The sequence below is a fragment of the Brachyhypopomus gauderio genome, chromosome 5 (genome assembly GCF_052324685.1).
Source record: "Brachyhypopomus gauderio isolate BG-103 chromosome 5, BGAUD_0.2, whole genome shotgun sequence".
NCBI classification, from domain to species: domain Eukaryota; kingdom Metazoa; phylum Chordata; class Actinopteri; order Gymnotiformes; family Hypopomidae; genus Brachyhypopomus; species Brachyhypopomus gauderio.
Genome location: NC_135215.1, coordinates 36289925 through 36351873, shown reverse-complemented (window position 1 = coordinate 36351873; position 61949 = coordinate 36289925). Strand labels below are relative to the sequence as shown.

The following is a 61949-nucleotide window of genomic DNA, read 5'->3' as shown; positions in this document are numbered from 1 at the left end:
ATTCAGAAACTCCCCTTTCTCACACACACACACATACACAAGCACGCATTTGCGCGCAGTTTTGTGTTGTATTTTAACCAAATGTCTCTCTTGGTACCATGTCCCCAGATAGAAAACGGAGAGCAAGCATACTCTAACCACATAGCATTATTCATCGTAAGATAAAGATAAGCAAAGCGCGCACACACATGCGATCTCTCTGTCTGTCTGTCTGTCTCTCTCTCTCTCTCTCTCTCTCTCTCTCTCTCTCTCTCTCTCTCTCTCTCTCTCTCTCTCTCATATATACATGCACACACTGCCTGAAGGGCTACAGTAGGCTCCTTGAGGTGATCTTTACTAAGCAAGTGCTACACAGATTAAATATTTAGCAACTGCCTCTTCTCACAACGTATAGACACGGCCCATGCCATTACAGTGATGTGTTCATTGAAGCATTCTCAGGACACACTTAAACAATCCCCTCCACCCTCTCTCCCTCACACACACACACACACACATGCACACACACACACGCATGCACAAACACCATCTGTGTTGCGGTAATGTGATGCAGGAAAAATACCTGAGGCATGCTCACTTATTTATAATTTACAGAATCACTCCCCCCCCCCCCCCAACCCTACAACCCCCCCCCCCCTCCAACACACACAAACACACAAATGTGATAATAGTTCATAGATTCTCATGGGTCAGAAAGGCAGACACATAGAGTAGAGAGTAAAGGAGCGATGCTGTGGTGGGGCGTTACTGTGGTGGGGCGTTACTGTGGTGGGGTGTTACTGTGGTGGGGCGTTACTGTGGTGGGGCGTTACTGTGATGGGGCGTTACTGTGGTGGGGCGTTACTGTGATGGGGCGTTACTGTGGTGGGGCGTTACTGTGGTGGGGCGTTACTGTGGTGGGGCGTTACTGTGATGGGGCGTTACTGTGGTGGGGCGTTACTGTGATGGGGCGTTACTGTGGTGGGGCGTTACTGTGGTGGGGCGTTACTGTGGTGGGGCGTTACCGTGGTGGGGCGTTACCGTGGTGGGGCGTTACCGTGGTGGGGTGTTACTGTGGTGGAGCATTATTGTGGTGGGGTGTTACTGTGGTGGGGCGTTACTGTGGTGGAGCGTTACTGTGGTGGGGCGTTACTGTGGTGGGGCGTTATTGTGGTGGGGCGTTACTGTGGTGGGACGTTATTGTGGTGGGGCGTTACTGTGGTGGGGCGTTATTGTGGTGAAGCGTTACCGTGGTGGGGCGTTATCGTGGTGGGGCGTTACCGTGGTGGGGCGTTATTGTGGTGGGGCGTTACTGTGGTGGGGCGTTATCGTGGTGGGGCGTTACCGTGGTGGGGCGTTATTGTGGTGGGGCGTTACCGTGGTGGGGCGTTACCGTGGTGGGGCGTTACTGTGGTGGGGCGTTACTGTGGTGGGGCGTTATTGTGGTGGGGCGTTACCGTGATGGGGCGTTACCGTGGTGGGGCGTTACTGTGGTGGGGCGTTATTGTGGTGGGGCGTTACCGTGGTGGGGCGTTACCGTGGTGGGGCGTTACCGTGGTGGGGCGTTATTGTGGTGGGGCGTTACTGTGATGGGGCGTTACCGTGGTGGGGCGTTATTGTGGTGGGGCGTTACCGTGGTGGGGCGTTACCGTGGTGGGGCGTTATTGTGGTGGGGCGTTACTGTGGTGGGGCGTTACCGTGGTGGGGCGTTATTGTGGTGGGGCGTTACTGTGGTGGGGCGTTATCGTGGTGGGGCGTTATCGTGGTGGGGCGTTACCGTGGTGGGGCGTTACCGTGGTGGTCTATTGCTGCATTCAGCTTTCTTACACCGAACATGCTTTAATCTCATTACCCCTGTTACCCCCATTACCTGCCTGCCCTCTGTGTGTGCAGTGGTCCATCCTGTGAAGGCCCAGCTGCTGGAGGAACCCTTCACACAAGGGTGCTGCTGAAGGAAAACGCTCATCACTCCATCAACGTGTGCTGCTTCTCATCACACAAGCAGCCCACCTAGAGGAGAGACCTTCCAAACACTTCATGATTTACCAGAACTCTAGATGTAAACGCTAGTCGCCCGTCTGTGACAGAGAGGTATGAAAATGTATCAGACACTCTGGTGTTTCAAGAAGCAAAATGATGTAGCAGGTGCATCGAAATAACCTCGAATGGGATGTAGTATATTTTGTGTCAGAGAGAATGATTCAACACCAATAAGCAAATAATCAAACAGAGGTTTAATACAGCTGAAGACATAGACACGAACACACTGGACACAACAATGAGATTCACAAGAGCGAGAAGAGGTGATGTGTGATTTACAGAAACATCAAACAAAGATGGACTTCCTCTTGATCGTTTTGATAAAACTATGATTTGTTAGTCCTACACAATTGCTGTGCTACTGACTAGTAGGGGTGACCTGCAATAGTCGCTGATTCGACTATAGTCGACTATACCCCCTAGTCGACTATGAATGTCATAGTCGAATGTACCATTCTAACTGCATGGGGGTGCCCAAGGATGCTGCTAAGCATTAGTTGTTACATTAAATGTCTTTGTTTTCGTTATATATAGCCTTTTGTCAAATAAAATCATCCTAATTTCTGTTAATAAATATTTAAAAATGATGTGTGCGCATTAACAATAGGCATCTCCCGAGATTAGTAGCCGAGATTATAATGGCTACTAAAAAAACTTCAAAAGTATTTTGAAAAAGATAAAGATGAATCAAATAAAGTAAAGTGCAAGTTATGTCGTCAACGTCTTTTATTTCGCAAGACAACAACCAACATGGCATACCATTTAAAACGCGTAAGGCGAAAAAAAAACGTTTGCCGTTTGTCGTCTCGTCGCGGTGCGTCTCGGCAAGTAATCCTATAAACATTTATTGTTGTTGTTTGCTTTTAAACCCCGTTACTTGAACCTTTCCTTATAATTTGTTTGCTGTTGTGTGGAAATGTTTTATATATATTTTCAGGCAGGCATATTTTATTTAAAATATTTTTGACATTTTGCACAGTGCCTGTCTGACAGTTCGATATGCGCACTGACGGTTAATGTTCTCTAACGTTTCATTAAAAAATAAATAAGTAATAAATAAAAGCTGAATAAAGACAACCTACCATGTTTATTCATTTATCTGTTGAGTGTTTTAGGTTTTTACTTTGAAGTGGAAAAAAGTCCTGAATGAGAACGGGATCCCGTTTAAGGTGCTCTTTAAAAAAAACCCTGATTCGACTATTAGTCGACTAAAGGGAAAATCTGACGAATCAGATTCGACTATGAAAATCCTTAGTTGAATACACCCCTACTGACTAGTGTAAGACACACGGCTGCAGGATCTGGTACTTCACACACACACTCCACAGTCGAATCACAAACAGATCCAGTTTGTCCTGTCAGCCCATAGGACCTTACAGCAAGCTAAAGCTAATATCACATCAATATCATGGTAATATCATCTCTACATACTGGACATTCTGCATGTAGCGATGTTGCATTATTGGAACTAATTTATTTTGTTTTCATTAATTACTTAATTAATTACTTAATGAATGAACTATTACTGTTATTATTATCATTATTATTCATATTAGGAGTAATCTTTTATTTGGCGCCATTGGTACTGAAACAGTAATGCAAATTTGCACTGAAGTGAAAAGCGGAGAGAGAGATGGAAGGAGAGAGAGAAGGAAGGAGAGAGAGATGGAAGGAGAGAGAGAAGGAAGGAGAGAGAGATGGAAGGAGAGAGAGAAGGAAGGAGAGAGAGAAGGAAGGAGAGAGAGATGGAAGGAGAGAGAGAAGGAAGGGGAGAGAGAAGGAAGGAGAGAGAGAAGGAAGGGGAGAGAGATGGAAGGGGAGAGAGAAGGAAGGGGAGAGAGAAGGAAGGAGAGAGAGAAGGAAGGGGAGAGAGATGGAAGGGGAGAGAGAAGGAAGGAGAGAGAGATGGAAGGGGAGAGAGAAGGAAGGGGAGAGAGAAGGAAGGAGAGAGAGATGGAAGGAGAGAGAGAAGGAAGGGGAGAGAGAAGGAAGGAGAGAGAGAAGGAAGGGGAGAGAGAAGGAAGGAGAGAGAGAAGGAAGGGGAGAGAGATGGAAGGGGAGAGAGAAGGAAGGAGAGAGAGATGGAAGGGGAGAGAGAAGGAAGGGGAGAGAGATGGAAGGGGAGAGAGAAGGAAGGAGAGAGAGATGGAAGGAGAGAGAGAAGGAAGGAGAGAGAGATGGAAGGAGAGAGAGAAGGAAGGAGAGAGAGAAGGAAGGAGAGAGAGAAGGAAGGGGAGAGAGATGGAAGGGGAGAGAGAAGCAACAGTCTTATCTGGACGGCTCTTGGCAGACGGCTCAATGTCACAACCGCCTTCATATCTCACCTTAAGATATGCATTTGAGAGAGTGGAGAGGGAGAGAGAGAGAGAGAGAAAGAGAGAGAGAGAGAGTGAGAGGGAGAAGGAGAGAGAGAGAAAGAGAGAGAGAGAGAGTGAGAGGGAGAAGGAGAGAATGACTGTTAATGATCAGTCAAACTGTTGCACTGTAAATTGCATATGAATCTTTCAGTGTGGCTAGTAAAGACATAACCGCCACAGTAACAGACAAACTTTCCAAAAGACATTCCTTTAGTTGAACCCACACACATGTCGTCTCCTCGCTCAGAGGGGTCCTCACCACAACGGCTTTTCCCTTAATCACATTAATTGACCTGGTCATTAATTCTTTGCTTAATTGCCATGTACTGACAGCCCCCTTCCAAGGGCCTGGCACCGGAGCGGTGGGCCATCAAACCTGAGACGCCCTCGCCACCCAGACGCCGCTCACAGCCACCTGCCCCCGGCACCAGTTGGCAGGGAGGGAGACGTGAGATGCAGCAGAGAGCAGATGGCATCTGTAGAGGGATTAGCCCCGCAGAAGAGCCCAGCTGAAGGGCAGCGAGGAGGCACAGGCCTGGGGCAGCAGGAGCACTGCCACTGGAGGTGGTGGGGGGAGTTCTTCCATTATTATAGCAATTACACATCAGGGATCTCCTCTCCCACCAGAGAGACGCAGCAGAGGCGGCCGAGGAGATCAAGAGAGGGAGCAGGACCCACGATGCACGATCTGACTGGGAGCAGCAAAGAACGCTGTCAAATAGGAGAGAAAAACTGAAGGGTGTTATAGATCAGAAGACGACAGATGCTTCAGTGAGAACAGAAAGGATGAGGCCACCCTCTTCTGTTCATTTAGGAGACAACACATCTCCCTTAGGCAAGCAATCATTTCACAGGATGGTGTGTGTGTGTGTGTGTGTGTGTGTGTGTGTGTGTGTGTGTGTGTGTGTGTGTGTGTGTGTGTGTGTGTGTGTGTGTGTATTCCAGTTTCACTCACTGCATTCACTTAAACCCTCGTATAGCAACACAGATCACACTGGGCGTGTATGAGTGGTGATCAGGGCTGGCCAGACCTGGTTAAGGACGTAAGAGTGAGTCATACAACCACTCAAGGTCTCCAGTCTCCAGTACACATAGTAACACAATGTCTGATGGCTGATCCACATACACTTGTGGAAGTCTGATGACCCTCTACATACACTTGTGGAAGTCTGATGACCCTCTACATACACTTGTGGAAGTCTGATGACCCTCCACATACACTTGGGCACACACACACACACACAAATGCAAAAGGGAGAAGAAGTTATCAACATCTGTCCTAGTTTGATCTCCATAGACCAATTGTTCTATGGTTCCATTTTTTTCCATTTTAAACAACAAACAACTATCCGCTAAATATGCTTAGTGACAATGATTTTTGGATGAGTTGCATATAGTCTGGAATAACTGACAACACTGTTCACCACTGCCAACCCAGTTATGCGTCTCTCCTGAGTGACACAAGAGAAGCAGCGTTTGAAGCAGTCTTGCACTTTATTCAGAACTGGCAGTATAATATCAAACGATACACTCAGCACAAAACAGAGGTGACTGTGGGGAGCGTTGAAGCGAAGCTCTGGCTGTGGGGAGACCAAGCTAAGCGCACGCCTCAACCACGGGCTGGGGGCCGAGCAGGGCCAGGTTTCAGGTGACGTTTGCCCTGGCCAAACGTGTGTCACCAGAGTGCTCTCCAACACCACACAGCACAGCTGCTGCATATGAACTCTGATATTGAGTGTACGCTACACCGATCAAATTATAGCAGCCATTTAATTTATTAATCTGCCATCGGTCCATGAACTTGCCTGTGCAGAGTCTTTCAGAAGAAATACTGGAGTTGGATCTCTGCTATAGACTCCCTCATTAATAAAGCAGAAATACATACATACACTTCTGGAGTGCATTAAACCCTTTTAGCAGGACAGCATCTATCACTGAGGAAGGTACAATGACATAAAACAGTGCACACGGCTTCCGAGCTAGACCACAACAATGATAAATGATTATATCTATGAATATCAAACAATAGAATATACAACTCTGGAATCCAGGCCTATGGATAATGTGTAATATAAATGATGTAGTACAGAAGCTTTAGGAATGGTAAGGAGGATAAAGTTCACACACGCTGGGTAAATTGGAGTATCATCCTGCAGGAGACCATATGCAATGAGAGGAACCCAATAATTAAAATTATGGCTAGTTTTATATTTTAATTGAGCTCCATCGTGAATAAACAAACAAGAGGACAAATAAAAGAGATACAAAAGTAAAATTGCCAATAGCCGAAGCTCGGCTGAATTTCTCAAAACGATGCAGGGAGCAATAGCACCATCTAGTGTAAACGTTAACCATCAACAGGCCAAAAAGCAGCTAATTCTTGTGTATTAAACACTAAGTAAACTCAGCTCTAAGGAGGTAGTAAGCTACCTGCCTTGGCATAAACATGTGAAGTACAACTTTTTGTCTCAAGATATTTTATTTTATTTTTACATTTTAAATTTGAAGCACAAAAGGAAGAAATCACATAGGCATGTTTAAACAAGCATTTAAGTAAAATGAAATTCCACAGACAGACTGCATGTCAAATAATATGTGAGGCAATATGTTTACAAAGAAGTGTTTTAGGAATAATAATAATAATATTAATAGATACAAGACATTCATCATATACATGAAATGTGCATGGATGAAACTTTCTGGAATACTATTCACTTGGGTTCTGAATTACAATCAGTAGGTATTCTTTGTCTGGTGCCACCATGATCTCATGCTTCTTGGATCTGATGCGTAGGAACGTCAGGTCGTTGTGAGGATCCATGTCCCTCACTGTGCTCCTGGCTTTCATAGTGAGCTGGTGAAGAAGTCCAGCGTACTGCACAGTGGTGGAACTGTCCAGGGTCGTTCTGATGGGAATCCCTGAAGGATGATGGCCACAGGACAACATTAAAGATCCACACGTTGGTTTATAATGACATGGAAGACTCATCATAGTCAGTGTAACAGCAATGTAATATTTATAAGTCTCAAATCAATAAAGTAAGTTGATTCCTGGTGACAAACGCTCAGAAGAACCTTGTTATATAGTCATGCATATGATGTATTTTATTTAATTTACGACAAACAGCACCGCTGTTTTTGCTCAAATAAGACTATTTGACAAAATCATGAGTGTTAACGTGGTGAGATATCCACCTTCAGCATTGACCACTATGGTCCCAATTACACCTTTGTGTGCCTGGATCCTTTTCAGTGTCTCTTCGACTTCAGCCTGGAGGAGAATGTTAAATAAATCAAAGTTATCAGATGTTCAATCAGATGTGTTTAACAGATGTTAAATAAATCAGTGTGTAAACACAAACACACAGCACAGCTAGGTTCACTAGTGGAAGATGGGACAGATAGCTGAATAGCTAACTAACTAGCTAGGTCTAGCACATTCTTGGACATTAATCTTATAAATAACAACACATCCAAACATAAATACTCCCTGCTAACATCGTAAAGTTAATAAATATCTGTTAACAATAAATGGGAAGAACAAACACTTAACCATATTTCTGTGAAGATACTTCCGTGTGCTTTCTTGCTTCCGGCTCGTTGCTAAGCGGAAACGGAAGTGTGAAGCAGACATAAATATTTGTATTGTTTAAGTGGTTAAAATCATTTATATAAAAATGGATTGAATAGCTAGTTAATCGAAATATTTTATTTTAATTTCTATCAAAATGTACACACGTAGTGCACTAAGCGGTTTGTCACTGGAGAACACTGGAGTTTTAATTGCACACGTGACTTTTATTTTATGAGGCTCTAGTGCTGCTGACTTCGTACTGTTGGTCTTAATATCAACGACGCTGCCCTGATCGATAAACATGACTGGTAGTCAATGAATTGGTTCGGTTTTGGGTTTAATTGGTTTGGACAAATTCGTGTCCAACCAAAGGGTGAGTTTAATAAAAGGGGCGACGGTAAAGTCTTCACACCAGTCCGGCTGGGAGGTTTGTGCAGTTGTGGCGGTACAGAAACGTCAGCCCAAAATATCAAAGTTGTTGCGAGTTGGAGCCGGAGAGCAAACATCCATATAAACGGTACAATTATTGGTGTTTCCCCTCTAATAATGAACTGGTTCACGAATCATTTTATTTTTCTTTTTAATTCAATTTACGTTGGTTCATTTTAATTCACTTTTTTCTTATTGCAGGTGACGTTTGTGTGTCAGGTGTGGTTTCAGTAAGTGGTGAAGGATGTTCAGGACACGTCCCAGATGAAGGACGTTCAGGACACGTCCCAGATGAAGGACGTTCAGGACACGTCCCAGATGAAGGGCGTCCAGGACACGTCTCAGATGAAAGGCGTCCAGGACACGTCCCAGATGAAGGGCGTCCAGGACACGTCTCAGATGAAGGGCGTCCAGGACACGTCCCAGATGAAGGGCGTCCAGGACACGTCCCAGATGAAGGACGTCCAGGACACGTCCCAGATGAAGGGCGTCCAGGACACGTCCCAGATGAAGGACGTCCAGGACACGTCCCAGATGAAGGACGTCCAGGACACGTCCCAGATGAAGGACGTCCAGGACACGTCCCAGATGAAGGACGTCCAGGACACGTCCCAGATGAAGGACGTCCAGGACACGTCCCAGATGAAGGGTGTTCAGGACACGTCCCAGGAAGTACAGGCTGTGAGGACGCTGTCATTAGTGAGACACACCTGGCCCTCCGCTTCCATGACAGAGTCCACTGCTGGAGCTTGAAGCAAACAGGACCAGTCCTAGCTTGGACTGGGGAGCTGGGCTGTTCTAACCCTAGTACTAGTAATGCACCTACATTGATAACTACAATGGGGATGTTGTATGTAATGTTTTCCCAGTTTTTAGGTATCATAGCTAATTGTGACGCACTTCATTTTGTTAAAGGGCCCACTGTATCATTTCCACTGGTCCCAGAGGGCTACATAGCAGCCAAACCTCCATTTTTTCGGCCGCTCTGTCCCCAGCTGTGTGCTGTGAGCCTGGCTCTGGGCACTGAGCATGCCGTCCTACTAACGGCTTCCGGGACAGTCTACACCTGGGGATCAGGCAGGTGAGAAGCACAAGTTTTCAAATCTGTTATTTTCAATAGCACAAGCCTTTGAAAGAATGACTCGGTACCAGTGATTACTGTGTTCCTTACCTAATGTTTTTGCTGTATTGATTTGACAGCCACGGTCAGCTGGGTCACGGCAGTCTGGTTCCAGAGGACGAGCCTACAGCCGTAGAGGCTCTGTGGGGCGTTCCCATGAAATGTGTTGCTGCAGGAGGTTGGCACTCTGCTTGCATCAGTGGTGAGGACATAAATCCTTCCTTAGCATTTAAAATCTATGTATTCTGCTTATGCCCAGTGTTCTGCACAGCCCGTACTTTTGTTCACATTGTACTAGGTACGGCGAATACAGGAATTACTGGCACCTTTTGATAAATGGGAAGTAAAGACAAAACTCTTGCCTTAGGGTGGTACTTACTTTTAAATATTTTTTTAAATAATTTTTAAATAAACCGTTCATTTCAAAATTATATGGTGAACAAGTCGTAAATTGAATTGAGCTGCTAAAATTACAGGCCCTAAATCCCTAAAATTAATACACACACATGTGAAATATTAGCAATGTGGTTTATTGGTTACACTATTCTCCTTGATGCTTCTCAAACCAATTGTGGACTATTTTGGTCAGATGGCTCGGTGGATTATCTTTCCGGAATATTCTGTACAATGACTTGTTGAAAGCTGGGGTTCATAGTTGCTTGTGGTCTGCAGCACACAATCCCTACCATAAACCCAAAGCAACTGATACTGTAAGTGATCATATCATGCTGGTACCAGTCCACTAGGGTTCAGTGAGCAACCTCACGAGCTTAGCTGAGGTTTGTGGTGATAACAGAAGCTCTCGACTTCTACACCAATATCCCAAGGAAACTAGTGTGGGTCTTCCTGCATTGAATGTGGTTGTGCTTTTCTGCAAAAGTCACTTGTCTGTTCTCTTGGCCAATTCCAGCCAGACGCCACCAGTCACAATCATCAAGCCCTTGTGGGCAGCCACTGACTGAAATCATGATAAACATGTGATGTAGAACTTTAGAAATGCAATGTCCCATCTGTTAGCCACCCAGTATCACGCCTCCGTTGAACTCTGATAATTTACATCGCCTTGCCATAAAACACGTTGGCCAGAGTTCAGCCTCACTCACAAGATTACACCTGTTTTTACAGGCGTGGTCATTCCAAAGATGTCCTTTGAGATAACACCAATTCACTATTTATATACTGCTAGCTCAAGACTTTTGGCATGTCTGTGTATATCTGCTTCTAATCTTAACAAGTGCCCAGTTGTTTTCCACTTGCACTTCTTTCTACTTATTATTAGAAATAATTATTGAGTCCATAATGTTCTGACATAGTAGCTCACAGACATGAATATTATGTGAACTAATGAACACTTTCTACATTGCTCATATAGCCATGTGAGGCCGCCCAGGTGCATTGCATTGTGTGATGGCTCAGAGCGTTTAATGAGATGTGTTGATGTGCACAGCTGGTGGGGACCTGTACGTCTGGGGTTGGAATGAGACTGGTCAGGTAGGGCTGCCATCAAAAGGTGTCAAGGAGGAAAGTCAGAAAGGAGAAAGCCCTGGTAAGTCAGACTCAACACTTATATTTGCACTTTATTTTGTTTCCTTCCGTTCTTCACATTATTTTCTCCTGTAGGGAGAGACGCACCTATGAGCAAAAACGAAGATGGAGACAATAACGTCTTCATCTCAATTCAGGCTTTTCCTGCCCTGGTGGATATTTCAGAAGTTTCTGAAATCAGCAAAGTCAGCTGTGGATCCCGCCATACAGCTGTCATCACGAGTAAGATTATTTTTGTGTAGTCATGAAATAATGAATCAGATTTTATTTATTATTTTTTTTAAAAATTTATTTATTTGTAGGCACTGGAGATCTCTACACCTGGGGATGGGGTAAAATATTTACATCTGAATTTGTGGGTTAATTAATACATTTTGATTCTTAGATATAAAAAAAATATCATAATTCACATTCTGAAGCTTGGCTATTTTCCCTCTTTAAAAGGTCTGTATGGCCAGTTGGGACACGGTTCAGAATGCAGCTCAGATGAACCTAAAATCGTGGAATACTTCTCAAATGGAGGAATGAATGTGGAAGATGTTGTCTGTGGGCTGTGGAATACATTTGTGTCTGTAAATCCTAGGGAGTGTTCTCCATTATGACATGGACATACACCACCTTATACATGGACATACACCACCTTATCGCTAAGTCCTTCATCTCAAAATACCACCAGTCCAACATGAGAAACAATTTGGGACAAGAACATGCTTTTATTAAATATACAAATATATCTCCAAAAATACAGATTAGAAAGAAATGTTCAGAGTATGCTTATTTTTTTTGTTATTAATATTTTTTCAAAAGCAGCAGAAATACTGATGTCGAATATACAACAGAAATTAACTCATTAAATCAGTACTGTTTTGACATCCAAATGTCTTCAGTACTTGGGAAGATTCACAGCACAATCTTGAATGAACTGTAAAAATAGCATACATTAGCTATCAAATGTCACTTTAGACACTAAGGAATATTCAGTTAAATTATTTTATACAGCAAAATTCTCACCTGACAAAATCTGGTGACCTGGAGATAACGTGCTGAAATTCAGATAGATTCACTGTTCCATCTTTATCAATGTCTGATTCCTCAAGAATCTAGAAAATAAAAAGAAATACATTCAGTAAAAATACACCTTTTGTGTTACTTTACATCTGCAAAAGGAGAACATTGAAAAATGTAATCTAGAATGTGTCCTGCGTGTCCAGTGTATTCACATTGTTTATGAGTTGTCTCATTTCCTCAGGTGTGAGACGTGTGTCCTCTGTGTCCCCTGTCAGACAGTTCACCAGCCTCTCAAGGTCTCCACCATCAAGGGTGCCATCGTCGTCAAAGTCTGGGAGAATTGAAATAGTCATGTTTGTTTGGTTTTATACTCTGTGGTGCTTAAAAGGGAAGTACTGATTTAGCAAAATCTCATCATTCAATGGTTTAGATGTGAGTAATCTGGTCTTTTTTTCTAGAAAAGTGTATTTTCTAGACTAAAGACTAGACTAGACTAAAGTATTTTTCCCTTCTGTCCTTTGATATGGATAAACTTAGAACCTGTTTTTACGATTACATATCACTTTATTTTACTGAAATACATGTGAAATGTTCCAAATTAAGATACAAGTAAAAATGTATCCTTGTTACTATATATTTTTTTTACTAGGTTCTAAGTAAAACCATAGAATAAAGCCTTACCAAAAATTCGAAACGCATAGTGAGATTTGATTTCAAGGGTTGCTGAATCACTAAAGGCACTCAGAAGATCCAGAAAGTCTTCAAACGTCAGGCTTCCATCTCTCAACTCGCAGGTTGAGAAAACCTGGCATATCCTTTTCCCAAATGGATTAGACTAGATTGAAAGCAAATAATTGAGGGTTCAAAATGATACTATAATTCTCAGACACTGGGTATAAATGTACATTTGAACAAAAACGTTTTTTAATATTCTTGTATAGTCTATGGTAATCAAGAAAGATTGTGTAGGATAAGTACTGTCTATGGATTAACATCTCTAACATGCACTACTCACAAAAAGTTATTTGATTTTGGGTGACATTTCAGGGCAAACCTAAAATCCACTCAAACTTTTACAGTTGAATTTAATGTGACCTTCTCTAAACATTTGAATGCACATGTCCAACTTGCTGTTCTCCAACAAGGAGCTCAGCGGTGTTTGATGCACGAATTGACCAATACATTTCCTGCTATTAGAATTGGCATTTAAACAGTCCTCCTCATCATGCTGTTCACATTTTGACATCACAACACCAAGATGACACCTAACCGTTGATCAACAATACCTCGCCATCGTGAGGCTTCAAACAGGTTGTTGTGCCACCTGCTGTGTCATCATCAGGTTGCAACAGAGAGACTGGAAAAGTCACAGAAAGGCACAGAAGTGGACATCCTTCGCAGAGCCCTGCGAATAATGAATGCTACAGAACTTTAGGCACATTTAAGGGAAGGAGAGGCACCCAAGTGTCATGTCAGAACATCCAAAACCATTTATGTCAGAGTGGTCTGTGCGCTAGACAATCTGCAAAGGTACCAGACCACACCACCAGGTACTAGTGTCATCGTCTTACATGGACCAGGGAGTATTTACGCTGGATGATGGGCCGATGGGCTTCGGTGGTGCCTACTAATGAAAGTCGATTCACGCTAAGCAGAAATTATGTCTACCAACAACGTTGGAGACATTAAGGAGCGCGCTATGCAACAGCCACTGTTGTCACCAGGTGATCCTATGTTGGTGGTGGTGTTAATTTACATTTACATTTATGGCATTTGGCAGACGCCCTTATCCAGAGCGACTTACATTTTTATCTCATTTTTTATACAAGTGAGCAATTGAGGGTTAAGGGCCTTGCTCAGGGGCACCTCAGTCATGGCCTCAGGTCTGGGGATCGAACCCACAACCCTCCGGTCACAAGACCAGTTCCCTAACCACCAGGCCATGACTGTTAATGGTTGTGTGGGGAGGTGTCTAGTCAATACAAAACTGCCCTACACTTTGTGACAAGCCCATACTACCTGAGTAACATCATTAACCCAGTCATTTTACCTCCACATGAACAACACAAGCCTACAGGCCTAGTTTCATCTTCATGGACGACACTGCTCCAGCTCACCAAGGTCACATCATTAGGGAACGGCCCTCATTTGAGTACCTCCAATATAGTGCACTTCCATGCGGAAAATAAATCTAAATTCTTTTGATTGTTTGAGATGAGAAAATCACCATGGCATGCTTCTACTTAGACGCCTTTTACGTTTTACATTTCACCCAAAAACCAAATATTAACTTTTTTTGAGTAGTGTATCTTTAATGTACATCACATGTATTGATTTGCTCAGGCACCTTGAGCTCAGGTAAAGTCAGGACTCTGTTCATGGGGACGCGGGGGTTCGGCAGGTGCCGGTCCTCCCGGGCCAGGAGCTCGGTGTACCTCTTATGGGCCCTGGACACGTTTATTAAACACACATAGGGGAAACGTGGTCGTTATTCGCGTTATTGTGACACGATTTACGGGAGATCTGCTAAATAATATTAGTGTGTCTGTGATGTGTTGGTGCTGTGGGTTGAACTCACAGTAAAATCTCCTGCTTGGTGAGAAATGTGAGTTCCTGAAACACAAGATTAAAGATTAATCACACGTGCCGAATATTCACACGTACCGAATAATCGCACGTACCGAATAATCGCACGTGCCGAATATTGGCTAGGCGAACAAGTTTAACAAGTAACGTTACTAATGTTCATGATCCAAATAAGGAGGTAGTGTTTAGGATTAAAGACAGATAAACAGTGATGATATCCAGAGATAATAACAGTAGTTAGTTAACACATAAACACACACACACAGCTGTACCAGGACGTGTTTACCTGATATTCTGACAGCTGATCCTTCGGTAATTTACTGGCTGTTGTCCCCATCGTACTACTTGTTTCTTAGTTTGTTATAATAACAGTAGTTTAAGTGTCTGGTGCAGCAGGATTTCAGGACGTAAACGAAGTTTAAAACTTAATTTACTTTTACCAGTAAACTTTGTTGTTAGCTGCACTTCCTCTTCCTGCTTCGCGTTAGTTTCTATAGAAACGTGCGCGGTTCAAAGGTCATAAGGTGACGCACTATGAACGTTTCTACAACAGGTGGCGATGTGATCAAAACCGCCTTTCAAAAACACCTCCAGATCTGTTTTGATTCACATCTTTTTAATCTGCAGGGCAGTGACACCTACGAGTTAGACTTTCAAGCAAAAATAATGAGCCCAGTGTTCCGTTTAAATAAATGGTATATATATATATTAGTTGATTAAATATAGACACAATTGCAAGTAAATAATTGCACATATGATTTAATGCTATGAACTGTATGCATGATTAATGTGCGATAAGAAACATTAAAACACGTGTTTATTAGAATGAAGAAAAGTTACAAATACAGACTAAAATGTGTCCTACTGATACACTACTGGTGCAGTATGTGGGATTGGCTCCAAGGTCAAGGAATCGATTTAAATCTGACAATAATAAATTTGGTATTTATCTTCAGAATTACAGTGCAGAATTTTTAATAAATAATTTCATTTTAATGGGAAAGTTTTTTATTCATAAATGTAGATTTTTCAAAACTAATCCAAATTTAGGATATTTGAAAAATAAAAATGTCCTTAATCATTTCTTCGAGTCTCTAACTTTAGTTAAAAACAACTCTGCCCAAAAACTTTGTTTTTTTGATGAAAAACTTTGATCATTTGTAAATCTCTCTCTCTCTCTCTCTCTCTCTCTCTCTCTCTCTCTCTCTCTCTATATATATATATATATATATATATATATATATATATATATATATATATATATATATATATATTATATATATATATATATATATATATATATATATATATATACCTTCTTTGTACACATGTAACTCAACTTGTTTAATTCGGATTCCTTGTATTACTATTGTTTTTGTTTGTAAACGAATATTGTAAATAAAGTGGAAAAAGGAAAAAAAAAATTTATATATATATAATTATTATATATAATATATATAATTTATAATATATATAAAAATTAATCTACAAACATGTTTGTTGTTAATAATATTAAGTATATGGTAGGTTTATCTCTGTTTTTCAGATGTTTACATGCTCGTCTGATATCACATTACCCAGACTCCTCTGCTTCACGTTACCCAGACTGCTGTGCGGCGGGTCTCTCGTGCAGTCATGGCGGACCAGGAGCGGAGTGTTGAGGTGGAGGAGCTCCATAACGGAGACACACACCACCCGAGAGGGCAGGAGAACCTCCATAACACACACCACCCCAGAGAGGAGGACGAGGACGAACACGTCGACGACGCGTCCAAGAAGAAGAGGAAGAAGAAGAAGAACAAAGCGTCGGTGGCAGGTAGTGCAGCGAGTTCGCCATCTTGTTGGGCTGTGTGTGTGTGTGGTGGTGTGTGTGTGTTTGTGTGTGTGTGTGTGTGTGTGTGTTTGTGTGTGTGTGTGTGTGTGTGTGTGTGTGTGTGTGTGTGTGTGTGTGTGTGTGTTTGTGTGTGTGTGTTTGTGTGTTTGTGTGTGTGTGTGTGTGTGTGTGTGTGTGTTTGTGTGTGTGTGTTTGTGTGTGTGTGTGTGTGTGTGTGTGTGTGTGTGTGTGGGTCTACTGTCCTACAACTACCATAATAACAGCAGCTGAAGGCAGGCTGGCACATGTCTTGCACTTTGAGATTTGGCAAGGCCGGTGTTTGTTTAGTGTTACCAACGGCTTTTGGAAAACCATGATTGCATTTAAATAAATCACAAGTTATATGCTTAAAAAGTGCCACTCAATGTATTCTGAAATTTGTAATCCGGACACAATTCTGGTAAAAGTGGTTTTGACGTGTTTTTAAAAATTGTCTTACTCATCTTAAGGCTTGCAGTGATATTTAGTAATTACGGCTTTGAAATAGCCTTGAAAATGACAATTTTTTTAATCTAACTGTACTGATTTATAGTTTTATAGTCTTAATACCTGTAAGGTCCCATCAGGTGCATAAAAAACAATGACAAGTGTGTATTGGGCCAAACCAGTAAAGAAATGTAGAATGAATTTCAACAAGCACAATCGATCACAAAAGTCTCTAGATACTTTTGGGGAAAAAATGGCCAATTTAAGACTATTATTTCCATAAGAAAACACTGCAGATTCTGATATTTGTCCTTTTTGGCTGTCAGCAGGCAGTAATAATGGAGAAGCAGATTCTGATATTTGTCCTTTTTGGCTGTCAGCAGGCAGTAATAATGGAGAAGCAGATTCTGATCTCAATAAAGTGACAAAACAGTTGGAGCAGCAGGTCTTGAATGATCAAGAAAAGGAGGAAGATGGTGAGGATGGTATGTAGTTTCACGCTTTTCATACCAAATAAATAGACTTTTAAATTTATATAACTAATATTACTATATTACAGAATGGTGTATTTAAGGTATTTTAAATATTAATAAAACTATTTTTTTTTGCATAATTTCGATTGCTTTGTGCCACATTTTATTTCCACAATAAAAATAATTCATGTGTTTTTCTGGCAGACGGTGAAGAAGGAGACTCTGCTGGAAAGAAAAAGAAGAAAAAGAAGAAGAAGAATAAAGGACGTGAGTAGTTGTCAGTACTAATAAAGGATGTGAGTCGTTGTCAGTACTGGTCAGTACTTGTCTGCAGGGGCGCAGATGGCACTGGGGACAGAGGGGACATGTCCCCTCCAGATTTATATTGACCCCATCTGAAATCTAGCATCTACAAGCATAAACGTATATATTGTACAGCTTGGTCCCCCTCACATCAGAATTTCCATCTGCGCCGATGCTTGTCTGTAAGTCCAGTTATTTTACAGTTGGTTTTCCTCTGCTCTTTGTTCCAGCCAAGATGCAGACGGATCCTCCCTCTATTCCCGTCTCAGAACTCTATCCTAGTGGGGTTTTCCCAAAGGGACAGGAATGTGAATACCCACCGTTACAAGATGGGTACAGACTGCACTACTCATTTCACTCATTCTAGCTGAATAGCTACACATCTGAATTATTGTACACTGAAACATTTTTATTCAATCTTAATCCAGTATTTAAAGATTTCATGGACTTTGTAGACATTTGCAGAAATCCCAGTCAAAAGCGAATCATTTTTATTCAGTAGTATAGTTTGAATAGCGGTGAGATTATTGAGAGGTTCTCACTGTGCCCCTCACAGCTGCACCGCTGCATGGAGAACGACCAGCGAGGAGAAGCGGGTGTTGGACCAGGCCAATGAGGAGATGTGGAACGACTTCAGACAGGCTGCAGTGGCTCACCGGCAGGTCAGGAGTTACGTCATGAGCTGGATTAAACCAGGCATGACCATGATCGAGATCTGGTAAGTTCATGTTGTACTTTTTCAATTGCCTCATGCGACAGCTGTACAGTCTGAGGCCCTGCCACTTAAAGGAGATGTGATATCTGCTGAGTCTTTGGCACTTGTACCTCCAGTGAGAAGCTGGAGGATTGCTCGAGGAAGTTGATTAAAGAGAACGGGCTGAATGCCGGCCTGGCGTTTCCTACTGGCTGCTCCCTCAACCACTGTGCTGCACACTACACTCCCAATGCTGGGGACCCAACGGTGCTCCAGTACGACGATGTCTGCAAGATCGACTTTGGCACGCACATTAATGGTGCGTGGCTTAAGAAGGGCGCTGGCTAGCTGACTGGGGGTGTTTGGTTTTCGTTTGCTAACTTTGGGACTTGACTCTTGTTTTGCAGGAAGAATCATTGACTGTGCCTTTACTGTCACCTTCAACCCAAAGTATGATAAACTGCTTGAAGCTGTTAAAGATGCCACAAATACTGGAATTAAGGTAGATGTTTTACACAGACTATGTTGTGTAGGTTTTTGCATATAAGATCAAAATTAGTTGTGGTGGTAATTAGGGGTGTCACGATTCTCTAAATCCTCGATTCGATTTTATTTCTGATTTTAGGCTCATGATTCATTTCGGTTCTCGATTTTCTTTTCTTTCGTTTTTTTTTTTTTTTACAGCAAAGAGGCCTACGCCAGTTTAAATTAGTCTAAATTTACAATATCTTATTTCAAAAGTTGGGTTTGATATAAGTCATACAAGTGATCTGGAATACACCACGTTAGGCACTAATGGTCAAATTTAAATAATTTAATTAAGATAAATGTAACAATCTTGTTCTCAGTGGAAAACAACGAAAACAAATAAATAATAACAATAATGAGGTCACAGAGGGTACCTCCTATAGTGGCTTTTTTTGGTAGCAGCAATGTGCACTATTAAAATAGAGGAACAATGTTGTACCAAATAATAAAACAAATAGAGCCTTAACAAACTAAACTATCCTACAAAATATCTTAAAAAACAATTTCTTTAGTGTCTTCATACATGGAGGGCAACACTTTAGTTGTAATGACCTTATACCTTCGTGAGTGACCGTAGTGCGCAAACCTGTGCGAATGGCGGAGGCGTTTATACTTGACGCGTCACATTCTTTGCAGTGTTGTCTGTAACGATATGTGGTAGTATAAAGAAACACCCCTCAAATACAGGGGAATGAACATTTACCTGATCAATTGTAATGTTGCATTGTGTTCCAGGTTTGAAAAGTGCTGGAATTTAGGCTAAAGTACTTGAAAATGCTTGAAATTCTAACTACGTTGTTTCACAACAAATAGCTATCTGACTGAACAGTTCTCTTATATTACGTTAACAAATACGAGCCTCTTGTAATTCCAGGACGAAACATGAGAGATTGTGAAGACGTTAAGATTGGGCGTTTTGAAAATAAATAACCATTAAATTATGTGAATAAAAAAGCAAATTATTTCGAATCATTTCGAGTACATGTATAAATATTTAGCTTTATTAAGTTTAACGTGCTGGAAAATATTGAAATGGACCTTGAAAGTGGCGTACAAGTGCTTTAATTCCACCTTGTAAAGATGTACGAACCCTGCAAACATGACTTTGTTCATTGCTCTGAAGTGCGGCACGCGCAAAGTTACAAAATTCGAGAGGAGCACATCCTCGCAAATCGCCAGAGTACGAGGCCCTCGCACCGCCATTTTCGGCGCGCGGACCCTCGCAATGCATCAAGTATAAACCTAGCTTACTTTTACTTAGCGTGGGTGCTTGCGTAGCTTAGAGGGAGGGACCGTCGATCCTCTTTTTGACTTCGAGGCCCGAGATCGTGACATAATTTCAATCGATTTTGATTAAATTACTGGTAATGGTAGTTAATACACAAGTAGGATTTTAGATTCTGAGAGATGTGGCATTAGAAAAGAGAGCCATGGTTCAGTGATATTCCTCACTCTTTATTCTGATGTGTGTCAGTGTGCAGGAATAGATGTCCGTCTGTGTGACATTGGGGAGTCCATTCAAGAAGTCATGGAGTCTTACGAAGTAGAATTAGACGGAAAAACGTATCAAGGTATTTCTGATTTTCTATGTTTTCCTATATCTTAATGACAAAATAACATAGATTAACTAACTGCATGGGCCAGCCAATTGAAATATCAAAATATTTCCCTGTAGTGAAGCCAATCCGGAATCTCAATGGCCACTCGATTGGACAATACCGAATACACGCCGGCAAGACGGTCCCCATCGTGAAGGGTGGAGAAGCAACAAAAATGGAGGTGGGTTTCACCAGAACACTTTCTCTCCACACTCTACACTTTCTCTCCATCCTTTTGTCATGCTGTGTTTTAGTAACTTGGACAAGATTGTGATACAGTGGTATGCAAAGGTTTGGACACCCCTGATGATTTTCCTTTATAAATAATTGGTTATTCAAATCAGCAATTTCAGTTAAATATATCGTATAGCAGACGAACACAGTGATATTTAAGAAGTGAAATCAAGTTTATTTGATGTACAGAAAGTCTGCAGCAGTTATTTAAACAAAATGAGACAAGTGCATAAATTTGGGCACCCTTGTCATTTTATTGATTTGAAAACCATTTAGCACTAATTATTGGAACACAGTGTGTTTTGTAAGGCCATTGGCCCATGACCTACAAACACAGGTGTATCCAGTTATGAGAAAGGGTTATGGTGAAAGGGTTAAGGTGGCCAACTGCAAGTTCTTCTCCTCTTTGCATCTTCTCTGAAGAGTGGCAACATGGGAGCCTCACAACTCTCAAATGATCTGAAATCAAAGATTGTTCAACATCATAGTTTAGGGGAAGGATACAAAAAGATATCTCAGATATTTCAGCTATCAGTTTCCACTGTGAAGAACACGATGAGGAAATAGAAGACCACAAGCACAGTTCTAGTTAAGACCTGAAGTAGCGGGCTAAGAAAAACCCCAAATAGGCAGAGGCCAAGCACGTTGAGAACATTCATAGTCAACCCACAGATCAGCTCCAAAGATCTACATCATCATCTTGCTGTGGATGGTATCATTGTGCATCGTTCAACTATTCAGCGCACTTTGCACAAGGAGAGGCTGTTTGGGAGAGTAATGCAGAAGAAACCTTGAGGAACGCTGAAGCACATTTGGACATGCCGGCTTCATTTTGGAATAAGGTGCTGTGGACCAATGAAACTAAAGTTGAGTTATTTGGCCATAACAAGGGGCGGTATGCATGGAGGAAAAAGAACACAGCACTCCAAGACACACACTCTCTACCCACAGTAATATTTGGTGGCAGTTCCATCATGCTGTGGGGCTGTGTGGCCAGTACAGGGACTGGGAATCTTCTTAAAGTTGAAGGTTGCATGGATTCCAGTTAATATCAGCAGATTCTTGAGAACAATGTTCAAGAATCGGTGACCAAGTTGAAGTTGCTCCGGGGCTGGATACTTCAACATCTACAACGGCCCTAAACACTGCTCAACATCTACAACGGCCCTAAACACTGCTCAACATCTACAACGGCCCTAAACACTGCTCAACATCTACTAATGCAGTGGTTCCCAAAGTGGGGGGCGCGCCCCCTAGGTGGGGCGCGGAGCTATTGCAGGGGGGGCGCGGAGCTTGAAAGTAAAACGTGCACATGTGTCAATATTAGGGATGCACCGATTCCGATATTAATATCTGAAAAAATTCTAGATCGGGTATCGGGGACAATGTGACCGATCCATAAAAACAGATCTATTCAGTCTAATTCTATGCTTGTATTGCTTGCTTTTTGGTGTTAGTTCAACCTTAATACTCGCGCTGGTGGTATTCCACTTAGTCCGTTTATTTGCTGGTTTACTAAAATAAACCTGGGCTCCAGCAATACTTCATTGTTCATACATGAACTGGTGAGTTGTCCAAAGCTCATTTAATGCATTACTTACAGAAATAAAATAGCTAAATAAAACAACAATATTCCATACTCGCGCTCAACTCGCTCCCTTAAAGAGACAGTACACATATTTCTGGCCGTTACATGCTTTGTGCTCTGCGTGATGTCTGCGCTTGCAAACTAGCTGCATATGCACGGACGTAATTTTTGGGGGGGACGGGGGGGACATGTCCCCCCCACTTTTTCAAAAGCCGGCTTTGGTCCCCCCCAGTTTTTACAGTTAAAACCAAATATTTAAATAGCGACGAATCTATGTCCCCCCACTTTTGAAATCAAAATTACGTCCATGTGCATATGTATTGCTGTTTCTCTTATTTCATCTCCTTATTTATTTTAAATTATATTTAGAATTCTTGAACAATTTAAAAGGTTTCTTGCAGTTTATTTTTTTCATGTTTGACCAAAGTTGTGAACCTATTGTTTTTGTAAGTTTTCAACACATCCCTAGTCAAGGGGGGGGGGATTCTCATCTACTAAAGGGGGGCACGGCAGAAAAAGTTTGGGAACCACTGTACTAATGCATCCATGCAGAGGAACAACTAGAACGTTCTGGAATGGTCATATCAGTCCCCAGACCTGAAAATTATTGAAAATCTGTGGTATGATTTAAAGCGGGCTGTCCATGCTCGGAAACCATCAAACCTGACTGAATTGGAGGTCTTTTGTAAAGAAGAATGGTCCAAAATACCTTCAACCAGAATCCAGGCTCTCATTGGAAGCTCTAGGGAGCGTTTAGAGGCTGTTATTCCTGAAAAGGGGGATCTACTAAATATTGATGTCATTTTTCTGTTGAGGTGCCCAAATGTATGCACCTGCCTAATTTTGTTTAAATAATTATTGCACACTTTCTGTAAATCCTATAATCTTAATTTCACTTCTCAATCTTGTCTGTTGTATGATATATTTAACTGAAATTGCTGGTCCAACAACCAATGATTTATAATGGAAAATCATGAAAATTATCAGAGGTGTCCAAACCTTTGTATACCGCTGTACATATTTAGTTTGAGGAAAAATGTAAAGGACTGTTATATAAAATTGGTCTTGGATTATTTAGCTCTTTTATTGCATGACTTGCATGTATACCAGTACATACCAGTACCTTAATTCATGTCAGAATATGGGGAAATGCGGATGTGGTGAGTGTAAGAACTACTGTGTTTTGCCATTTTATTCAGGTTTACTCACATCTGGCTGATTTTAGCCTTAAACAACCATGCTGTGCTTCAGTTTAATTTCACATTTCATTGGACCTATACAGTACGGTTCTACAGTAGTTCATCAGAGGAAACATGTTTGGAATATCAGGGGAAGGTGCTAATCTCAGAGTTGTGCAGTTTTCTCTACTAACTTGAAATTCTGGGAGTGTTCTGCTAAATTTTGCCAGAAGGCTTTGTTGTTTTGCTAAATATGAATGTGCAGTAATGAGGTGGGTGAGGTCTAATCCTCCTTTCTCAACACGTACATGAACACAATACTTGTACATACCACACTCTCACCCTGGTTTACTCCACTTCGTTTTACTTGTCTATTGAAGAAATGAATCTTTTATGCCTTTTTTTTTTTTTTTTTTTATAAAATCTCTAGCTTCAATAGTTCTGTATCAGGCAGGCTTATGTTTCTTTCCCCTCGGTTGTATTCTTTAACATTTTTGACTCAAATTTCTCATATAATAACTACTACTTGTACTACTATCTGCTCTCTTTATCCTGGTCACACGGTTCTTTTTAAAGCCCGTCTACCTGCCTTATAGCCCTTATCAACCACTGAAAAGTTCTGGTTAACGCTTCTAAGGGCCCCGGTGTTTTCGGAGAACCGACCTGCGTTTTCCCTAATTTATTTTTGCACACCATCAATCACAAAAAAAATGCACTGGCAAACAACTCCATCTAGCTCGGCTGCGTGACCTTTGTGTCAGAGTCCCTGTGCTGTGGAACTGAGACTCTGGACTGTTGTCCAGTAACCGTAGACATAAACACAGTGAAGGCTGACAAGTTCTAGGATTGTTGTGAATGGCTAAAATGCCGTGTGAATGGGTGTGGACGGCTGTGAATGGGTGTGGCTGAAGAGATTACCACTGTAATGTTGCTGTAACACTGCTATCAGCTGTGTACAGCTCCTCCTCCTCAGAAGAAGAAGAAGAAGAGTGGTTATCAGTCAGCAGCACCTGGATCTGTCCTTCATGCTGCTGTTTACTGTGTCAAATGTGTTGTGGTTGTAACTCCTCAAAGACAAGCCTGTGATTTTGAAGAGGGACTCGTATGTTTTACCACTGAACATATAAATGTGCTCAGCACAAGTATTTTGTGTGCTGTGTTCTTTATCTAACCCATTCACTCTTGCAGGAGGGTGAAGTGTATGCCATCGAAACCTTCGGAAGCACTGGAAAAGGCATGGTACACGATGACATGGAGTGCTCACATTACATGAAAAACTTTGAAATTGGACATGTGCCAATCAGGTAAGTCCTATAAATGTTCTATAATTCAGAGAACATGAACAACACATTGTCCATCATTAATGAAACATCCCCATGAGGCACGTCTGTGTTGAGCAGAACGCCTGTTTTAATTGCTGGTTTCTTCTTCCCTTACAATTCCAGACTCCCCAGGGCCAAACACTTACTAAATGTCGTCAATGAGAATTTCGGCACGCTGGCGTTTTGCCGCCGTTGGCTCGATCGTCTGGGTGAATCCAAGTACCTCATGGCGCTGAAGAACCTGTGTGACCTGGGCATCATCGACCCGTACCCGCCTTTGTGTGACACCAGAGGGTGCTACACCGCTCAGTTTGAGCACACCCTCCTACTGCGACCAACCTGTAAGGAGGTGGTCAGCCGCGGTGATGATTACTAGAGCCCAGGCTCATCCACCTCTCCAGAATTTCATTCAGGGGTTTTAATGAGCTAGGAAGGGGTTAAATGCATGGCTGGCTTATGCCTGTTGAGTTTGGCCAATCTGGAATTATTGTATGAATTGTAATCCAGACGAGCTGATTCTAAATGGATCTGATAGACGAGCCTGTTCTCTTGTTCCCCATTTATTAAAATCTTCAAAATTGGCAAGTTTAAAAATTTTGAAAAGTTGGTGGACTTGGGAAAACTGAGGTCAGACTATAGTAAATCGCCGTGCAAAAACAGTATTTAGAAATGGTAAGACAAGTTCATATTTGCTATTTTTTTTTTTTTTTTTTTGCTTCAGAGAACTACGTTGTGTTTCCCCTACGGCGTTCAGTTGTAGCCACATTGGGTTGAATTCTTTCAGAACATGAAAGCAGTCGTGGGATTTTGATTGTTTTTAATTCCTGGCCACAGGAATAAGCCATTAAAGTTATATATATATATAAATCTTGAACATGCAGTCATGCTTTGTTGCCTTGCAGGTAATAATGCTTTTCTCACTTGGAAAGGAGGTGTTGCTGAACCTTCTGTGTTTAGACTGAACTGTGTTTTTTGGGCTGAATTCAGTCGCATCTCTGGATAAAGCACAATGTAGTGTTTGATTTTGAATTACAAATAAAATTTGGTAAGAAATTATTACTTAAAACTAATTAGATGAACTGATGTCTTGGTTTATGCCAACAAATGAAATATAAAAATAATTAAAGCCATACCTTGTAGTCTACTTTGTTAATTTATTAAATGGAGTTGGACTCAAGTGAAGAAATAGAGATAATCCTGTTGATCTCTGGTGATCATTGTGTGCTTTTTGTCGTCCTTTTTTCTCCCAAAAGGTTTTGAACATGGCATCAATTTCCTGCCAGTCTGGATGACAAAACCAGTGGAAATAATTTGCATATTTAAATATTGTTTTAACGAAATTACGTTCCACTGGGGTCTCTGTGTAAAGCACAGCTTACACATTTTATTCATTTTGAAGACATAAAGAAAAACTGTTTCAACCAAATGCTCAAAATATCCCCAGAGCAACTAAATGAGGCTGTATTGTTACATATAAGAATGTTTGTGATGGACCATTTCATAGGAACAAACCCTTTTGATGCTTTCTGAAATGGCTCTTTCCATGGCCAACTTGAGTCTCTCCTCCTGGTGTTGTTTCTTCACCTGTGCTTGTTCTTCTCGAATTCTGTAATTAGAATATATAGACCAAGTTAAAATGACATAGTAATGTTACATTTGAGATCACCAAATCCAACTAAATTGACACAAACTTAATAAGTCCTTTATATTTAAATTTTCCTTTAACAGGAATTCGGATAAAAGGTTCATAGCTGGCACCTATAGGGTTGTTAATTCCAAATTTCCTGCACAGATTTCTCTGTATTCTCAACTGAAAAATATAATGTTGGCTTTTCAGTCCTTGGTTGTTGGATTGTTAAGTTCTCTGTCTTAGAAAGACAGTGATAAACCCAACAAGCATGAAAAAAGGTAAGTATCATAAGCCACTATACCAATCTGAAACTAAACATGTAAGAAGGTTACTGGGAGAAATGGAAGAGGGCAGATTTGTTCTATGAATGAAGGTTGATGTAGAGATTTCATATGACTATAAATACTACAGCTCAAATGTGGAGATATTGATTGTTCACTTCTGGAGTTTTCTCTCTTTACCCACATCAGTGTTTACATCCGTTGCCAGCATGAATGATGCACTGTCTAAACAGAAAGACATGGACTTGCTTTCCATAATGATTGGGGATTTAGGGATGAAACCACAAACTACCAAATATAGACACCATATTCATTGTCCCACCAGAGATAATACAAAATTCCAAAATAATTTTGGTGAATCTTATTCTAACCCACAGGCAAAAGCTAAACTCTACGTCCAGGTATGTGAAGAGGATGTCATGGGTCTTCCGTTCACAGAAGAGCTGTAAAGCAGCACATTTAGATATTCTCCCGCAACTCATTTAAAATCTGTGACCAGCTGGTTCCAATTATCACACAAAAACTCCACTATCATCCAGTCCCCAAGAAACCTTCCATCACGAGTCTGAAAGACTACAGGTGTGTTGCTCTGACATCTGTAGTCACGAAGGCTTTTGATCCAAGAAGACGATCACAGAACACCTGTTGGACCGTCTGCCATTTTCCTACTGGGCAAACAGGTCAGTGGATGACACAGTCAACACGAGTCTACACTACATTCTGCAACTGCTTGTCTGCATGGGACGTATGCAAGACCCCTTTTGTAGACTTACACTTGGCTTTCCAGAAACACTCTTCCAAGCTCTCAGCTCGCTGTATCACCCACCATCAGTCACAACATCTTCCTGACAGACGGGAAACAGCTACTGAGGTTGGGGGAAGTCACTTCCGATATAAAGAGTCAGAACTGATGCTCCCAAAGGATGTGATCACTCCTCTCATGTCCTCTCTCTCTCTATATCTACAGCGTTGAGTCTACAGCACCTCCAAGGACCCAGCTATTACATTCCTGAAGTTTGCAGATTACACTACGGTCACTGGACTCATCATCATTTTGCAGTATGTTATGTAATGGAAAAGGAGGCATCTTCAGAATAGTTTCACAGGTCAACGGTAACCTTACTTACTGGGAAAGAATGTAAACTTCACCCCAAGGTGGGAGTTGTTGTGGGTAAATGTACGTTATATGCAAATATGCTCTGTTTTCTATACCATTAACCTAGTTTTTATAACTGCTGTCCCTTTACTCAATTACTCTATGTCCATTGGGTATATTATCTTGTGTTACTTTAATTTAGAATAGTTGTTCTATTGTTTAATATTTGTTGGTTGTTTAATAAATCTTTTTCTTTTTTTTATTGTGTAACCATGGTCTCCCTTGGTTATAGCTATAGTGGGCCAGATGATAATTAATATCAGATAAAGGTAAATGGATGTTAATAATTCCCTATAAAGTATCCCATCTGCTACACATGTTTATTAAGCCAACCCCTAAGTAAGGGCAGCGGTATGGTAAACCTGACAAAACAGGTTACTGTTTATAGCAAGGAACTTTATAAAGTTGGTAAGTATTCAGACAATTGATTACGTTTTTACGCATTTTAATCCTTCGTCTGCACCTTTGTCCATCCTTGGTTGTAGGGAGGTAGGGTAGTTCAGTATCATAACTATCATAACTAATACCTCTGCAACTGCTTCACAACTATAATAATGCACTGTATAATATTCTAACTTCACTCCCATACATAATGACTGCTGTTGTTAGCACCACCACATACAGTATCTGGCACGTCATTGTTGTCCTGTAGATAATCTGTGTTGCTTGTGTCTTGTGTACTGTGCATTATGTATTGTGTATTATGTGTGTATATTGCTCACTTTGCTCTCTTCTCCTTGTTTCTCAGTGATCGAACCAAATGCACTTTTTCAGGGGGCATTGTCTCTAGTTGATCCAGGACCTCCCCCACCTTATACTCAATGTTGGTCAGCATGTCCAGGGTGGTGATGTTCAAGTCCAGCTCTCCCACACAAGCCTTGTAGACTTCCTTCACTTTCTTATGCAAAAGGTGGAGCATAGCATCCTACTCATAACAAGCAAAGGTGGAAAGGGAATTTACATGGAATTGACATGGGAGCATTTAGACAAGAATCAAAAAGGGTTCATTTGACTGGCCTGTTTGTCTGCCCTGTATTCCCCATACGAGAAGATCTTTGACATGAGTTGTAGCTCTGCGACCTTTTCCCTCTCTCTCTGGATGGTGGCCTGAATGACACTGACGTGTTTTTGTAGAATTTTGATCTTATTGTTCCTTATTGATGCACGAAATGGACAAAAGATTTCTTTAGAAGTTATGATGCATTTTGTGCAGTTTCTACATCCCTCCGTTATTAGGAAACCTTCGAGCTGAGATGTTCCTTCTTCCCTTACATGTTTTCCTTTGTCTGCTGTACAGTTTTCTGGATCTCATCCATGGCTTCTTCTGCGTCCTGGAAGTTTTGGATATAGGAGAGACTCTGTTCTTCCAGTTCTGTGATCATGGCCAGCATCTCTCTGGGGTCAGAGAAGTGCAAAACTGGCTCCTATTGAGACAAATAAATGAATGAATTAAAAAATAAACATAGGTAAAAGAGATGAGCATTTAAACCATACATATTGCTTGTTAATTCTCAGCTAAAACAATTTGAAATATTTGTTCATTTCTATATATACCAGTGGTTTAAAAATGTGGACTAGGTACGTCTTCTCATGACAACATCAAGTAAATCTAGACGTTTCTATTCATACCTCATCACTATCAGACAGGTCCACATGAACGCCCTCGCGTGCCGGTGGACTGACAGCACCGGACCTTCCTTGCGAAGTGCTTGGATTTCTGCCACAGGGTTCATGGTGCACAATATACAAAGTATGCTTAAGAGGAATTACACGCAGATTATTCTCTACTTCCACAGGAATTTGAAACACTCACATTAAATTATTCTATTATTCATTTTATAAGCTACCTCATTTGTCCAGCCTTTCCTGTGTGATCTGATTTTCCAGTAGCTGCAAAGGCACAACATGAAAATTATTTCAAATACATCTAAATATACAGAATATGTATCTGGGATTGATCCAGCTATCATGGAGAGTAGTATATCCTGCTGCCAATTGCTAATGTCTTACTACATGAGAAAATCCAGATGCCATGAAAATAAAAGAAGCAAATAAATGATCTTGGACTATTTTTGTAATTTACCTTTAATGTTGGAACACAGAGAGGGAGAGTTGAACTCCTTCTCCTCCATCTGAGCCTCGTGTCTCAGGGTCCGTTCCTGCGTTTGTCCCTCGTGTCTCAGGGTCCGTTCCTGCGTTTGTTCTTCGTGTCTCAGGGTCTGTTCCTGCGTTTGTTCCTCGTGTCTCAGGGTCCGTTCCTGCGTTTGTTCTTCATGTCTCAGGGTCTGTTCCTGCGTTTGTTCTTCGTGTCTCAGGGTCTGTTCCTGCGTTTGTTCCTCGTGCCACTGTGGAGCAGTTGCAGCCATCAGGAACTTCTTGTATGTCTCAAACTCTTTTAGTGTTTCTTGGTACCTTGAAATTTCACTGGGAAGAAAATGTAAGTCAGATTTAACTAACGTGGCAGGTTTGGGCAATTTGAATCATTTGAATCGCCTAATTGGGAGCTTTTGGGCAATTTGAATTATTTGAATTGTGTATTATTTAATGATGTTCATTCACTAAGATTGAAATAGATTGTTGCTCAAATATTCAAACGAAACCAGTTTGTGGTTATTTCTTACGTTTTAATAGTCATTATTTGTGCTGCTGCTCCTTTGATCTCTGCTGTTTTTTCCATATTCAGCATAGTTTCTTTCTCAGATCTGGAATGATGAGATATTTAAAATATTCGAACAAATAGAGTAGTTAATAATAAAAATGTCATAGGCCTACTTACTGTTGAACAGCCTCTTCTGCATTTTGATTACTCTCCTCAATCATTATATCGTAGGCAGTGGCATCTTCTTGTAGTTGCTTCTCAGCCAGGTTGATCCTATGGTTCTCCGCTGCTTTGATATTTTTAAGCTTCTGAATTATTTCTCTCTTCACTGCCAGAGAATACTATGGACCCAGCAGTCACATTGTTGAAAGTTTCAGTTTTCTCTGCTCAAATATTTGGACATGCAGTTTTATTCAAGCTTTTATATTATTTTTACCTGGACCATGGTCATCTCTCTCTGCTTTGTCATATAATCGCTAAGACGCTCATCTTCCCAATAGTGACCTGCTCTTGCATTGGACAGAAAACAGAGCTTAAGTAGGAAGCTTAAGTAGCTGGTAGAAAATATCCTCTTTATGTGAGGAGTGCTGTGGTAAAAATGCAAATATACTATGCTTGCACAGCTGATGAATGACCTCAGAGCAAAATATACTGTTCCTTCGAAAACCTTGTGTAGTACCTTGCAAGGTATGTAGATGTGAATTTGTGTGTGTGTCTATGTATGTGTGAAAAGTAGAGAACAGGACATTTCAGACAGCTGTCCTTCATCGGCCATGCGAGCTGTAAACGTTGAGTATTGTTCACACATGTCCACGCTCTCCTGTCCCTCCTGGACTCTTCTCTCTTGTGTTCAGGGAGATCGTCTTTTTCCAAGCTCCTCGTGGGTACCGAGCGACATCTAAGGTGTGAGTGAATGGTGCTCTTCGTGTGAATGGGAGGGCATCTGAAGAACACTTTCTCCTGATCAGGACACACAGTTATTCATCACTGGTGACACTGGCATCACTGTAATTCACTAATCGTTATACTGACCAGCGGACATTTGACATTTCCAAATATGACATTTCCAGTTAGTGTTACATGTTTATTGGAATTTGTTTATTTTTCATACTTTTTGCCTTGTAATTGCATCTTCCTCTATCTTTTGGAAAATCTCAGCATCCGTAGTGAGCAAAAATGGGTTTCTGGCTTTTTGGACATCTTTACATATAGAAAGCAAGAAATGCAAAATTAGGTGAAATGACTGCTTAAAGTATAGGTTTTGCAAATTAATGCAAATCAGAAAGTTCATACACCCCAAACTACAGAAAATAGCTACATAATCATAGCAATATTACTGTTTACCTTTTTTGTTGTGTTTCTTAAGGCAAGAAACATCAGATGATGGCTTTTCATCTTCCTCTGTGTTATCTACAAAATCATAAAATGTTTAACTGTCTGAAATAAAATCTATTATAACAGGGTTGCCAACTTTTCCAGATTGCTTGGAGTGAGATTTGAACCTGGAGGGTGTGGCGAGTATAACTTGTGGGGTTGTGGTGAACGTAAATTGTTACCGGGGGTGTAAAATGGACACAAATTAAGTATTATATCGCGATCGATCGCCGGTGGTTGGCGCCAGAGCGAACCAGTAACTCATTGAATCATAGATGTGGATCAGAGGTAAATATACTGGATTTTAGAGAGCGTGTGAAGACGGTCAAATGCGTGTGTCTCACGCTCAATGCGTGAGAGTTGGCAACCCTGATTATAAGCAATAACTATAAGACATACGTTTGTTTTTTCTTAAATATCCGTCCAAAAAGACTGACTGGAGCATCATTTGGGGCATTTATCTTGACTATACAAATAAAACTGCTGAGATATACGTAATGTTATTACAGTATATTTTTCGAACAAGTCAACTTCATTCTCTCTCACCTTTATTGATGAAAGGCGTTTTTGGGGGGTTTCTATTCTGTCTGCAATGAGGGGAAATAAACATATTGCAATACACCAATAATTCTTTTTTTCCTCCGATCTATACAGTTAAGTTTCCCTGGTTGATTTGCCTGCGTCCGGAGTCAAGCCCCCATCGTCCAACGGTATTTATATTAAGTACAACAAACCCAAACGTGTAACAGCTGATACGAATATTCGAATATAAACAGAACGAAACCGACACCAGATTAGAGCTTCATCTGGACACACCGGCTGCTGCAGCTATACGTGGTTACCTTGGTTGGTGTGTACGGTCCTGGGGGAATAGTTATTGCTTTTCTCTTTATCCAAATTATAAATGGATTAAAATGGGCTGAATTAGCAACTCAGATGTCAGATGAAAATGCCAAACTGCGTAATGTTTAAAAAATAGGATCGGCACTGAGACACTACTGTTTAACTTTAGGAAATGCGACTAAATGCAAATTAAGGGCACGTTGAGAGTTCAACTATACTCTGCTGATTGAGGGTAGTACTAAAGTACATTTTGTGGATTTTTTTAAACCTTGCTGTTTTATGGAAATTTTATGGGGCTCTCTAACTCTTGCTTGTAGCTACATTTTCATGTACAGCTGCATGTGTACATTTTGTACCACTGTTTGAAAAGTCACCAGTAAATCGTCTGGGGCAATAATGAGATGAATGAGGAAGAATGACATGAAGACAAACAAACAGGCCACAAACATACCACCCGGTTATTCAGCTTCTGAGGAAGATGATGATGATATTGAAGAGGACAACCACTTAAAAAAAACACCAGTTGGTGAGTTCCTCTCAGTTCTGATGATGAAACCACAGCCAGATGAGCCGTAATGTAAAAACGTTGCTTATTTTAATGACAATTTGTGATTAGACAATAATGCATTTTTTCTAACTTATTTCTGAACAGGGTTCAGAGGAACCTCCTCATTACTACGAACCACCCAGGTGTTGTTTGAGTCTCTCTCAGGTAGGGTTCTACCTGGGCTGTGTGAACCTCGACACCTCTACGGACTATCAGGTGACGGCGCTCAAGGGTTGCCACGCTGGCCACAAGAGTGTGAGGTCATCCCAGAGGAAGTCCATCATATTGGTAAGACGCCATGACTGTTCATGCTTGTTCAACAACCATTCTTTCAACAGAACAGAAATTTGTTCAATCTTAGACAGAAAATAATTTTACGTTTATTTGAAGAAAATGTAAATCAAAAACCTACAGAAACATTCTATGTATGATATTATGGCTGTAATGTGAACAGATTGGGTCCCACCCTCTCCAGAACCACTGTGTTCCCCAGTGAACGCTAGAAAGTCCATGGAAAACCCTGAAGATAACCAGGTTACTTTAGTTTATGATGCACATCAAGGTAAAGAAAACCATGAAATTGATTTCAATTTAACTGATTTTCCAACTTTTTCCAAAATTTCCAGCTTGATTTGCCTGTTGTGTGTGTGTGTGTGTGTGTGTGTGTGTGTGTGTGTGTGTGTGTGTGTGTGTCTGGCAGGTCAAAAGTGTTATTTTTCAAGGTCTTGTTTTAACGGAAACTGGCGTCCTCTCAGCCGGGCCTCAGTGTGTCTCTCTGGTCCTGATGACACCACTCTGCTGTTTGAGGGACGGTTTGAGAGCGGCAACCTGCTGCGTGTGCTCAGAGTGTAAGTCCGTCCCACCTTCACCAAGCTCCGCCTTCGTTTTCTACATTTGTCTCCTTTGATCAGTCCATACTACACACTAAATATTTCACTATTTCACATCTACAAGGTTCACAAAACCGACATATTCATAACCAGTGACAGAAGGTTTAATGTTGTTTTTTCTGGTTTCCACAGAGGGGAGTTTGACTATGAGCTCACACTGAGGCCTGATTTATACACGAGGAAACACACCCAGTGGTTTTACTTCCAGGTGAAGAACGTGCGGGAGGGCAAACGCTACCGGTTCACAATCACCAACCTGCTGAAGAGCAGCAGTCTGTACAGGAAGGGCCAGCAGCCTCTGTTGTACTCCGAGCGACTGGCGCGTGCCCGGGGCGTGGGCTGGCACCGGGCGGGGCAGGACGTGTCCTACTACTCCAACGGCCGTGTCTATCTGGGGCGGCCATGCTACACTCTCTCCTGGACCCTGCGGTTTCCCTTTGACCAGGACGTGTGCTACTTTGCCCACTGCTATCCCTACACCTACACAAAACTGTGGAGCTACTTAGCGGAACTGGAGCGTGACCCCAGGTGCTCGCAGTTCTGCAAGGTGCGGACACTGTGTCGGTCCCTGGCGGGCAACCTGGTGCCAGTGGTGACCATCACCGACCCCAGCAGAGGGGCGGGGGCTCCGTGTAAACCGGCCGTGGTGCTGACGGCTCGGGTCCACCCAGGGGAGACTAACAGCTCCTGGGTCATGAAGGGCCTTCTGGACTTCCTGCTCAGTGAGTCACCTGACGCAGCACTGCTGAGAGACACGTTCGTGTTCAAGCTCGTGCCTATGCTCAACCCCGATGGGGTGATAGTGGGAAACTCCCGCTGCTCGCTGACAGGAAGAGACCTGAACCGACATTACAGGTCAAAGGTCAGAGAGTCCTTCCCCTCAGTGTGGGCCACATGGAGACTGATGCAGAGGTAAAACCTGACTACACCGAAGCACCATTCTGAAATGGCAGAACTTTTGAATATATCCCCAAAAGGCCTCTCATTTGTCACTGTGCCCAGTAACACCAGTAACCTGTTTCTTGTGTTTTTCTTTGTAATGAACGTTACTGTTGCCACCTCTCTGTGAGGCTGAGTGAGGAACGTAAAGTGCTGCTATACTGTGACCTCCACGGTCATAACAGCAAGCACAACGTCTTCACCTACGGCTGTGAGAGCCCCCGGCAGCGACCCGGGACCCCACACCAGAGAGTCTTCCCACTCATGCTCCACAAGAACTGCCCTGATATGGTACCAGTTGTTCCCCCGCGTTTAAGATGCAGTTTAATTCACTTGTTTTATTGCTTATTCGTGTTGTTTTCAAGCTTTACTGGTTGAAACTGGTTTACTCCTGGTTTACTCCTTGTTGTCCTAAATGTCCTAACTGGCCCAATGTCGTCAGTTCTCTTTCCCAAGCTGTAAGTTTAAAGTTCAGCGCAGAAAGGAGGGAACAGGCAGGGTGGCCCTCTGGAGATTAGGGGTCCTCAACAGCTTCACTCTGGAGACATCCCTCTGTGGCTCCACCATGGGTGAGCTGGCTTCCTGGCTTTTAAGGCTTGACTCTGACTTAAAATCCTTATCTGCAAGGCTTTTAAGCAGATTTACCCTTTAAGCAAGTCACTGTGTATTGAATTCAGGTCAAAGGAAGGGTACTCACTTTAGCACCAAAGACATGGAGATGTTGGGGACCCAATTCTGTGACACTCTTCTAGACTACTGTGACCCGGACAGGACGAAGGTGCACAGAGTTATTTTTAGGATGTCTTTCTAATGTATTTGCATTGTGTAAGAAATTTGCTCTGCCTTAAACATTTTATTGGAAGTGTTTACTGTGTAGATACACCTTGTAGACCTACAATTAGAGACTACACCTCAGTTACTGCTATTGACACTTTGTGTTAGTCTCCATTGCATTTTTCAGCATTAATGAGTGTGGCCACAGTGTCTTAATATTTGGGTGTTAAGACCATCCACGTTCTGTTACTGTAAACCTATAAAATGCACATTTAAGATATGTGTGCATAACACAGTAGCCAGAGAGTATACATACAGGGTCGGTATTTAATATAAATTAGGTGGTTTGCACTGACAATGCACCTGATGTATGAGTTTTTGTGCAGTATAATATCTGCGTAAGAGAGCTTCAGGACATGTTGAGGCAGGACGTTGGACAGGCAGTTAGCGCTGGACCTGCAGATGTAGCGAAGCCCTCGCGTCCTACAGACAGGTGAGACTGAGCTTCATTAAACATGCTGGGGGAAACGTGTGGACAGTGGGACACATTTGAAATCACACAGTGATTTGTGGTATCATTTCAGCCCCGGTGGGTCCATCTCCTCAGGTTCTGATGGAGAGGCGGTACACCTGCAAGCCCGTGATGAGGTGGTGGGGGTTTATAATTGGTGTTTTTTTTTCCTGTATATCGATATATATAATACCTTCTGTGCTAGATATACGTTTAGACTGTGTCCCAATGTATTGACTTTGTTTTTGCGTTTCAGGTGAAGTCACAGAGGAATGTATTTAAATCCAGAAAGGAGAGAAATAAGTTCAGTAGGTTAAAGGAGAAGTGTGGCCCAAATGACACGTCGGTAAGAATCTCTCACCCGTTGGTTCTAATGTACTATAACAGGGGTGGCCAACGCATGCGGCTCTTTTTGCCTGGAAGACACGCATTTGACTGTCTTCACAGCTAATAATTTACACTCGCCCATGTACGATGTGGCTCTTTGCCGTAACACAGTAAGAAAAGTGGCTCTTGGTCTATGACGGGTTGGCCACCCCTGTACTATAATATAGTGTTTTATAAACATTTTTGTATGAAAAAATTATTTGTCTTTTTTATATACCAAATAACATTCATCCATTTATTTTTCTTAGCTGAGACAGTTGTGACTGGGTTGCTCAGCTGAGCGCTCTTTTTTTAAATCGAAGTGTATGTGTGTGTGCGGGTATTTGTGTTTCAGCTGAAAATCCTGAAAACACCACTGACCAAATCAGAAAGAGGGCCTTCTAAGAACCAACAGAAAAATGTCTCGTCTGGTAGGAAGGCGCCAGTAAGTTTGTAGCATTTTGGCAAGGCTTAAAGTAAAAGGCTTGATGAAGATATTTGAAGGTGAATATAAAAGCGAATAGCCCCTCCCTGTGTTTCCTCTGTGCAGATCTCTGTCTTGTATCTGGTCTTTAATACAGAGAAACCAGCCACGCCATCAAAGGTACTGATATTGTTATTATTTGAACAGATTCTTTTCATTATGTAAAAGTTTAGAGTACAGGAGTGTAATCATGCACTGAGACGAGGCAGATGAGAGTCTTCCTCTTCGTGGTAAACAGGGTGTGGTTTTTTGTGTGTATGTTTGCATGCATTTGTGTGTGTGTGTGTGTGTGTGTGTGTGTGTGTGTGTGTGTGTGTGTGTGTGGGTGTGTGTGTGTGTGTGTGTGTGTGTGTGTGTGTGTGATATCTACCCTAGTCAGAGTATCTTCAGCACCTGATGTCTGAGTATGTGAGGAGCCAACAGCAGATGCAGCTGAAACTCAAACACCTGTTCAGTGGTAATGTCATAATGTCAGTCCTATCACACACCTGTTCAGTGGTAATGTCATAATGTCAGTCCTATCACCCCCCTATCACCCCTATCACACCCCTATCCCCCCTATCACACCCCTATCACCCCCTATCACACCCCTATTTCAGTGGACAGTCACATCACATCCCTATCTCCGTGGTCAGTCCCATCACACCCCTATCTCAGTGGTCAGTCCTATCACACTCCTATCACACCCCTATCTCAGTGGTCAGTCCTATCACACCCCTATCACACCCCTATCTCAGTGGTCAGTCCTATCACACCCCTATCTCAGTGGTCCCCATCACACCCCTATCTCAGTAGTCAGTCCAATCACACCCCTATCTCAGTGGTCAGTCCAATCACACCCCTATCTCAGTGGTCAGTCCTATCACACCCCTATCTCAGTGGTCAGTCCCATCACTCCCCTATCACACCCCTATGTCAGTGGTCAGTCCCATCACACCCCTATCTCAGTGGTCAGTCCCATCACACCCCTATCTCAGTGGTCAGTCCCATCACACCCCTATCTCAGGTGTCAGTCCCATCACACCCCTATTTCAGTGGACAGTCACATCACATCCCTATCTCCGTGGTCAGTCCCATCACACCCCTATCACACCCCTATCTCAGGTGTCAGTCCCATCACACCCCTATCTCAGTGGTCAGTCCTATCACACCCCTATCTCAGTGGTCAGTCCCATCACGCCCCTGTTTGGTGCTCCATACAGTCTTTAACCTCTAGCACTGCTCCACTTGGACCATCCCTCAAAAACATGCAGCAAAACTCGTCTCTGTTCTGGCACCACCGTGGTGGGATGAATGTCCCCTGGCTAACTGTAAAGACTCTCCTCTTCCCTGAGTGTCTTCCACTCTAGGGCTTTAGCCTGATGGTGTTCTTAATGCTGTTCTCACATGACGATACGTATTTGATAAAGACAACAAACTAAAAACTGTATAAGATGAGATAAGTGTGGGTCACTTCTGTACGTTCAAGAGCATCTGTCAAATGCTGTAAATGAATTTTGTGTGTTTTTTGTGTGTGTGTGTGTGTGGGGGGGGGGGGGGGGGGGTGTTAGTTAACATCAATGTGAGAAGCATTGATCTTCTACGATGCCCCTCAGAGCTTTGCTGGAGCTCACTGCAGGACGGTCGGGCATCTGAGCACACGTCCGCTGCTCAGGTTCCCCCTCGACGTGAGCGCCACCTGGTCGACCCTGACCTTCTCCTGGGCCTTACTCACCCGACCACCGGAGACAAGACCAGTAGCAGACTGCCTCCAGTCCTCTGTGAGCATGGCTGACACTGTACATGGCAATATAAAAGTAATTAAGGTGGTTACTGCTCATTTTTATAGTTTATTCTTGATGAAATTTAGACTCTGTGCCACATTTTGTGACTCACTGAGTAAATACAGGCAAGAGCCACTTTTTAATTTAGACAGTCCTATGAATAATTCATTCTTAATTTTACTCTACTGGGGAAAGTGGAATGCGTAAGTAAATGTAATATTTTCATGCAATTTTTCTTTGAGTGCTGATTTGAGTGCTGTTTTGAGTGCTTTTTGTTTGACCTCAGTTAGGAGCTCGACATCTTTCACTACAGAATCTAGTCTAGAAGATAAGACAAACAGGTAGGACACATTTCTGAGAGTAAAGGTTTCATCAACATTCGGTCCATGGCAAACATTTATTTTGCCATCTTAATAAATCATTTTTAACATCTTCCACTTGCGTGTTTATGTGGCTGTGTGGGTGTGGAAAAACAGCTTAACTCAGCATCTGCATAAGTGCTGCCTGTGGCGAGAGAGAGGAAGAGGAGCAGCCCAGAGGACGAAGGACAGTGAATAAAGCCAGTAACATTTCAACATTTTCCACATCACCAGCGCTGGTGTGTTTGAAAGAGCAGAGGTTTAAATAAAACACCTTAACCCTCATAACTGCAACCTGTCAAGTCTTACGCAAGTCTAACCTATCAGGTCCCACACAGAACACACACCACGTAATAGCTGCTCTTTCTAAGAGTAAATAGCAGATAACATTGCGAACGTCTTGAACCAAAAGTGAGATGTCTATGGATTTCTGAAGGCTCCGTAGCGTTCTTGCCCCTCAGAAGCTCTCGGTCCCACTGCTGCCCTGGGGATGCACTCTGTTCTGTGTGCAGCGGGGGAGCCAGGCTCGGTGCTTGGCCCGGTAGCGTTTGGACAGGAGCACGTATAGAACCGGGTTGATGCACGGGTGAAGGAGCTGAAGAACCGTGCAGGTGAAGTAGACCATCTCCCACGCCCGGCCGTGCTGGTACAGGCCCAGATACACACACAGCTCCAGGACGTATCCGGGCAGCCAGCACGCGGAGAAGGTCCCCGCGGCCAGGAACACCATGAGCGAGGCGCGCCGTGTGTTTCGAGAGCTCGCCATCGACATCACGGGGCTCCTGTGGAGGAAGCACGCCAGGTGCACGTAGCTGACGGCGATCACCAGCATGGGTATGAAGTAGAAGAGCACAAACTGGCTCAGCATCACCTCGTAGTGGTGCTCCTGGGTGGTGGGCAGGCAGAAGGTGAAGTTGGTGAGCCCTGGTCCAACGTTCTCCTTGGTAGCGAAAATGCGCAAAGGCAGACTGATGAAGAAGCTGAGGGCCCAGGCCAGCACCAGCATGAGCGTGACCAGGTCTGCCGAGGGCGGGTGGTATGGGTTGGTGACTATCATTGCTCGGGCTATGGAGACTGCGCACAGCGAGAAGGTGCTGGCAGCCAGGGAGAAGGCCAGCAGGAACTGGTAGACCTTGCAGGAGACGTTGCCCAGAGGCCAGGAGAAGGTGACGGCGGAGTGTAGGGTGAAGGGGATGAGGAGAAGCATGAGGAGGTCCGCCACGGCCATGCTGAGGAGAAGAACATCCAGACGGTTCCTGCGCAGGCTGTTGTGCTTGGCGAAGAGTGAGAAGACCAGCAGGTTGGCACCGATGCCAACGCCCAGGATAACACCGCAGGTGCAGGTGAATATTACCCCGTAGTGGTTACTGAAGACCTGCGTGGTAAGCCAACCACTGAGCAGGAGTATCATCTTGATTTGTACGGTTGTCATTTCAACTAACAACTAATTATGAAATCGATTGTTTTAATTAAATTATTAAGTATTTAAGAAATACATGTTATGAACAATACATGTAATGCACAAATCCAGTTACTATAATACACTCGCCCCTTCTTTGGGGTGTCAATATTAATATCCATTTATCAGAGTTACTCACCATTGCTGTTCAGTGTAAGAGAAGGTTGGATTTTATCAAATATAATTGGTTCTCATCCATTGACGAAATAATGATAAAAGTCCAACAAGAAGCAACATGAACATCATGTGCTGTGAGCTGGAACTCAGGGGTCGGAGATGAAGCGCTCACCAGGAAGGTCCACAATTACTTCCAAATGAGTGGGTCATATTTAAAGGGACAGAACCAGCTTTTCTCTTCACACACGTATCGGTTTAGTGACCCAAGAGTCTCGTAAGTGCTTTCAAGTCTTGGAAGGAAAACTTTAAAGAATTTTACTTTCACTATTTAGTTCCTTATATTTTAATTTAAACACCACAACCACTTATTTTAAAGAGAATAAACATATATAACCATTTTTAAATTGTTGCATAAAAGAACAATTCCACATTGCAAAGACTTCCTGGCATCACATAGACTTCATACTTTTTTTTTTGGGGGGGGGGGGTTGGGGGCGTGGGGGGGGGGTTTCTTTTCATCTTTCTCATTTATAACCATGCGCAGATGTATCTGCTCTTTCACATCTTCAGTCAGTTGTCCTGCTGGGATTCATTGATTTGTATATATCCATATTTGTATTTCTGACACACATGGCTTATCAGTCGCTGCTTTTTCTCCGCTCTTTTTATGATTCTTTAATGTCTTCAGTTAAACACTCAGGAAGTTGACACAAGAGTGCATTACCTTTCTGTTCCATTAGCATGTGCAGTTTTGAATATGATAGTGTCACAGTGCAGACTTTATTTTAACATTAACATCCATATCTGCTCCTAGGCACATTCAGGTGTGGAATGGAAAATTTAATGCAGATGTTCATTGATATTCTAATAGATGATGAACCCATTCTATTTGAAACCTTTATGCTTTTAATGTGTTTTTGTCAGCTTTTTTATTCAAATATCTTTTTTAAAAGATACAAACAAAGAACAAAAGCTATTTCTATAACATAATTTGTAACCAGAAGTATCAAAAATATTGAATTTGATTAAACTACTGATGTAGACCGGTAGCAAAGCTGTCTAAAGTGCATTATTCAAAACTTCAACAAAATCAGCAGCACTGTGAAACATTCTCAGAATAAATTTACACCATCAAATAAATAAATGCAAATATGGATGACTAGTGTAATACATGTAAAATGTTTAGGGATTTTTTCATAGCAAATACAGAAGCCAGACTTTTTTTCAGTAAGAATAATAGTAGTATTTGCAGGCTCTTACCATATTAAAAACGGAAGGTTTATACAACCATGAGTCTTAAACAGTGCATGGGACAATTTTCTTAAAATTTCTGCTGGTGACTAGAGAGTCCAGCCAATGGTGGGTTCCAGACCGCTCATCCATAGTGTTTGAGGGCATCTCCTCACATTTGTTTCACAGTTTTTGGCGTGATCTGTGTCCCCTTGTCCACTCACTCTTGTTTATTGAGCTCTTGATGGTGCTTGGGCAGAACATGGCCACGCTCTTCTCTTAGTACCGTCTCGCCACTTTCCCAGACACACTCTCTTCTTTCTTTTGGAGGCTTGCAGGTGTTGCTCCTTATTGGTCTCCTGGGGGAGGGTGTCACTGGTGTATGTCTTCTCCAGCTGAAAGTCCAAGGGCAGGTCTTTGGCACCGATGGCAGGTTTGGACCCGGGGATGCCCCACGTGACCGCCTGCAGACCCACGTTGCTGTTTGAGTGAGAGTCCCACACATTTGCGGTGTGTACCTGCTCGAAAAGGTCCTGTAGCCACAGATGCCTCTTCCTGTCCTGCAGGTAACGACCTCTGTCATGCATCAGCTGGGCGTGGCTCACTGAACGTCTCCTATAATGAAGATGGGTTTCTGCAATGGTCATCATGTTCAAAGCAATATTCTTTTATATGTTTGCTCCCAATATATCACAATTACAAGCAAAAATGTCAAGTTATTCTTGCCGAGTGACAGCTATGCACTTTTTTGTAATAGTCATACAGATCTTTAGCTTCTGCTAAAGTGATGAATGTCAGATGAACCTTACTCCTTCTAACAATAGCACTGGCACTGTAAAATAGTGTTCTGTGGTGATTTGTGTGTATTTGTGTGTATTTCTAACACATACAGTCTGTTGCTGACAGCAGGGACGTGTCTCCCTGGTGCAGGCAGAGGGATGGTGAGTAAGAGAAGAGCGAAACCCCACTGTCTTCCCACCATGCTTCTCCACAAACCTCGCAAGCTCCTCATCTGGTGAAGAAACATCACATGTTCAGTGGGTTAAAAGGACTGCAATAACCAATTAAACGTGATGGTTTAAGCATTTGAATTTAACCTAGAATGGGTTTTTCTGAGCTTTTGAGTAAGGGTAGTGTGATTCCTCACATGAATGGTAGGTGATTGGAGCTGATCTCAGTCACGATAACAGTAAATGTTAATTTTGTCCATTGGTTTAGACAAAGTTCCAGTTGCACAAGCAGGCGCAACTTGCAATAACTTTATGAAGATCCATATTGGAAGTACTGTAATAATGCTTTAGGTTTTGCCTGACTATGCCTGATTATTTGCCTGTTGATTATGAAACACAGAAGTGCATTTTATGTGTAAATCATACTCACATGTGTTCCTGTAGAGTAGTTTATGATGCACTGTGTCTCCTCACCATCCTGCTGATGGATATACTGCACCGACCTGTAGCACTGTCCTACTAAACCATGTCTGGGTTACATAAGATGCTGTGTAACGTCCAAATACAGGAGATCCAGCTGAAATCCTCCGTTCCTTCAGATGCCTGGTGGAGGGTGAAGATGACAGAGGAACCTGCTGGCTGCTCGCGCCGCTGAACAGGATTTATGGCACTCACTCACAGGTTGTGGGCGTCTCTGATGGTGCCCAGCCGTCCACCAGCAAGTAAAACAGAGTGAGCAGGGAAAGCCAAAGAGAGTGCGGCGTACTTAACTAGCTTGTGTGTATGTGTGTGTGTGTGTGTGTGTGTGTGTGTGTGTGTGTGTGTGTGTGTGTGTGTGTGTGTGTGTGTGTGTGTGTGTGTGTGCGCGCGCAACGCATGTGCCTGCCAAAGCGTACCACCAGACTGACACACCACACACGCACTGTGAGAAACACACAGGCACACACCTTCAGTGGAAAGAGGTTGCCTCCCAGAGAGAAGAGACAGGAGCACCTACAGAGTGAACAGAAGGGGGCGTAGTTGCCTAAACCCCTTAATGGTACGTTTCTTCCTATTGCAAACATGAGTTTTTAACTTGTAGACTGGCTTCTTATTTATTGTTTTTATTTCATCCCTGATTAACGAGGTGTAACCAGGTGTATCCCTTAAGGTAAAACCTGTCATTGTAAGGACACTCTTTAAAAACTGATACAATTGGTACAATGAATATTCGGCTTGAGCTTCTCACAAACATAATTAAGATCAATTCCGTTTTAGTTCAACCAGTTCAGGAAATGAAGTGAAGTTGAGTCAAGAACTCAGACTGAACTTGTGTCATAAATGGACTGAATTGAAACGAAATTTAAATGGCCAACTTCCAATGGAAATTCCTAACGTGGCACTGTGCCGCCGGAGTTGGTAGAAAGGTTTACTCACTGAGTACAGAGACCTCCCTTCCCAAGAGATGTGCAGAGCTGGGTGAAGAAAGCAAACAGTGTTGGCTGACCACTGTCCCAAGAGATCCTGACCATAACCTCAATGAAATCAAGCCTGTGGGTTGGTCTCCTCCCCTTCTAAGCAAACCTTGTAGCCATGTAATGGTCAAGATGGTTTTTGAAGATCCCACGAAACAGTAACACTTCATTTTTAAGGACTATATAACTTGTACATATATACTGAATAACTCATGGACTATAATCTGAATAGCATTTGATCTTTTATGATGCTGGCACATAAAAAACAAACAGACAAACAAACAAACAAACAGGTGTCTCAGGATTAATGTCACACAATGCTCTCACTCAAATCTCCCTTAATTTATTTATTTTACCCTGACATCTGTCTTTTTACAGTCTCTTAATACATTACACCCTCTAAAGGGTGAACATACACTCACCGGCCAGTTTTGCCTTCAGAACTGCCTTAATCCTTTGTGGCACAGATTCAACGAGGTACTGGAAACATTCCTCAGAGAGTCTGGTCCATATTGACATGATAACATCACACAGTTGCTGCAGATTTGTCAGCTGCACATCCATGATGTGAATCTCCCGTTCCACCACATCCCACAGGTGCTCTATTGGACTGAGATCTGGTGACTGTGGAGGCCATTTGAGTACAGTGAACTCATTGTGCTTTATGACATGGCACGTTATCCTGCTAGAAGTAGCCATCAGAAGATGGGTACACTGTGGTCATAATGGGATGGACATGGTCAGCAACAATACTCAGGTAGACTGTGGCATTGACACGATGCTCAATTGGTACTAATAAGCCCAATGTGCCAGGAAAATATCCCCCACACCATTGCATCACCACCAGCCTGAACCGTTGATACAAGGCAGGATGGATCCATGCTTTCATGTTGTTGACGTCAAATTCTGACCCCACCATCCGAATGTCACAGCAGAAATCAAGACTCATCAGACCAGGCAACGTTTTTCCAATCTTCTATTGTTCAGTTTTGGTGAGCCTGTGAAAATTTTAGCCTCAGTTTCCTGTTCTTAGCTGACAGGAGTGGCACCTGGTGTGGTCTTCTGCTGCTGTAGCCCATCCACCTCAAGGTTCGACGTGTTGTGCGTTCAGAGATGCTCTTCTGCCTGCCTTGGTTGTAACGACTGGTTATTTGAGTTACTGTTGCCGTTCAGCTCAAACCAGTCTGGCCATTCTGATCTCTGGCATCAATAAGGCATTTGCGCCCACAGAACTGCAGCTCACTGGATATTTTATGTTTTCAGAAATTCCTAGAGATGGTTGGGTGTGAAAATTCCAGAAAATCAGCAGTTTCTGAAATACTCAGACCAGTTGGTCTGGCACCAACAACCACGCCATGTTCAAAGTCACTTAAATCACCCTTCCTCCACATTCTGATGCTCGGTTTGATCTGCAGCAGATCGTCTTGGTCATGTCTACATGCCTAAATGCATTGAGTTGCTGCCATGTGATTGTTTGATTCGACATTTGCGTTAATGAGCAGTTGGACAAGTGTATCTAATAAAGTGGCTGGTGAGTGTATTTGAATTGTACTACTGGAGACCGGTCTCACAACAACTTGTAAAATTACTACATATGGGTGATTTTTGTCTCAAACATAATGGATACATAATTACTTTCTGCATTTTTAACCATTCAGTAATTGGCACATTAATGACACCTTAAACTTCCCCTATGAGAACTGCACAATATTTTAGCCAACAAATAATATTACTGATGTTTCCAATGGAGCGTGTGTGTGTTCTGCGTTCTCACAAGTGAACATCCAGTTGTGTGTATCTCACGTCTTTCACACTGCCTATCAATGGGGACCCAAACTATTTGAGAAGAGCAGCTTTCCCCTTTCTCTGCTTTGTTTTATTGGGTTTACATTCAAGAGAATGGACTAGGGTTCAAACCAGGATTTCTGATCTGCTGCTTATTTGATTAAGAACCATAAAACATTTAACTGAAACCTAATTTAATGATTGAACATTTTTCGCAGTGGTAAAGACACCTAGTGAATAGTTTTCTGTTCAGCGTTGAATTTTTAGTAGAACACCTTTCATTCCTGTTACACCCTTCTCTTTCCCTCTTTTTTTTTTTAAAACTGGTTGATTCTGGACAAGAAAAATATCCCACAATTTAAAAAAATGTTATCACTCCCACATTTCATTAAGCCACACGAGTCTTGTATATTGTTTAACTAATTCATATTGTGTGTTTCCACACTGGTGCTCGCTGTCCTGCCACATAAATGCACATCAGTACACGGCACAGAGACTTGATGTTGGCAGCAAGATGTGCAGAGCGCAGTCCAGCGGCCAAGCTGTGAAAAAACCATCGAAGTCTGAGTATAATCACAGGTACCTGAACTCAGCTACCAAGAAAAGCTTCTATTTTTCATTGGAAAGGTTTTTTTTTAGGGTCTGCTCACTGAGACAGGTAAATGAATAAAATGTGTCATTTAACACCCTCCGTGTTACCCTACTGACCACTGGCACTTGACCTTCTCAGCACTTGGACAAACTGTCGTATGGCACCTGCACTGGAGGTTGTTCTTTTCTATAAACCACCTTTAAGTGATATGATATGTCACTTGAGGAACCGGCTAGGCTCGGTCAACCAAACCACCCAGTATACCAGCTTGCTGTGAAATTATTAAGACTGATGTCCCCAGCAAGGCCAATATTTTTTGTTCTTCTACTGAACGTCGGCAATTTATCATCCAAACATCCCACTGGTTTGTGTTGTGTAGGTACTTTTGGACCTCAGTTCAGTGGGTTTGATTTTGTGCCAGAGACAACACGGCCACCTTGCCAACAGACCGTTTACAGCCCAAGCTGTGAATGCTTGTCTGAGAGTTACAGTAAATCCTTCGCTAGCCCCACTAAGAACTTTGGAAACCTACAAGGCTCCCCCCCATCTCGCTCCAACCCCCCCGGCTTTTTTACTGCCTTGGTTCTATGGGGTAACTATTTTGCACTTCACTGCATACACACACACACACACACACATTATCAGCTTCATCTGACACCACCATTTTTTGTACCCAGCTGTCAGTAGGTTTACCACATTGTTGTACTTTAAACCTGTTGAAGAAGTGACCTTATTAACAGACGTGGTGCAGAATTTATTATATATTTACATAGGCAAACATTATTCCCCTTTATTAAGAAAGGTTCTGCAACAAATAAGCAAACTAGTAACATGATTCTAGTATCATGAATTATGTCTCTATCTTGGAATAAGACATTTATTCTATGGCAACAACATTCATTTGTCCTTCAAGTCCTTCATTTCTCTTTAAAGTAAACAAAAACTGAGGCATTAGACTGAATGTAAAGTAAGTATTGCAGAAAAAGCATATTGCACTTAAGTATTGCACATAAATGTAAATTGTATAATATTGATATTGTATGGAGACCATGCTACATCACAATACTTCAACTGTTTTCAACTGTTCAGTAATAATTGTCTTTGCCTTTTAGATGGGTATCTGTACTAGACATCATGATAAGTGCAAATATATGATGATATAATATTAGGAACAATGGCTAATTTTTCACTTGTTTCAGAAATAAGGAGCAGGTGTCATAAGGTCTGTCAACATTTCAGTGGTGAATAAACCACACGCACAAACATGTCTTGATTTTATCTAATCGTCTGGAGGCAAAGTCCTTCCAGTAAACGGTCAGTTTGTTTAGCTACCTGCCATCCAACCATACATAAACTACACAAATATTTACCGCATAATGAAGGTGGATGGAGTTATTTTCTAATGCCCCATCAGTGCTAAATAATTCTTACAGCAGCGTGATTGGACGATACTCCACAGCGAGGTGTGTGAAGAAGGACTTTGTAAGGCCGTATACAATGGGATCCGAATGTCAAGGGTTACAGACGAGGGGAGTTCAGCGGGATCTGGGTGATCATACATCACGGGTGTTGCTGGCTCCTGACCCCAGTCCTCCCCCCGCAGAGAGGGGGGCCCGAGAAGAGGTGTAGGAGACAGCACACCAGCGCTGTGTGTGCAGCCGCACAGTAAGGCCTTTTGCTGGCTTGCCACGGTGTTGGTGACCACAGAATTGCAGTGTTTACTTTAAAGCTGGTGCATAAGAGAACAGCAGACCACCGGCAGCCGCCACCCGCCGGGCCCTGGGCAAGGCCTACCGCTCATCTTTGTTGAAAATGGCTCGGGAACCTGCCGCCTGCACAGGGCCAAGCTAAATTTAGCAATACACTGAAAAAGCCTCCTCATTCTTAAAAAGCTGTTTAAGTTTCCAATGAGAAAGGAGTTCAGCACAGGACGTGAACAGGCCAGGAGAGACTTTTATTTTGGTTTGTTTGTTTTCAGTTATCCTATTGTCATACTTTCCATTTTCCAGTGTATTGATCTTTCCTCACACAGTGCCACTGTTACACAAAATAAAGCGTCTGATATATAGCTAAGTTTTCTTTATCTTTGTTCATGAGACGCGGGCAACCAATTTGTATGGTGTGTGCACGCAAATACATTTTCTGAAACACTAAAAGACCGTATTTCTACATGCATAAACCATCTAAGTCAGCAGCACTCTGAGAACATTCTCAGCAATAAACACATATGGTCTAGGTAGCATAGTTCCCACCGTTATGGCATGCTGAATCAGTCAGCTGAGCTCAGTGTTGCAGAGTAATCTGTGGGCCCAATCCTGCTCTTTGGGAAAGTGGGCCAGTTCTCGTGGTAAAGGTAATTGTGCTTGGCATCGTAAGCAATCCCTTTGTGCCAAACTCTGTACATAAGATCCCCAGAGTAGAATACCTGCCATAACACACAGAAGTCACAAAACGTGAATGTGGCCATATGACATGGCTACCCCAGTGAAAAGGGTAACTGTTAATTGACAAGCTAACACTGTAGGTGGCCACAGGCAAGGGCTTGTACCTATTCAAGGTCTCCTGAAAACATCACAGTTCACATTTGCCTTTGAATGTGACCCAGAATTGACATGAGTTGACCTTCATCAATATCTGCCAAACAAAACATCGCCGATGGCCCAAATAATAATTGGGCAAATACATGGAGAAGTTGCTTGGCACACGACACATAAGGTGGGCTGCCAGGGTTCGGGAAGGGGCATCTCACTTTCCCTGCACTGAGAGATGTTGACATCAAGGTGTGTGTCCTATAAGTGCAGTTTGGACTGTCAACAGGGGAAATATAGTGTGCAAGGGTTGCAGGACAGGTTTTTCCATGCCAGGACAAACCTATTCAGCGCCTGTGAAAAGGTCCATCTCAGTCTGGCAAGACACCAATAGTCTGATCTTAATTAGTTATGAATAACATCCTTTCAGGAATTTGTTGCTGTAGGTTTGTCAAGGATTAGATCCTCACCTCTCATTCTGCACTTCAGCAGAACACCCCTTAAGAGATTACTGAGTATCACTTCCACCCTACCTACTGAAATCCACCTTGACCGTCTTCACATACAAAGAAGACTCAAAGTGAATTTCACATCAAATTAACAGCTACTGGATAAAAAATCGTATCTTAACAGAACAAAAACAAAAGGACATTTTCTCAAACTTCGATTTAAGTACACAGGAAGTCTATGCATTAAAATATGATATTCCAAATATTATATAATTACAACTTGTACAGATTTTATAGAGAAACAGGAGGTTTAGACAGAGGTCTTCAGCTGAGCAAGAGAAGTGCAAAGTAGCCTATATATAAACTTCTGTAAATTGTACAAGTCATAAGGAATATGCATTACAAAACATTACGTTACTTCAACAACTATCCAAAAAACCTTTTAAACAGTGTGGATATGAGGTTAGGACAACAACCCTAAAGTGTAACCACAGTTCAAAGGTGACTGCAAGGTAAGGACATCTAAAATATCTTTAAAAATGTTCAGCAGATATTTTTATATTATATGTGCATAACTATCTTCTTCTAAAACAATGTACTGGATGTGCAAGTGTTCAAAGAGCAAATTCTCACAGGTCGTCATCAACTAACGTGATGTTTTCCCCCATAGAAGCACAACACATTTAACCCACCGACGTTGTGCATATTTGGGGTTCAGTGCTGCACTTCAGACTGTACTTCTTTTTCAGTTAACTAACGTTAGATGGTTTTAAAACATTATTTAATATAACACCCGGATGCAAGTGTACTATGAATGAATGAGACTGTTTACAAATTTTTTTGCATTGAAAAGACCCGATAGCAAATGAACCTTGATTCAACATTTTTGCATTGAGCAACATAGATTTAACATTTTTTTGCTATCTGGGATATTTGTATGTTTATTGGACAGTAAACATGAATTTGTGCTGTTTGTCTGCCGTGCTCCTGTATATAATGATTTGGAAGAAAATCTGAAGCTTTTAATCACTTTGACAAAGAACAGCATATAGTTTTTAAAGGATACACCGGCATTCAGAGGAATTCAAGCTCGGTCCATGGGACAGTTGGAGTATAAACGCATTAACTCCTGCTCATTTTCTTTATTATTTACTATACGGTTTCTGTTTGTATACACTGTAAAAATTGTAAATATTGACTTCTTGAATTAGTTACTTGCTTTCGTTTCATTTTAGTGAAGATTGCAAAGGGATTTTCTTTAGATGGATAACCTTCCTTATGTGGAGACTCAGAATTATACGGCATCACACAGCATTCATTTAGTTCAAAATTCAGGATACATCCATCCACCCATTCTCATCCTCTTTATCCGGGTCTGGGTCGCCGAGGCAGTGGCCTAAACAAAGAGGCCCAGGTGTCCCTCTCCCCAGCACCTCTTCTAGCTCTTCTGGGGGATACAGAGGTGTTCCCAGGACAGCTGAGAGATATAATCTCTCCAACGTGACCTGGGTCTTCCCCAGAGTCTCCTCCCAGTTGGACATGGAGTGCATTATTTTAACTCTCCTGTTATGACAGGGAACACGATTACTGGAAGTGCTTAAACTAAGAGAATGTTTGGCTGCAACCATCTCAGTTACATATTGTTTGGTGAAAGGTGTGTTTCGAGGGTTTGGGTCATTTTGACTAGACATACAAAACTCAATATAAAAACAAGGAATGTGAGCTCATGTTCATGGTCAGGTTTCCTAAGTAGAGTCACAGTAGCACGTGTGATTGATGATGGGCTACATATTAAGGGACCAAAAGATAAAGATTTAACAGCACAAAATAGCAGCTATCCAGATCTCGATGTCCTTCACTGCTCGACGGTAAACAGCTCACTTTTAGAGGTTGTAATGAGGGTAGAATCTACTAACAAGGGCAATTACAGAGAATATCCATGTACGATGATGTCTTAACCACTCCAGTCATCCTCTGTTTTCTGGCATGTCCAACTACATTCAGAGTTATTTACAACTGTAGGCTCTGCTATTACAGCCTCTGGCCTTAATGAAATCAAAGATGAAGTTCCAGCTGCTCACATTTTTGCATGGCGAGTAGACGAGACAACTGACATTTCATGTCATGCACAACAGTCTGTGATAATTTGTTATATAAATACCACAGGCCAAACATAGTAATGATTTGTGGTTGTTTTATATTTCAGAAGGGCAAAATGCCCAACCTGTCTTTGGTGTTTTAAAATAGCAGATGCAGCACTGTGTGATGTAAAAATGTGATGTACAGTGTGACTGCTGTTATGGCTTCCACTCAAGGAACTTGCCCCAGAAGCAATGTGTGTGAACTGCTATGCACATAGATTAAACCTGGTGTTAAACTGGTGCACAACTCATGCCTTGGCAACTTTCTCTGAGTTTGTCACATTTATTGTTAACCCCACATTTACTGTTGAAGGATGATGTGGTAGAGTGAGCCAGTAGTATTATGGAGGCACTTGGGAATAGAGTTTCAGAGAGATCAGGACTCCGTTTCTCACACTTTATTTTCTTATACAAACAACCACAAAGTCTATAGCGTAAGGCCCGACGCAACGCAATAGCAATATCGCTCCCCCTCATGCTGGTTCGCTTGCACACCTTTTAAATCATAGGCTCCTCCCCCAGCAGGTGCGGGTCACGCCCTCTTTCTCCACACTCCGGTAATCTAAAATCAAAGCAACTTCACAAAACAATCAGGCATACACTCCACACATTCGACGGCCGTCATCATACATTCAATACACACGCATACCAAATTGTAGTCCATAATAATATATAAAAAGGCTGACACTACTTGTCTCTGCGCCTTCGCTACAACCTCCTTGGTAAGCTGCGGTTGGTGATGAGTCCTCCGACCACATCACAGATGGCCTTTCCTAAGTCTTCAGGCAGTTCCCTGAAACTCTGCTACACAGTGGAGCTTTACGTAATGCACATTAAGCACTATGACCAACATGTATTATATGCTCCTGCAGACTTTTGAAAGGATTTATATTAAGAGTCAAGTGTTTCCTGAGGAGATATTCCAACATAAAGTTATGGCAGTTTCTTTGATGTAGGGAGACTGAAATCTGAGTTCTATGTTTTAGGTCACAACCTTCAGGGAAACAGTGAAGCTGTGAAAAAGTCAATGTATTAATCTTTGACATATATTCAATTTTTTTTTAAGATTTTCATTATAAACTTGATAATTTACCAAGGGTCTCTACATTACATTTCAAAAGAAGTTTATACAGTGTGGTTTTATTTACTGAAAATTCAAAAAGAAAAAATATATATTTGTAAATCTGTCATCAACTCAACTCAAATTTACTCTGCATTCCTTTCTTAAAACCACTTTTGTACACACAAATGTAGATAATTGCTTAGTATTTCTTAGATCTTTTTCCTAAGAGCACCACAGTTATGCTTTAAAAGACACTTTCTGTGATTTTTGGCCTTATGGGTGTTTTCTGTATAAATGAAATACAATGAAAGCTGAGGAGGTGTTTCTTAGAAGTTCAAAGTTTCACTCCCACCATTTTTTGGCAGCTCCCAATTGGAGAACCAAGTAAATATTAAGCCCTAATTCACGTGTGGTTTAAGTACAAGTTTGTGCATCATTGCCATAAACTCAGCTATAGCCTACCCTAGAAACACAGGTCAGAGGGACCTGTCATCTCAAATTACTCTCACAGAGTATGCAGAGTGCTTAACCACAGTGAACTGGAATGCAAAAAAGACCAGACAGTGGTCAGAAGCAACACACCCGCACACACATACTCACACACACACCCACACTCACACACACACACCCACACACCCACACTCTCAGGACTCAAGTTCATTAAGCATGTGTAGGTCACAAAACTGAGCTGTACGGAACTGAGCCCAGATAAGTGTAGTGTTTGGTGAAAAGACAGACAGCCTGTGTGTGTGTGTGTGTGTTGGGGAGGTTGTACATGGTCAGATCCCAGATAACAAGAAGACATTGAACAGAGATTTATGGTTAACATTTTTCAATGTTGAAGATTAAGCTGATTCATTTCTGAAATTGGGGAAGATCTTCAACATTGAAAGTGATGTTTAATCAACATTGATGTTACAGAGATTTTTATACATTGTAAATCTAAGGTTTTTTTTGTTTTACGTTGAAAATTTATTCAGTGTTTGATGAGTTCACTTGATTTGTGAATGCAGGGAGAGCAGGTGAGTTGGAGATAGATGAGAAAGGAGTGATGGTAAAGACCATCATTAAGTTATGATGGTAAGGAGATGTAAGTAATTCAAGATTCAAGAGAACTTTATTGTCAAAAATCTATGTAACAAGGTTAACACAGAAGTTTGAAATTGCATTTAACCAGTTCCAATGTGCAGTTAAGCAAACATATAGATAGGACATTGATAATCACTAACTCACTCACTCGCACGCACGCACGCACACACACACACCGACAAGCAGTGCAAATTAACATACTGTTACACACCCTCACACACACACACAGTGTGCAGTAAAAAAGGCTAGACACACACACACACACACACACACACAAACAGTGCGAACTAACATAATAATTCAAAACATTAACATAGTAATACAGACACCCACACACACACAGTATGCAATAAAAAGGCAAATATACTAGACAATAAGTAGACATACATACATACACATAGCTGCAGAAGGAACAGTCAGTGGTCGTATAGGTTATGTTTCAAGTAATTTGGATGCAATATGTAAGGTGCAAGGGTAAGTGCACGAGGCATGGTGAAAGAATATGCATGGAATGTTCATAGGTAACTTTGAAATGTTGATGTAGTTCTCATCAGTGTGTTGATGAGTCTGATGGCTTGTGTAAAGAAGCTGTTTCCCAGTCTGGTGGTACGGGACCGTACGCTACGGTAGCGCTTCCCTGATGGGAGTATTGAAAACAGTTTGTGTGCTGGGTGAGTTGGATCTTTGGTGATGTTCATTGCTCTCTTGAAGCAGTGTGAGGTGTACAGATCCTTGATGGCTGGTAAGGGTGATCTGATGATCTTTTCTGCAGTCCTCACCACCCTCTGTAGTGCCTTCTTGTCTGCAGATAGACAGCTGCCATGCCAGACAGAGAGGTTGCTGGTCAGGATGTTCTCAGTAGCACCCCTGTAGAAGGTGGTGAGTGCGGATGTGGGCAGGTCGGCCCTTCTCATCCTCCGCAGGAAGTGGAGTCGTGTCTGCGCCTTCTTGACCAGGGCGGTGGTGTTTGTAGACCATGTGAGATCATCTGTGATGTGCACTCCCAGGAACTTTGTGCTTTTCACAGATTCCACAGCACTGCCATTTATGATGAGTGGGATGTGTGTTTGTCGTTTTTTCCTGAAGTCCACAGTTATTTCTTTTGTTTTGTTGACGTTGAGAAGCAGGTTGTTCTTCTCACACCAGTTAATGAGTTGCTGTACCTCCTCTCTGTATGCTGAGTCATCATTGTCAGTGATGAGACCCACCACTGTTGTGTCATCCGCAAATTTGATGATGTGATTTGTTTCAAATCTGGCACAGCAGTCGTGGGTCATCAGCGTGAACAGCAGGGGAGATAGCACACATCCCTGCGGCACCCCGGTGTTTGTGATGGTGGTCGCTGAGGAATTATTGCCAACTCTGACTGTCTGTGGTCTATTTGTGAGAAAGTCCAGCAGCCAGTTGCACAGTGAGGTGCTGATGCCTATTTGACTCAGCTTGTTCACCAGGTGTTGGGGGATGACAGTGTTGAACGCAGAGCTGAAGTCAGTGAACAGCAGCCGTGCATGTTTTTGTTCTCCAGATGGGCCAGGCATAGATGGAGTGCTGTTGCTATGGCGTCATCACTGGAGTGCTTGGGGCGATATGCAAATTGATATGGGTCCAGAGTAGTGGGGATGGTGGATGTTAAGTGGGCCTTTACAAGTCTTTCAAAGCACTTCATCATGATGGAAGTGAGTGCTATGGGTCTGTAGTCATTAAGTGATGATGTTGGTGACTTTTTGGGTAGTGGTACGATGGTTGTAGCTTTGAAGCTTGCTGGTATGATGGCTTTGATCAGAGAGATGTTGTAGATGTCTGTGAGGACGTGGGTGAGTGAGTCAGCACAGTAAGATGTAAGGGGCAGTCATGGTCTGGTGGGGAATTGGTCTTGTGACCGCAGGGTCGTGGGTTCGATTCCCAGACCTGAGGCCATGACTGAGGTGCCCTTGAGCAAGGCACCTAACCCCAACTGCTCCCCGGGTGCCGGGTTAGGGCTGCCCACCGCTCTGGGCACGTGTGATCCACAGCCCCCTAGTAATCACTAGTGTGTGTGTGTGTGTGTTCTAACTGCCTATTCTGCAGAAGCTCTCTCTACTGGGCCCGCCGGCGGGCCCAGCTCCTTTATGGCCTTATAAAACATATTAAACATTAATGAATCTCCGAACAAAAGCTACATGCTACGATACATGCTTTTGAAGCTACGATAACTTCAAAATTTCCTATCCCATCTACATGCCTACCGAGTTTCAGCCGTCTACGTGCAGCCGATCGCGAGATATCCGGCTTTGAAGTTGGCGACAAAAGTGCACCCCGCGGGAAGTCTCCCAACATATCCGTTTAAAAAACATATTTATGATGTGAGATGTCTTAATGTTTTGTCACCTAAAAATCGTATACTAATAAGGCTTTAATTTAAGACTTTAACATTGTATATCCGTTGTGGTTAAGTACCTTAAAAAGCTTGCTCACCTCACTGCAAAATTTTGCATAATCCACTTCCTGGATGAGACGCTCCGACAAATCTGCCCCCTACGCGTCACCGAAGCGTTTGGAAAGCTGATTTGTTCTCTTATTACAAAGCTGCAGCGGTTCTGCTTTGATTTGAGTGGTTTTTATTGGTCAGAAGGGGGAAGTGACTTTGAATGACAGGTTTTACAACCTCTCCCCGGCGAGGTGCGAAGGGGAGGGGGGAGGTGGGCTCATCAATCAGCCTACTGAGACAATCTGGCGCCTTAGAAGTGATTGAAAGCTGTTCTAACCAATAGATTACTTCCTTCTGAAGCGAACCAGCCCTCATTTGCCATGATTGGTCAATTATATTTTTTAATTGAGCCCTCGGAAAGTCGCGCTTCATTTCCAATGTGGGTCCGCTAGCATAGCAACATAAGCTAACCTTTGCTAACCTAAGCTAAGCTCCACCAGAACACACTATTCCGCGAAACTGAAGCAGTCATGGATTATTTTGTTCGTTTTTATTCTGATTGTGGATACTTTTGAACATAAACGGATAACTTTTTATGGAATATATGAGCAATTTTCAGAATTTTCGCCAACCCGGAAGTGAGACCGTACACCCGCTACGACGCGACTCAGTGTACTCGTGAGTAAAAATTGATAATTTTTCATAAGCGATATTGTACAAAATATATATTCTAATACTAAACATTAGATTATAAACAGTATTGGAGCTTTTGAGTGCTGGAGTACTCTGTATCGTGTCGGATGCTACCGGAGTTGGCTACGGTAGCTTGGCATAGCCTGTCGGACTACATTGGACATATATGTCATATCATATAACGTGCATAATGGGACATGGAATTTATTCATTGGAATTTTCTGGTCTTTCTGTAATATGTGCAACGTTGTTGTTTGAAATAGCTCATCGGTTTCGTGTATGGAATTTGTTAGCATGTTAGCTTGGTTGGCTATGGGTGTGTACCGGGTGTGTCGCATACTTAGCATACATGGACATTGGAATGTTGGACTGGACATACCTTGGACAAAGTGGAATAACTTTGCAATGCTTGCATGGATTTGCTCCATTTTTTTCTGTGTTATTAGAAAAGACCATAGCGAAATATATTGCAAATTTATAGACAGATTGGAATAACTATGTGAATATACATACTGGTCAATTTCAAGTTCAAGCTCAAGTTCAAGTTTTCTTAGCCATGTTCTTCTGTATTGTAAGGTCTCAAATAAAACCACAATTATGGAAATATAAGCCTAGAGATTAGTCAATATGTTGGCCTAACTGTCTTCAGTTTGAGCCCTGAATTATCATTTTCCTATATGTACAACTTGAGATATCTAGTGTTGAAGTGTACTAGTACCATTCGCTCAGAAATGCAGCCATTGGGCTGTAAAGCGTTAAAGGGGGCCATAGGTGCAGTATAGGGCTAACCAATAGGAAACAGTTTGTACAAATTAATGATGTAATATTTGTAATATTGTATGTGGGGTTCCACAGGGTTCTATATTGGGACCAAAGTTGTTTCTATTATATATTAATGACTTGGTTAATGTATCAGGGTTGTTTAAATGTGTTTCATTTGCAGACAACACTAAATTTTTTTGCTTGGGTAAAAACATAGAACAGATGCTGGCAATGATGGAAATGGAATTTGTAAAAGTACAAAATTGTTTTAAACATTATAAATTATCATTAAATTTGAATAAAACTAATTACATGATATTTAGTAATAGAAAGAAAACAACTGATGTTCCATTTAGAGTAGAGGGTGTTGAGATCTGTAGAGTCAATGAGGTGAAGTTTTTGGGCGTCATCATTGACGAAAAACTGACATGGAAACCTCATATAAATTACTTAAGAACAAAAATGGCAAAATCTATTGCAGTATTGTATAAAGTTAAGGAGTTATTTAATGACAAAGCACTATTTATACCAGACCTGGGCAAACAACGGATAGGGACGCACATCCGGCCCGTTGTGCGTCCCTGTCCGGCCCGCGAGAGGCCAATCATAAATGAAACAAATATCTATGTCGTGCGTGCAATACAACTGTGACGCTTTTATTTTGAAAGCGCTACGTTTGTGTTAATTCCGTGTGGACGTACCTGCGTGTGTGTGTGTGAGCTGTGTGAGAAACACTGTAGGTGATCAGCGACAAGTTAAGGTTGAATTTATACTTTCGGGAGTGAATGTTGCACCTCGCGCGAACCTCCGCAAACGGCGGAAAATTTACGTGACAAATTTTAATTGTGCATTGTGTTCCAGGTTTGAAAAGTGCTGGAATTTAGGCTTGAAGTACTTTAAAAATGCTTGAAATTGTAACTGTATTTCGATTCACAACAAATAGCTGACTGAACAGGGGGGTATTCCAGAAAGCGGGTAAGTAAACTCAGAGTTAACGAAAGCTCAGGTTTTCCGTTCCAGAAACCGAGCTTAGAGAGAACCTGAGTCAGCTGGGAAATATTGAAATGGACCTTGAAAGTGCAGTAGAAGTGCTTTAAAGCTAGGTTTAAACCTGGTTTATACTTGACGCGGTGCGAGGGTCCGCACGGCGAAAATGATGTAATTACGGTGGCCTCGCGCGCTGTCGATTTGCAAGGTCGTGCACCTCTCGAATTTTGTAACTTCGCATGCACGCTGCGCTTCAGCACAATGAACAAAGTCATGTTTGCAGGGTTCATACACCTTTACAAGGTGGAATTAAAGCATTTATACGTCACTTTCAAGGTCCATTTCAATATTTCCCAGCACGTTAAACTTAATTAAGTTAAATATTTATACATATATTCGAAATGATCCGAAATAATTCGCTTTTTTATCACATTATTTAATTGTTGTTTATTTTCAAAACGCCCAATCTTAACGTCTTCACGTTCTCTCATGTTTCGTCCTGGAATTACAAGAGGCTTAACGTAATACAAGAAAACTGTTCATTCAGATGGCTATTTGTTGTGAAACGAAGTAGTTACAATTTCAAACATTTTCAAGTATTTAGCCTAAATTCCAGCACTTTTCAAATCTGAAACAAAAAGCAACATTAAAATTGGTCAGGTAAATGTTCCTTCCCCTGTTTTTGAGGGGTGTTTCTTTATACCAACACACATCGTTTTGGAGAACACTGCACAGAATGTAACGCGGCAAGTATAAACGCCTCCGCCGTTCGCGGAAGTTTGCGTGAGGTGGGCGAAGCCAGTGTGATGACGACACTATTGTTTGTGTGGCCCTCTGACACAATTCAGGTTTCTCATGTGGCCCCTTGTAAAAATTAATTGCCCACCCCTGATTTATACTATATAATGCAATAATTGTTCCACATATGATTTATTGTATAGAAGTCTTGGGTAATGCATATAAAACAATTACTAATCCTATTTTTATTTTACAAAAAAGAGCCATAAGAATTATTACAAGAAAGCATTACTATCACCCATCTAATATATTGTTTTACCAATTAAAATTGTTAAAATTTCACGAGTTGGTTAATTATAACATTCTGCAGGTTATGTATAAGGCTCACAGAAATGTGTTGCCATCAAACATCCAATCAAATTTTGTTAAGAGAGCTGCTATAATTTGAAGGGACTACAAATGTTTGTAAAACTGAAAATCAGAACAAATTTAAAAGACAGATGCACTTAAGTAAATGGTATAAGATTATGGAATAATATGGAAAATGACTATAAAAGTATTGGATCGGTTAATTAATGATAATAATGATGGTTAATTAATGATCAAGGCAAAATTGTTAAAGAAATATGAAATTGTTTAATTAGTATTAGTTACTGTTTGAGAAGTTGATTTTTTTGTTTGCTTTATTTTGTTTTATTATTGTTTGAAAAAAAAAATATATATATATATATATATTAGTGGTGGGTCGTTAACGGTGTTAACGGCGTTCGTTAATTTGATACTCTTATCGGGCGATATAAAAATTATCGCCGTTAATCTATTCTTAAAGTTGGGTTGGGAACTGGGTCAAAATGGGTAAGCAAACTGATGACTTTCAACTTGATAGTTTAGTTCGGCTGTATTCCTAACCAAATTGCACAGTAGGGGCGAGAACGAGTTTTCAAACCTGTGAATTACAAATCGTACGCGTGTTTACATGGATGCGGCCACGAAGTCGCCAGGTTTGCTTCATGGAAAATTCATTTTTAGGAACGTAAAGTGTTACCGGAGCGGAGCTCGGAGCGGTTGTTTTCTGCATGGTCCTAGTGCTAGATTCGTCGCTATTTAAATATTTCTTTTTAACCGTTAAAACTGCAGAGGACCAAAACCGGCTTTTGAAAAAGTCCCCCGCAAATTACGTCCGTGAGGTTAAATGTACTAAATGTTAGCTTACATTTCAAATATCATGTTTAGCTGAATAAACATGTTATCAACCCCTTTTAATGTACAGTATGTAGGCTTACAAATTCATGTTTAACTGAATAAACGAGTAGCCTACATTTTAGCATGTTTGAGCGTGTTTTTTTCTTCAAGTATCAAAGTAGAACAGCTTCCTCAAGCAGTCATTGATGCATTTTTTTTTCTAAAAAGGAGCAGATATCATAAGAATATGTTTTTCTTCTGCTGCCTTTCATTTTTGTTTTATTTGTATTGTTTTGTTGTATGAAATGTGTTTTGTTTATATTTTAATGACATGAATAAATCTTTAAATCCATATAATAGCTAATGTTCTCTAGCAAAACTTGCATTAGGCCTATTTCAAAACTTGCATTATATGGGGATAATTTCATCCCCAAAAATTATGTAGATAGGGCGGAAACCTGAAAACATGAGCAATAATGTCCTCATCTCCATTTATTTTTAGCTATGTATTTAATTGTTTCATTAGTGTTAGTGTTTTATTAAGGCTTTTCTTTATTTTTAATTTCTTTGTTTATTTACTTTTAAAAAGTGCCATATTTGTCGATTGTGATTTTTCACCGCAATCAAAATTTGTCCTCTGCTTTTAGATAACTTGCTACCCACTGTAGTGCTGGACCTCTTATACCATATTTGTTTAATTTCTCTAGAAGGATACTGTGGTCAATTGTATCAAATGCTTTTTTTAAATCAACTAAAACAGACACAGTACTGTTTTTGATCAATAGCTTTTGTTATTTGTTAAATTAAGTCCATGAGAGCCATTGATGTTGAGTTATTAGCTCTAAAACCATATTGATTTTTACTTTAAAAATTTTGTTTATCAATGAACTGATCTAATCTTGTGACAAATAATTTTTCCAAAATTTTTGAAAACTGTGTTAGTACTGATATT

General features: G+C 41.8%; 7 protein-coding genes across 24 annotated transcripts; 3 read left to right on the top strand and 4 right to left on the bottom strand.

Moving 5' to 3' along the window:
- Window positions 1-6837: 6837 nt before the first annotated feature.
- LOC143515379 (dynein light chain roadblock-type 2) lies at window positions 6838-8025 on the bottom strand. The gene is made up of 3 exons (XM_077007652.1): window positions 7930-8025; window positions 7572-7647; window positions 6838-7295 (listed from the first exon to the last, which is right to left on the bottom strand). Exons 1-3 carry the CDS (start codon window positions 8008-8010, stop codon window positions 7084-7086), a joined length of 369 nt encoding a protein of 122 aa, XP_076863767.1. The 5' UTR covers window positions 8011-8025; the 3' UTR covers window positions 6838-7083.
- A 139-nt stretch (window positions 8026-8164) lies between these two features.
- rccd1 (RCC1 domain containing 1) lies at window positions 8165-12383 on the top strand. Of its 6 annotated transcripts, XM_077007647.1 has the most exons (9): window positions 8167-8467; window positions 8581-9192; window positions 9295-9460; window positions 9580-9701; window positions 10947-11045; window positions 11120-11266; window positions 11347-11376; window positions 11489-11616; window positions 12294-12383. In XM_077007647.1, the coding sequence occupies exons 1-9, from the start codon at window positions 8266-8268 to the stop codon at window positions 12297-12299; spliced, it is 1512 nt and encodes a 503-aa protein (XP_076863762.1). In that variant the 5' UTR covers window positions 8167-8265; the 3' UTR covers window positions 12300-12383. The 6 variants fall into 6 exon arrangements, 5 of the variants coding, with proteins under 5 accessions (XP_076863763.1, XP_076863762.1, XP_076863761.1 ...); XM_077007648.1 differs by having other exon boundaries at window positions 8165-8467; window positions 8581-9060; window positions 11489-12383; XM_077007646.1 differs by having other exon boundaries at window positions 8581-9186; window positions 11489-12383.
- cib1 (calcium and integrin binding 1 (calmyrin)) lies at window positions 11855-15216 on the bottom strand. The gene is made up of 7 exons (XM_077007650.1): window positions 14925-15216; window positions 14631-14665; window positions 14400-14499; window positions 12734-12887; window positions 12265-12383; window positions 12056-12144; window positions 11855-11966 (listed from the first exon to the last, which is right to left on the bottom strand). The coding sequence occupies exons 1-7, from the start codon at window positions 14973-14975 to the stop codon at window positions 11945-11947; spliced, it is 570 nt and encodes a 189-aa protein (XP_076863765.1). The 5' UTR covers window positions 14976-15216; the 3' UTR covers window positions 11855-11944.
- Window positions 15217-16228: 1012 nt separating this feature from the next.
- metap2b (methionyl aminopeptidase 2b) lies at window positions 16229-25985 on the top strand. 2 transcript variants are annotated; one of them, XM_077007644.1, is made up of 11 exons: window positions 16229-16454; window positions 17321-17422; window positions 17615-17677; window positions 17944-18046; window positions 18270-18431; window positions 18545-18726; window positions 18815-18909; window positions 20410-20506; window positions 20611-20714; window positions 24722-24837; window positions 24979-25985. In XM_077007644.1, exons 1-11 carry the CDS (start codon window positions 16274-16276, stop codon window positions 25229-25231), a joined length of 1458 nt encoding a protein of 485 aa, XP_076863759.1. In that variant the 5' UTR covers window positions 16229-16273; the 3' UTR covers window positions 25232-25985. The 2 variants fall into 2 exon arrangements, with proteins under 2 accessions (XP_076863759.1, XP_076863758.1); XM_077007643.1 differs by having other exon boundaries at window positions 17318-17422.
- A 10-nt stretch (window positions 25986-25995) lies between these two features.
- On the bottom strand, window positions 25996-32651 carry LOC143515374 (cilia- and flagella-associated protein 100-like). The gene is made up of 15 exons (XM_077007642.1): window positions 32442-32651; window positions 31866-31931; window positions 31633-31721; window positions 31328-31481; window positions 30958-31025; window positions 30699-30862; window positions 30544-30624; window positions 30006-30346; window positions 29770-29812; window positions 29552-29639; window positions 29195-29346; window positions 28940-29075; window positions 28645-28847; window positions 26368-26461; window positions 25996-26139 (listed from the first exon to the last, which is right to left on the bottom strand). Exons 1-15 carry the CDS (start codon window positions 32503-32505, stop codon window positions 26029-26031), a joined length of 1854 nt encoding a protein of 617 aa, XP_076863757.1. The 5' UTR covers window positions 32506-32651; the 3' UTR covers window positions 25996-26028.
- Window positions 26114-39844, top strand: LOC143515373 (cytosolic carboxypeptidase 2-like). Of its 12 annotated transcripts, none has more exons than XR_013131101.1 (21): window positions 26114-27446; window positions 27554-27637; window positions 27734-27825; window positions 32550-32605; window positions 33056-33264; window positions 33391-33573; window positions 33740-33847; window positions 33986-34133; window positions 34308-35087; window positions 35246-35405; window positions 35557-35683; window positions 35792-35892; window positions 36275-36381; window positions 36473-36536; window positions 36656-36745; window positions 37121-37210; window positions 37316-37369; window positions 37625-37706; window positions 38800-39054; window positions 39299-39353; window positions 39489-39562. XR_013131101.1 is itself a non-coding variant. In XM_077007631.1 (21 exons), exons 5-21 carry the CDS (start codon window positions 33144-33146, stop codon window positions 39568-39570), a joined length of 2562 nt encoding a protein of 853 aa, XP_076863746.1. In that variant the 5' UTR covers window positions 26114-27446; window positions 27554-27637; window positions 27734-27825; window positions 32550-32605; window positions 33109-33143; the 3' UTR covers window positions 39571-39844. The 12 variants fall into 12 exon arrangements, 11 of the variants coding, with proteins under 11 accessions (XP_076863746.1, XP_076863755.1, XP_076863756.1 ...); XM_077007631.1 differs by having other exon boundaries at window positions 33109-33264; window positions 38800-39009; window positions 39489-39844; XM_077007640.1 differs by having other exon boundaries at window positions 33761-33847; window positions 38800-39009; window positions 39489-39844.
- On the bottom strand, window positions 39827-40782 carry LOC143513974 (galanin receptor 2a). The gene has a single exon (XM_077004653.1). The coding sequence runs from the start codon at window positions 40780-40782 to the stop codon at window positions 39829-39831; it is 954 nt and encodes a 317-aa protein (XP_076860768.1). The 3' UTR covers window positions 39827-39828.
- Window positions 40783-61949: the final 21167 nt, after the last annotated feature.

Coding starts and splice junctions, on each gene's coding strand:
- LOC143515379 (XM_077007652.1), bottom strand. CDS start 8,010: ATGTCTGCTTCACACTTCCGTTTCCGCTTAGCAACGAGCCGGAAGCAA. Junction 7,648..7,929: donor AGTATCTTCACAGAAATATG/GTTAAGTGTTTG, acceptor ATTCTCCTCCAG/GCTGAAGTCGAAGAGACACT. Junction 7,296..7,571: donor CATAGTGGTCAATGCTGAAG/GTGGATATCTCA, acceptor ATCATCCTTCAG/GGATTCCCATCAGAACGACC.
- rccd1 (XM_077007645.1), top strand. CDS start 8,266: ATGAATTGGTTCGGTTTTGGGTTTAATTGGTTTGGACAAATTCGTGTC. Junction 9,702..10,946: donor GCACTCTGCTTGCATCAGTG/GTGAGGACATAA, acceptor TGATGTGCACAG/CTGGTGGGGACCTGTACGTC. Junction 11,267..11,346: donor CCATACAGCTGTCATCACGA/GTAAGATTATTT, acceptor ATTTATTTGTAG/GCACTGGAGATCTCTACACC.
- cib1 (XM_077007650.1), bottom strand. CDS start 14,975: ATGGGGACAACAGCCAGTAAATTACCGAAGGATCAGCTGTCAGAATAT. Junction 12,145..12,264: donor TGAGACAACTCATAAACAAT/GTGAATACACTG, acceptor TTTATTTTCTAG/ATTCTTGAGGAATCAGACAT. Junction 11,967..12,055: donor AGGTCACCAGATTTTGTCAG/GTGAGAATTTTG, acceptor CTATTTTTACAG/TTCATTCAAGATTGTGCTGT.
- metap2b (XM_077007643.1), top strand. CDS start 16,274: ATGGCGGACCAGGAGCGGAGTGTTGAGGTGGAGGAGCTCCATAACGGA. Junction 16,455..17,317: donor GAACAAAGCGTCGGTGGCAG/GTAGTGCAGCGA, acceptor TTTGGCTGTCAG/CAGGCAGTAATAATGGAGAA. Junction 18,432..18,544: donor ATGACCATGATCGAGATCTG/GTAAGTTCATGT, acceptor TTGTACCTCCAG/TGAGAAGCTGGAGGATTGCT.
- LOC143515374 (XM_077007642.1), bottom strand. CDS start 32,505: ATGTTTATTTCCCCTCATTGCAGACAGAATAGAAACCCCCCAAAAACG. Junction 29,813..30,005: donor TCTGTGTTCCAACATTAAAG/GTAAATTACAAA, acceptor GTGCCTTTGCAG/CTACTGGAAAATCAGATCAC. Junction 26,462..28,644: donor AACAAGGAGAAGAGAGCAAA/GTGAGCAATATA, acceptor TTCTAATTACAG/AATTCGAGAAGAACAAGCAC.
- LOC143515373 (XM_077007631.1), top strand. CDS start 33,144: ATGAGGAAGAATGACATGAAGACAAACAAACAGGCCACAAACATACCA. Junction 35,684..35,791: donor CCTCTGTGGCTCCACCATGG/GTGAGCTGGCTT, acceptor TATTGAATTCAG/GTCAAAGGAAGGGTACTCAC. Junction 36,537..36,655: donor ACCTGCAAGCCCGTGATGAG/GTGGTGGGGGTT, acceptor TTTGCGTTTCAG/GTGAAGTCACAGAGGAATGT.
- LOC143513974 (XM_077004653.1), bottom strand. CDS start 40,782: ATGATACTCCTGCTCAGTGGTTGGCTTACCACGCAGGTCTTCAGTAAC.